General features: G+C 37.6%; 1 protein-coding gene and 1 non-coding gene across 2 annotated transcripts; one reads left to right on the top strand and one right to left on the bottom strand.

Moving 5' to 3' along the window:
* Positions 1-19,380: 19,380 nt before the first annotated feature.
* On the top strand, positions 19,381-19,971 carry LOC145099194 (uncharacterized). The gene has a single exon (XM_079036787.1). The coding sequence runs from the start codon at positions 19,381-19,383 to the stop codon at positions 19,969-19,971; it is 591 nt and encodes a 196-aa protein (XP_078892913.1).
* Positions 19,972-67,839: 47,868 nt separating this feature from the next.
* LOC145103555 (small nucleolar RNA R71) lies at positions 67,840-67,946 on the bottom strand. The gene has a single exon (XR_013706640.1). It is a non-coding gene; the product is annotated as a small nucleolar RNA R71 (small nucleolar RNA).
* Between the last annotated feature and the right edge of the window lie 4,143 nt (positions 67,947-72,089).

The following is a 72,089-nucleotide window of genomic DNA, read 5'->3' on the forward strand; positions in this document are numbered from 1 at the left end:
TCATAACATAAAAATCTCGTGTGTGTACTGATCAAGCCGGCGCCTTTCCGTGATCCTCACTAGTACCTGAAACACATAACATAAAACACTATAAGCACAAAACTTAGTGAGTTCCCCAAAATACCACATATAACACATATTAGCCATTCAAGGCTATAACTCTATGGGTCCGTGCACCCAAACTCTGTGAACCCTCAGGTTCTAACTCTGTAAACATGTAGAACATAAATCACATAGAATACTGTAGTGCAACACATAACACATATATAGCATACAGACACTGTATCACATAACTCTAGTTACCTACTCAAGGTAAAGTATAGTGAGAAGACTCACCTCGGATATCTCAGTAAATCTCTGACTCGGTAAACTCTGGTCTAGCCCTTGCCTAATCACATGAAATAAATACTCTAATTAATACAACCTTCAGGGCTAGGCTAATCTGTTTCTCTCTATTCATCCTCTAAGAAGGGTAAAAGACTATCCTACCCTTCCGATGACTCTAAGTCCAAACATTGACTAACCCTAAAAGTCAACGAAGTCAACGGTCAACCTTGACGAAACTCGCCGAGTGCACAACTGTGACTCGGCGAGTCCACATGTGTTCTTCACTCTCCTAGTCCTTATTCGACTCACTAAGTCAACCTCAACTCTGAAAATCATCACTGATCACAATCTGTGAAATGTCCCGACCCAACTCGTCGAATCCGGCTCCTGACTCGGCGAGTACCATCGTGCACTCTGTCCTCTAGATTCCCCCTGACTCACCGAGTCGCTTCCCCAACTCAGTGAGTCACCAACTGTGTGATTATCGAGAAAACCCTCGTCTTACTCGTCGAGTCGGCTATTGGACTCGGCGAGTTCATGCCATGCTCAAGCTAAATTGACCTCTTAAGGTCAGATCCGCTTCTCTAAACCATAGATCCAGCTTCCCAAAGCATTATAATCATGTAAAGCTAACATCTTGGTGCTCATGCAAAGGCTCAAAGGCCTTATTTGAAGATATGGCCTCTAAATTGACATCCTAATCTCATAACCTCCATTAACACCCATAAAGCTCAAGGGAAAAGGGTCTCTGGACCTCTTTGGGTCCATATCTACAGCACCAACACGAGAAGGGACCAATTACTCCATATTACCATCCTCTAAAGGGGCTAAAAAGCCCTAACTCTAAGAATTACACCATAAACTGAAGAAGGGTCGAATGAATACCTCAAAATGAAGTCTCTGAGCCCTAGAATCACTGGATTAGCACCCTCTTCAGCCTCCTCTTGTCTTGGTCCTCTTCTATTTGCAAACACACTAACAAATGATCAAGAAATGACTCTTTTCCTCTCACAAACGCTCTAGCTCACTTAGGGTTTCTCTCTGGGGTCTGGTAGCCGCAAATGACGGCCATAAGGCCATTTAAATAGGCCCCAAACCCGAGGAATTAGGGTTTCATGAATCAGCGTGGACTCGCCGAGTCCAGCCATCCACCCGGATAATGATTCGCGTCTCTACTCGGTGAGTCTACGCATCAACTCGCCGAGTTCTTCTATAAAACTTGAAATTCATTGAATAAATAAAATACCTGATATTCCGGATGTTACACAATCAGCCAGAGCCCGAATAGTGATTTCCCAAAATACCATTACTTTTTTATATTATGAGATACTTATGAGATATTAGATTTGCATGCTAGAGGATAGGCTAGGTATTTTGGAATAGGGCTAGAGTTGCATGATTCATGATGCCTTAGCCTAGGGTATGCTATTTATGGATATTATCTACTATTTGCTCTATGTATGTGTTGAGTAGGAGTGCCTAGCAGGAATCTTTTAGAGAGAGCTTTGAGTAGAGGAGTAATCTAGGAGAGATACCTAGATGTGCATTTGAGAAATCTACTGAGAGAGTAGTTAGATACCCACTAGAGGGAGGGTTGCCTGAGTTCGGTGATGCCTATTGAGTTGTGGATAGAGCGAGTGGAGTAGTAAGCTAGAGTGGCTTTATGTGCTGGTGGAGGATATTTGATGTCTGAATGCTTCTTGCTTTGTGCTTTGTTGGACTCTTGGTGATGGGAGTCAACTATTAAGTGAATATGATGATATTTAGGAGGTAGATGGCTGGCATAATGAGGAGTTCTTCCGCAGCTGATGGTAGGTAAACGTGAGAACCTAGGAGAGCCAAGGGAGTAATTTTAGTGCGATGAGTATGCTATTTAGAGGTAAGTATTCACTAGAGAGCGAGCGTGCATAAGGGGATGGGTGATCGAGGAGGTCGAGCGGCTACTTAGAAAATCTGGGATGATCCGTGTGGAAAGTATGGATAGATGTGGCAGGTAGTATGGGCCCGTACTACTGAAAGCAGAGGATCCATACTCGAAACAGGGAGAATTCTAGATGTCACACCCCCGAACCAGACGGCGGAAACGTCCAGGGGCTTGTGTGTGACTTCATCTAGAAATATCATTACAGTGAATATAATTGAAACATAACATTATCATCATCACACATGTAATATTACAACACTCATTGTTTACATCGAGCATTGTATTTGAATATTACATGCCAAAATAGTAAGAGTATGATGAAACAAAATATAACACAATATCCATTAGTTTGTTTTGTTCATCCTACTTCAACGATTTCCTGCGAATACAAGTTATTTTGAAAACGGTCAACATAAAAATGTTGGTGAGTTCAAAAGCATGTTTGTGAAAATGATTTGTATAACTTTGAAAACCATCAGAAAATCCGATATTTTCTGAAAACTGTTTGGTGTGTTTGTGTTAGATCTTGTATTAATGCATGTATGTTATTGTTATTTGACTAAAAAGGTAAATAGAATGTAGAGAGAATGTAAGAGCATGTAACGAGAATGTTCCCAGACAACCCGATGTTGCCTAAATAGAAAGGTCTTCCGTAAACTTCATAACGTTAATTCCTCTAAGCGAGCCGTCATAACCATACTAATTTATGACAATTTCACCTGTCTTGGCATCGTTGGACGCCGATGGAAAATAAAATAAGGTTTTTGTCACCCTAGACTGAGTTAGTCTAACTGTAGCGAACAGCTCAGGTGTGGGGTGTCATCCCCGTATAGATCTATACACAAATCCCCGCTCTCCCTTCAAGAGACTCTGGTTATAACTACAGGCTACGATCATACACTTAATAGGTGCCAACCGATAAAAACTCGCTAGATCCTTAATCGAATTTACGCGAAGAAAAATGTATAAACTCATTCTAGGTCCAATGATCCATGTAAGTGAACCACTAAGGCATCGCTAAACATGTAAATCATTTCAAGACCTAAAGGGAATGAGATTATATAACATGGGCCCAAAATATATGTGAAAGGACAACTAAGGCCCATTTCACATGCAAATAGTATCCACTATAATAGCATAAAAAGAATAACGCATATAAAACTCATTCCTAGGCCCAATAAACATGTAAGTGGACCACTAAGGCCCACTATACGTGTCTATTATTTCTAGGCTCAAAAGGAATGTGAATGTCTATCCTAAGCCCAATATACATGTAAAAGGACACTAAGGCCCACTAAACAAGTATATTATTTCCAGGCCCAATAAGGATATGAATACCTATCTCGAACCCAATATACATGTAAAAGGACACTAAGGCCCACTAAACATGTATATTATTTCCAGGCCCAATAAGGATATGAATTTCGTTTTTAACCCGTTTGTTATTGTTGTATTTATTTTAGCTTCATTATTTACATAGTTGATATAAAAAACCCACTTTTTGTAAAAATGACGTTCTTGGCCCAATAAGCCAAAAATTTAGGATTAAGGCCCAATTTTTGTAAGAATAACACTTTAGTCTCCATTTTGTTCAAAACTTGTTTTGATAACTATTTTGTAGTAAAAATAACATTTTAAAACCCCTTTTTGTCAAAAATAGTATTCTTGGCTTGATTTTTGTGAAAATACACATTTTCTGATTTTTGAACTTTTCCGACCTAGTTGTTTGAAAAATTGTAGAAAAATCATAGTAAGTCGAAATTCGGATCCGTAAGCTCTCAAAGTTTAGAAATGTTATCTACTTTGTTCAAAAAATTTCTCATAATTTTTAAATGCTTCTAACAAGTGTGAAATTGCTCATCTTCACAGATTGGTCCGAAATTATTTCAAATATGATAGGCAGTTTTGTAAAATCGCCAAAAATTGTAGAAAAATCGTATGAAAACGTACGAGTAGTCATTTTAAAGCTATAAAACTGAAATTTACCCATGTAAAACAGTTTTGAAAAATACTTCCATTTGGATGGTCAAAACAGTCCGAAATTGGACCAAAACTTTTCTGTCAAGAGCTGTTTTGTGAGTTTGGTTTGTAAATCTTTGAACACAACACTTATTTTTGCTATATAAAGTATACAAATCCCAGATCTACATGTTTATATGTAATACTTGTGATAAATAATACTTTTCTCAAGATTCATATGAAGATCCTAGTGATAAACTTCAATTTTCTTAACATATTTTTAGATTAGTAAAGAAATCAACACATAATCACCAAATAATTCATGGAAAACACACATAGACATGCATATACACATAGATCTACACAAAGCAACTTGTATTCTCCCCCAAAAATCATATAAAAACAGAAAACAAGGGGTATGAACTCACCTTCTTTGAAGATTTCGGATTTTGATGAAGAAATGAAGAGATCTCGACTTTAGCAAGCCTCTTGAGGAGGTTTTTGAACTTTGATGGCTCTAATGAACATGATCCATGAATATGGTGATAAGAGAAGATTTTTGAAGATATAAAGAAGTTAAATCATAGATCTAAGCAAAAACTTACCAAAGATGATGATCTAGGTGAAGATACTCTTGAAACTACACTCCAAAACTCGAAATTTAGAGGAAAGAGATGAGAGTTCTTGAGAGAATAACTGAAAGAGTTTGAAGTTGAGAAATGTGTGTGTGTGTTGGTGTTCTTTTGGCCGAGAATAGAGAGAGGAGGAGAAGATATTTAAGGAAGTTTGCATGAAATATAATAGATGTCTAGAAGTATGTGATTTTCTAGATATATGATGGACAATTTTGAGTTGTCAAGTTTTAAATCAACCCCTCTTTCATTTTCATTTGTGTGGACCGATAATGGGCTAAAAGAATGGGAAGGAAATGGTTTTGGGCCCATTCTTGGCTTATTCAAAATTATAAAGCCCAATTAAAAGGACTTACGGCCCATTAGGGCAAATGGAATAATTTATGGCCCAAGAAGGCCTATTAGAGATAAAATGGATTATTTTAGGCCCTCATGGCCCAAAATGTTAAACTTTTATGAATGTGGGTCCATTTAAAGCCCATTCAAGGGTCCTAGGCCCACAATAGTCGGTTTAGATACTTATTGGCCCATTAGGCTCAATAAGAGAATCATAGTCCATAATGAACTTGAGTCGGGATTTCTAGGGTTTCCAACCCTTATTTGAACATATGAGATATATTTGAATGAGAATAGAGTATAGTATTCACTTAGAGTACAAGTTATTACACTAGGTGAATGATTGCATGAGGGTAGAATTTCCTAGCATAAATGCTAGTTGTGACACTAGAGGTTCTAAGTAGCAGATTGAGGGGAGATAACGTGGTTCGGGTACCATGATTTATAGCAGAGTGTGCTTCCATCTTTACCAGTTACCCCGCTGTGGTTTTTCAAACTGATAGTAGATATGGTAGATTGTGGGGCCGGATGTCCATGTTGGTCGAGCTCCAATGGGGGTGTACCTTACAAGGAAAATTGAGTTAGATCCCGAAGGGTCTGACTGGCAAGCTGCTAGTTGGAGTCAGAGGACTCAAGGAGAATTCGAGATAATGCCTTGTGGAGGATTGTGGTATGGGTTGAGTGATCGGCCTATGGATGAGATGTCCCTTTCTTTAACAAGAATTACACTATTTCTGCTTCTTGTGTGGAGCAAAAGAGATAACGAGCTTCCGGTTTTAGAGTTTGGAGGTAAACCCCGTAGGATAGCATATAGTTGCGATATTTTTACCAGAGTATTTTTGTGGTATGTTTGCTACTAGGTATTTCTTATACTGTGAAGGAGACATCAGAGGGGCCTCAGATGGTTGAGGACAAGGATATGCCTTAGTTAAGTATAGTAAGGCATATTTTAGCAACAATTCCAGGTAATCAAGAGGAGTATATCAGGTGATGGCCCTCATTGACTACATGTGTATCGACGCAAAAGGTTGAGAGTTGTAACTAATTTAGGACAGTCGAGATGTTTGATGGTGTTTCGGTTTGAAATTTTAGGTGACTAGAGGGAGTCATATTGGGAGGAATCCGAGGTTTTCATCTGAGATTTGGGATACTTGGAGTTATTTGGTCATTATCTGTAAGCTCCTTGAGTGCCTAGTGGTACGTTCCATGAGTCAGGAATGGTACATCTGGTGAGCCAGTCTGTAGTGTGGTCCATTTGGTATGTCAATGGAAGATGGTTCGAACCCTAAGTGGGGGAGAACTGAGTATTATGTGGGGAGGAGCCTCAATCTGATGTGGTACAGAAGCTTGGATCATGGGGTCATGTGGTAGTCAAGGCAACGTAGAGAGCGAGATGATGCATGTTGCACATGCTTAGCAGAGAATGAGTGTTTTCATGGCAGTTGGCCGTTGGACAGGAATCCGTTAAGGTCCGTGTTTCTTAGGGTGTGTCAATGTTGATTTTTGAGCAGTTGGGTTGTTGAGGTCAAGATTCGACTACTAAAAGATCGATAGTTCGATGTATAGATTGTTACCTGTACTTTGGGAAGGTCAGCAGTTGATTTGTCAATCAACTTTGGAATCGGAATGAGTAGTTTCGCATGGGCGTGATCAGCAGAGGATGGGGCTTTGGATTGTCGCCAATGTGTTCTCAGTCATGGATGTTTCCTCCATGCTTCAAATTATAAGTTGGAGTACTTCAAGGGTTCGAGTTGTGTGGGTAGAATATTAGTGGTCGTGGAAAGACATCGTTAGATTCTGTGATGGTGTATCGAGGTATCTGAGTATGATGCCCTGAATTGTTGGATTACTATGAGACTTGGATTTGTCAGATGGCAAGTGGAACATCAAGTGACTATATTTCCAGATGTGATACCATTAATTAATTGTCTCCAGACGGGAAATATCCAAGGGTGTGACGGCACCGAGGAAAATACTTTGTCTACGAGAACTTTCGTCAAGAGTAGTGATGCATAGTTTGGGTAGGTGTACGCACCTAACTATGTTGGACTGTGGAGCATGAGATAGAGAAATCAGTGTGGTGACGACTTAATGATGGGATTATGTGGTGATAAGAGAGTGATCGGATCTGGGTGGCAGTAATCACTTAGGACTGTTAGAGGAAAATCGTGGGGTGAGCCCATGGCGAGTGAGAGAATATTATAAGACTACGGAGAGTCGTAGCATTCATGAGTCGGTGAGAGAGAGTATCGTATAACTACGGAGAGTTGTAGCATACATGAGTCAGAGAGAAAGTATCGTATGATTGTGGGGAGTCATAGCATACATGAGTCAGAGAGAGAGAGAGAGAGAGAGAGAGTTTCGTATGAATGTGGGGAGCCGTAGCATACATGAGTCAGAGAGAGATTATCATAAAACTGCGGAGAGCCGTAGCATTCCTGAGTCGGCAAGATAGAGTATCATAAGACTGCGAAGATTCGTAGCATTCATGAGGCAGTGAGAGAGTGTCATAAGACTGCGGGGAGTAGTAGCACTTGTTAGTCAGTGAGAGAGTGTTGGAAAACTACGAGGATCCGTAGCCTTTACTAGTCAGGGTGTAACGCAGAGGGAGTCTTAGGACTGGGTAGCCTTGCCAAATGAGTACGTGCGAACCTAGTGGCTGGACCAGGGGCGAGAATGGGGTCTCCGTGATGATAGGAAATCGTATTATCTCGATTAAAGGAGAACTTGTCGCAAATCAGAAGGATCGAGGTGTAATGCATGTGTAGATTCGTGGAACATGGGTCATGAGTTGAGTATCATATCGGATACGAGTGGTTCCAATTTTGTGTCGGACCAGAATCTTGTGTTGATTTTAGGCTCTATCTGTGTGGAGGACGAGCAGGTTGAGATTTTGAATTTTTTAGAAGGGTTAATTCTAAGTAGGAATCTTTATCATCTGATGTTTTATACTTGGGAGAATCGGTATGTTGGTTTGAGGAGGACCACGACACACATGAATTAGCAAGTAGTGGACAACAGGGGTCGAAGGTGAAGTGTGACATTAAGTTGGTTGTAGTAATCGCTTGGGGTAAAGCGAACCTCGTTGTTTTTTAGTTCAAGTGTGATTGGTTGAGATAGCTCAGTTGGATCAATCGGATGTGGAGTCGTATCGCTGGATGTGCTAGAGTAGCCTTGGTGGTCCAACTGTTGGGTCGGGAGTCGATATTGTATTCGGATTTTGTGTCAAGCATTGAGAGGTAGCTGCAGTTACGTTTCTGGATATCAGTGGATAGTTCGGTCAGGCATCGTCATCGAGTTCGGGACCAGAGCTGAATCATCCTAGGGTCGGTAGTTAAATGATTCTGTCAAACGGGAGGTTGGATATAGTGTAGAGTTTCGGTTTCCATATGGATCATCAGGTCTTCATTTAGTGTTGAGGGCTGAGTATTGAATTTCACTCTTCATATGGGTTCTGATAACAGTATCAGTGGTTCGTCCTTGGTGCGAGGTGACCCCGTTTCATTGGGTTTTGGTCAGAATCGATTGGTATGTCGGGCATAAGTGTTCAGCAGCTTATTATGGTCAACGACTTGTTCCATCAGTCACGACAAAGTAATCAGAGTTGGAGGTGTTTTATCGGGTTTGTTATTCGATGAACCAATGACAGGGGAATATTCTACATGGGCAGTCATTTGGGGAGACATACCACTATAGATTCCACGTTTTGGAGAGGCAGAGTTGGTTCTGCAATGGCGAAGAGTTCGTTCTTCTTCGGGGTGGAGGGTTCTTATTGGTTTCGGTTGTCTTGGGAAGATCGTTTATGTTCTGAATATTCAGTTGCGCTTCTCGGGCTAATTGATTGGATCTGAGTAATGAAAAGGAGCGATTTCGAAGGCGAAATCAAATTTAAGTCTGGGAGAATTGTAACATCATGTTTTGGTTCGTCTGTGATTTACGGTTCGTGGGTTGCAACCCATGCATGAGGAAGGCTTGAGGCTACGACGAGTTACTAGAAGCGTAAGGCTTCTCGCCACCTTTCTGTTGATATGAGGTTCGTTGGAAACGGACTTATAACGAAGGAGCTATGATAGAGGGAAGTTTTTGGAAGTTTAGTCCTCATTGAGAAATGGGTGGCAAATGAGTATGCGGGGCGAAAGTATGTGAACGCTGAGTGTACTCATTTGCGTAACATGGACGCGGAGACCACCTAGTATGTTGAGTGTACCAGAGCGTACGTTGGGCGTACTAGGAAGAGAATGTAAACCCTACTATTTTGAGGTGACCCTACTTAAGGAACATAATGGCCTCATTTTCAGCCACCATTTCCAGCCTCCAACTCCTCTCAAAACCCTAATCTCGTTTCCATGGCTTGTGTGAGTATGTTGGCTCATTTGAGTGTTTTTGGTGAAGCTCATGGTGAAGGAGTCTCAAAAGAGGATAGCTTGTGCTTCTAGCTTGTGGATATGAGTTCTACCCTTGTTGGTGCATCTTCCAAAGGTATAAAGTTTGAAACTTGCTCATTGTTGTGCTAGTTCTTGTTTTGGGTCCAATTTTAGGGTTTTATGTCCCAAGAATGGAACTTTGTGATTTTGGTGAACTCTAGAGCAAATCTCTTGTCCTTTTAAGTGTATTGGGTTGCCTTGATTCATAAAAATGAGAACTTGGTCGTCTAGACTTCTTCATGCATGTGTTAACAGTATTTAAGAGGGTCTTAACGGTTATTTTGGAAGTATGGTCCCATTAAGACATGCAAACTAATAAAGTCACCAACTTTATCAGTTAGGAGCTTGTAACAAAGCTTCCTTGAGGTTTGGATGCTTTGGGTGGAAGTCGTTAAGTCGAAAATGGAGTTCTGGACCTGAGCATTTTGCCCCGCGTAGTCCTAGTATGCCCCGCATATTGGTCTAGATTCAAGATTCCTGTGTACCTTGAGTGTACCAAGGGAGGTACGCCCCTCGTAATCTCGCTATGGACTTTTTGGGCTAAATCTCGTATTGGGCCTTAAGTGTTGGGCCTGGATTTTGGGCTTGTTGTATTGGAGATTTTGGATCAGAGGAATATATATAGGTCTTGGGCCCTTGTGTTGGGCTTGCCATTTGGACTTAAGTTTAAGGTTTGGGCCTTGGGAGAGCCCATTTAGTATTGGGCCTTAGTGGGGCCAATGGGCATGGGTTATTTATGAGTAGGTTTGTGAACTATCTTTAGACCTAATAAGTTAGGGTTTGGTCTTAGATCCTAATTGGATTAATTGTGGGTTTGGCTCAGTGTTAGAGGTCGGTGTGCAATAGTAGCATTTATAGGAGTTGTTCATCATCCAAGGTGAGGCTTCTCACTATACTTACCTGAGTGGTAATCATTGTGTGACCAGAGGGTCTTATGTGCTTATACTAGTTATGTGATATCATGCATTTTATCTTTGTGATTTATGTTGTATATTACTCTTGTGCCTTATTGAGTTATTATGTTCTTGTGAGACCGGAGGGTCTTCATTGAGATACCAAACTGGAGGGTCCAACTCGAGCTGTAAGACCGGAGGTTCTTCATTCAGACACATGACCGAAGTGTCCTTATTGAGATATAGCCAAGAGAGGCTAATTATTGTGTGTGGTATTTTGGGGAACTCACTAAGCTTTGTGTTTACCGTGTTGTGTGATATGTGTTTCAGGTACTTCATAGGATCGCGGAAAGGCACCGGCTTGATTGTATACACCTGTTAGAGATTATGTTTGAGGATTTTGGGTTATTGTCAATCATTTTGTTAAATTATGTTTTAACAATGGATACATTTTGTTTTTGAGAAATGTGATATTGGGTTTTATGTGATTCAAAAATGAAAATTGTTTTTTTGAAAATTTACAGTGTTACAATAACAGATCACTATAGTACATAATCGTACGATAAACTAGGATAACAATCCAAAGGGCCGACCTTGGTTCCTTCAACCTGTAAGTATAGTGATGAAAATCACCTCGCAAAATGAAACGAACTGATAAGGCCCGACTCTGAATCTCAGCTCTCAAACGAATACCTATTACCACCAAATGACCAATTTCATCAAAATCCCAAAATACCCTCATGGTCAAACTTGGTCAAACCCATAAAGTCAACCGAGCCAACCCATCCGAGTCAACTCAACCACGCTGACCCATGCGAGTATGCGGGGGCGTACTCCGGAGGTACGCTTAGCGTACCCGAAGCCTCACAGAAGACCACCATCGGGGTAGTAGACCGAGTACCCAGGGCATACTCCCACTTATGTGGGGCGTAACCTTGCAACCCTAAAAACTTCATTAAGTGCTTAATGACTTAAGCACTCAAGCCTATACTTCAGATCTACAGTCCAAATGCACCCTAGAGTCATAAAGTTTCCAACTTTACAACTTTACAAGTCCACAAAGTGATTAATACAAGGTCTTAATCCATTAAGACCTACAAGATGCATGAAACAATTCTAGCAATTAGGACCTCATTTTTATGGCTTAGGACCCCTCCTAGGGTCTGGAATGACAGATCAAAACGACAATAACCAACCATGCACAATATGGGACCTTTGGGGCAAGAAAAGCAACATAAAATACCCAAGAATGGGATCTAACAACATCAAGGTATAGACTTTATATCTTCTGGAGCTTCTCAAGAAGGCAAAGATCCCAAATCCACAAGCTTGCTTCCACTTCAAGGCTCCTTGATGCAACTTATTCTTCCTTTATCACACCAAAAACACACTCGTGAGCTTAAAATACACACTAAGGACGATAGCGTTTGCAAAAAAACGTCTAAAGGATGTGGAAGCTGAAAAGGTGGGGAGAAATGAGCCATAATGTTTCTTAAATACCCCTCAAACCCTAAAAATTAGGGTTTCCTCCTGACATTAGTTTGCCTTGTGTACATAAGTGTACGCCCAACGTACTAGGGCGCGTCCTAGTACACTCAGCGTACATAATTGTACTCTTAGCGTACTCCTCCTGACCAAATTACAAAATTGCCACTAAGTCTTTAATGCATAATTCTTGGACTTAGGGACCAAGTTGACATGAAATTGAATTATAAGTATGAACTTAGAAGTAACTGAACATCGGGATGTTACAATAATATTGTTAATAAAGAAGATAAACCCTTGAAGCTATTGACTTAGTGTCTATTAGATTAACATTGGCAGCTATGGACTTAGTGCCTAATAGATAGCATTGGCAGCTATGGACTTAGTGCCCATTAGATAAACCCTGGTAGTGATGGACTTTGTGCCTATTCCTTAGGATAAATCCTTAGGAATAAATGTAGAAGAATAGCTACTGACAATCCATGAACTATACTGTTAGCATAGATAATTCTTAGGGTAGATCCTTAAGAACAAAGAAGATAATGGGGATGGGAAATTGGGTTAATTGTTTGATGATTAAATATTAATTATATTATTGTGGGTTGAAAACCCTATGTACTCACCAGGTTTCCCAACCCGACCCACTCAGTTTATTGTATCACAGGTAGCGATATGAAAGATACATTTTGTTGAGAGATTCGAGGAGTATTAGACCACTAGTTTAATTATTGTAAGGCTTGTAATATTTCGTTATGCTTATGTTTTTGTATTAACGATGACATCTCAATGTTTTAATACAAATAAAAATACATTTCTTCATAAATGATTTGATAATATCATTATCATGTTTTTGGGAACAAATTATGCAATATTATTCTTCAAAAAGAATACTCTGATTTTTAAATAAGCATAAACAAATCGGTCTTTTTTGGCCACTAATTTGGGAATGTCACATAAAAACTAGGCTTTACAACCCTAGTCATGCAAATCGAGAATCTTATAACGTAATCCATCTGCCAATATTACCATTGAGTTCATAACAGCACCATATCATGAACTCCTATAATTACATCGGTATCTAACAACCCTACAAATTTAATGCTACATAAACATAATTACGTACTACTGGGTCAAGATGATACCTTATCTCGCTCAACAATCGTACCCTCATAAACTGGCCTCAAGATCTCTATCTCTAAGTCATAACCATCCCTCACCAATTCTAGTTTCAATTCTTGAAAAGAACCCATTCGAGTATCCATTTAACACACTATATACTAGATGATCCTTGCAAATTCACGTTGCAACATAATCTTGGCCACGTCGAACGAGATGTGATTTCCAATAATTGCCATGTAGCTTGGTCTTTTGCCACGCGTTACATCTTTCCGCTATGTATCTCATGACTCACATTCATACTCGCTTCGTGACATACACCCATTCTTGCATCGCAATGTCATCTTTCCGGTTAAGTCTTTGACCTTTAATCATTTGTGAGCGTCCTTGCACGACCGTGTCGTGTTCCTTCTGTTTTCATATTCAACCTAAAGTAAGTTGTCATTCTCAAAATAACAACCTACTTTAGTATTTAAATACCAAAATATAGTATAGTCAAATACTCAAACTTTCGATCGTTACTATAGATCCTCGATTCACTGCCACTGTCATCTACTAGAAATTGGCACTCGATAAAATTCCTTATACAAACGTGTTTTTTTACCACTATGGAATGAAACTCCTTGTCTGAAAGCTAATAAACACAATACATAGCCAATGAACCTACAAATAATCCAATTTTTCCACTTTGGAATGACCGTACAGTCCGGACCACCGTAATATGTTTTTCCAATCCGGAACATACGTGTGTTAGATTTCGGACTTGAAACCTAACAACCATCCCCAACTCCGGAATGGTCATAACTACTCAAGAATACAACATACCAAAGTAAATGGTTATTCTTTCATAATACTTCAATTATATAGGTTATATTACTTAATTTCCCTTTAAAATGTAGAAAAGACTTTAATTCAAGTTTTCTTTTTCTTAACAGCGAAAAATTAAAATCTCTCAAAATTGCTAAAAAACCAATAAAAGAAAAGTAATACATAAAGAAAAACAATCCCAATTCTCTAAAAACGTCAGAAATAATACAACTTTGACTGTAAGTACAAAAATATATAACCATTGGTTTGTCTTTTTAACTATATCCGAACATTATTACTTTGTCTAAGAATCTAAGATTTTTCAAAATCAATTAGAAGGTGTTTGTGATTGGTTATTTAATTTAATAAATATGCATGTTTTCATAAAAAATAAAAAATAAAAACAAAATTAGTTTACGTAATAACAAAAGTGGATCTAAAAATAAATGTTTGGTTAGCTTTCGTAGTAGTAAAAAAACTATAAGTTCATAAGTTGTTTTTTTGTAATATTTTGATATATACTAAAAAAACATGTTTATGTATTTAGAACTATTTTGTATTTTTATGTGTAACATTTCATACAAAACTATATGTAAGACTCATATGTTATATGTATTCATTTAAAGAAAAATAAATATGAAAATTCTAAACATTTGAAAAAGTTTGAATTTATAAGAAAAATTAGAAAAATATTGAATTATTAAAATTAAAGTGTTTTTTTTTTAAAAAAAATTTAATCAAATAATTTAGATATATAAACAAAGGAAACTAATAAAGTTTTAATTTATAAGTGTTGAAATTAGAAAGAAAGTCAATTATTGAAATAGATATGCATTTATTATTACATTTATTAGAATTATTACATTTAAATATTATGTGAAATTTAATAAAATATAAAAAACCATAAAATGGCATGTAGAAAAAATTTAATTGAAAATAACCACAAAATAACATGTGGCTAAATCAATAAAAATACGACATATCGTAAATTGATTTTCATTTATTAGAGTATATATGAAGGTATAATCTGAAAATGTTAACTTGTAATAAGGATATCATAGTTTTTTTAAATTAATTATAAATGATTTTTTGGAGCGGGTAAAAAAACTAGTTTAAAAAATGTTTATTAGTTACTTCAATATTTTTTTTAAGTTTATTGATTTTTTGATAATCCAATATAATGAATAAGTTATTTTCAAACTCAATCCCACTCACATTTAATAAGATTCATTTTTAAGTTTTTATTGCGTTTAAAAAAGTAAAAAAAAGACACTATTTATTCAGACCAATGATTGTGATTAGGGTGTGCGCGGTGCGGTTTGGTGCAGTTTCGAGTCAAAACCACAAACCGCACCACATATGCGGTTTGAATATTTTAGAAACCGCAAACCACACCACAGATGTTCAAAACCGCGTGATGTGGTGCGGTTTGATGCCGGCGGTTTATGCGGTTTAGTTGCGGTTTCTGCGGTTTGATGAGTTGTTCAACATTAAATCTATCAAAAAACCAAAAACCCGACCGGGTTAAAAATTTGATTGCTTTCATTTTATAAAAACAAATACAATTTTCGAGTTAAATCATTTTTAATAAATTGTGACTCATGCTAGTATATATAGTTTTGTAAGTATCATTGTTATTGCTTTATATTGTCGTTATAGTTGCTATATTCTTGTAAACCATGGGATCTTGATCTAATAGTCATCTAATGTTACGTTATAGATATCTGGTTATTATAAGAAATATATTTATATACATCATTTCTAAATCGTGATTAGAAGTTATAACAAAGTAAAGAAAAAAAAGTATATATATAACATGCGGTGCGGTGCGGTTTGAACCGCAGTTTTATAAATACAAACCGCAAACCACACCGCACAGTGCGGTTTGATAAAATGATGAACCGCAAACCGCACTACGAAATTCTAAACCGCATTATGTGGTGCTGTTTGGTGCGGTGCGGGGGGTTTGTGCGGTTTTTTGCACAGCCCTAATTGTGATGCCTTATTTTAACACACTATTTTCTTGCCACAAAAACTTTGAATCTCAAATCTCAGTCTTTTTCTTGTGTGAATAATAGGTTCTAGACAAAATAGAATTTTTATGTATTTCCTTAATTAAAAACAGAAGAAAAAAAAACATTAAACAACGGATAAAGGACTTAAAAAAAAAAAAAAAAAAAAAAAAAAAAAAAAAAAAAAAAAAGGTAGTATGGTGAAGAAAAAAAAAGTTTGAAATGGGTGAGTAGCAAAAACGTGAATATCAGGAAAAACCACAAACAAAAAATGGTGGAGCAAGGCTCTCTTGTGCAACATACATACAACACTCCGACCACTGGATCATTGTAGTGTTCACCGCACACCGCGGTGTACGGTATGTGGGCATACCGACGGAATTTAGGTCTCGTTTGATAGTTTTGTCTGGGAAAGTGCTGGTAACGTGCTGTCTGGGAAAGTTTTCTGACTGGGAAAGAAACCATGCTGTTAGATTGTACATCTGATTGACTGTGCTGAATGATAAAAGAAAAAAGTAATAAAAAATAAAAAATAAAAAATAAATTTAAAAAAAAGTTATTTAAAAAATTAATAATTCAAGAAAGAAAGAAAGAGGCGGGGTTTGGTGCATAATTGTCTTTCCAGCTCATTCAGCCAGAAAGATATGATTTTGGGGCTTTCTGGGAAAGACATATCTTATCGGGAAAGACCCATTTTTTGTGCAAATCAAACAGTCTTTCTATTCCATTCAGCCAGAAAGATCTGTTTGGACCTGAAAATATGCGTATCAAACGGGACCTAAGTGTTTTTATTAAGACTTTTTCAAATCATTTAATAAGGAAATGACTTAAAAAGGGTAATATAGTTTTTAGTTTGTATATGTTGAGTCCTTATTGTTTTTTTTATAAAATAAGCCCTTGAAATTTTTGTTTTTGTACACATCCAGTCTTTATGACCAATTACTGTAGGTTAAGTTCTCAGTTTGTACTTTGTATACATTTAGTCCTTAATGTTCTTTTTTTGCAAAATAAGTCCTTGTTGTTTTGGTATACATTCAGTCATTATGATAATTTTCTTCAGGTTATGCTCACATGACATCCTATTTGGGATAATCATTAATGAAGTGTTCTCATACATAAATTGTATGAGAAGTGGAATCATATGTTTTGCAATTTGAGGTGGTTGAGACATACACGTCTCCTTAGTCCTCGCGACAGTATTCTAATCGTCCTAGGGTTTTAGTATTTTGTGATTCAAGGTGGTTATGACATGAAACCACCTCTTTAATAGTTTCAGGCTCATCTTCAAAATTCGGGATCAAATTAAAAAGAACAAAGAACTTATTTGCTGAAAAATGGTTAAATTGAAGCTTAAGACATCTTCTTCTTAGAGAAAACTATGACATCTACATTATTTTACCACTATATATATATATATATATATATATATATATATATATATATATATATATATACACACACACGAAGGAGAAACCATGTATGATAACACTTTATTAATGATTGTCCCACATATATTATAAGAACAAAACATTAAAAAAATAAATAAATAAAAAATAAAAAATAAAAAACTGGTCAGAAGGGATGAATATGTATAAAAACAATAAGAGCTTGCTTTGCAACAAAAAAAAACATTAAAGACTAAATTTGTATAAAATGAGAAGTTAATATGGAATAATTGGTTATAACCTGGAATAGCCGGTCATAAGGCCTAAATGTATACAAAATAGCAAGTTAAATGACTTATTTTACAAAATATGGATAAATAAAATAAAATAAGCACTAAACGTGTACAAAACGAAAAGTATGTTACCTATCAAGTCATTTTCCATTTAATGAGTCATACAAGTACAACTTACAAGTTACAAGGTCTTTCTGAAAAACTTTTAAATAACCCAATTTAAATACCCAAAAAATGAAATTAATATTAATGACTCTCATAAATAAATTGAACTAAAAAAAATTCAACTTTAGAGTTATATATCATGAAAAAACCCAACGGAAAAGCTCTGTTGTGGATGTTCTTCTGATTTTCAAACGATACATTAAATTAAAAACTTATGTTATAAAGAATATTCTAAAACTTATATGCATATATGTAAATAGCACAAAAATAAATACAATTAGATCACAGATAAAACACTAAATTCAGTAATCTTTATAAAATGTGCTAGGGGTCCACAAACTGTGTTTTGGTTGCAAGTTGTAACCTTCGTAACCAAAATAATCGAAAAATTGCACTAGAATATGACTACAAATGTTGGTAGTAAAAGGTGCATTTCATTTAGAGATGTGGGCATGTCATGACGATGCTTGTTTATATGCATCGGTTTGTTTTATAATGTATTAATATTAATTACGAGTCTATTTTAATTCGGCGTTAGTATTTTGTTAGAATTTATTTAAATAGTTTAAGTACCTGGAAACCGAAATATTCTTTAACGTGTATATGTAGATAAGGCAAATTGTGATCCGATCTATTTTCAAAAAAAGAAAGTAAAGCAAAAGTAGCTTCTGCCATTGGTGGTGTATGAGTGTATGACATATGATGCGATATAATATGGTTATTATTGTTTATTTTTATGTCTCGTTTTATTGTTTGTCATTGGTTTTGACTTAATTTTTATATTTTATTAGGGATAAAATAGTAAGAATCAGTGGAGTATCTAAGAGTAGTCGGTATGGGCCAAACGAGGTTCGACGCGGGGATGTGGCATCTCTCGACGCCATCGTAACGGGGGGAACACCGCCCCCTGCTCGTTGCAACTCGTCGATGGTGATTCTCGTTGGCGTGGCGACGGGAAGAAACGGAAGAATTGTGACCGTTTGAGTTTTAATTTGCAATGGTTTGAAAAAAAAAAGTTAATTATTTTAAAAAAAAAACAATTTATCCTATAAATACCTCTCATTTTATTAAAAATTTCACACACTTTCTCTTCTCCTCTCTACATACTTTCAATTATCTTCAAAAAAAAATATGGATCCTTTCGACTCGTCCGATGATTCAGATGACGATATTTTTTTAGGATGATGTATAATTATTATACTACCGACCTGCTACAACCAGACCCAACCCCGCTACTAACAAGATGTGCGATGTTAAATAGAAATCGCGAGTAAGGACACGAACATCTATATCACGATTACTTTGCGGATAATTGTGTATACGGGGCGAAGGACTTCAAAAGAAGATTTCGTTTGAGTAGGGATGTGTTCTTACGAATCGTCAACGCCTTGGAAAGCCAGTATCGTTTGTTTACTATATTTTTATACAAAATAAATAAAAATGTACTACATGTTTCTTTAATTTTACAACATATGCGATATATTTTTAAACTGTAATTAATTTATGTTTAGGTACAATTTTTTTCAATTAAGATATGATGCTAGAGGTAGACGAGGGTTTACAACGTTGCAGAAATGTGATGCGACCATTCGTTTGATGGTTACGGGGAGTCACCCGACACCATGGACGACTATATGAGAATGTCCGAAATAACCGCAAGAGAGAGTTTGTATACATTGTCAAGGGGTGTTGTTGAAACTTTTGGAGACGTGTATTTGCGGAAACCTTCGTTGCATGATTTGCAAGAATTGTATGCGGCGCATGAAGAACGCCATGGGTTTCCCGGAATGATCGGAAGCATTGATTGCACACACTGGAAATGGAAAAATTGTCCGGTAGCATGGAAAGGGCAATACGCAAGTGGTAATCACGGATCACCTTCATTGGTGTTAGAGGCTGTCGCTTCTCAATATTTATGGATTTGGCATGCATTTTTTGGGGTTGCAGGTTCCAACAACGACGTCAACGTTCTTGATCAGTCGCCAATATTCGACGATCTTTTGAATGGAAAAGCCCTGGATGCTCCTTTCACGATGAATGGAAACGAATACAAATATGGGTATTACCTTACGGATGAAATATATCCTCAGTATTCCACATTCGTGAAGGCATTCCGCCACCCGGTTGAAGAACGAGACAATTTTTTTAAGAGAAGACAAGAAGGAGCACGTAAGGATGTGGAACGTGCTTTTGGAGTGCTGAAGGCGAAGTGACATATAGTCGAACATGCAGCACGACCATTGGATTTAGAAACTTTACGATATATCATGTATGCATGTATCATAATGCATAACATGGTAGTAGAAGATAAATGGCGAAATATTGCACACTATATCCCAACAGACCCATACACGTTGAGTTTCAACCAGGAATAACAGATTATTTGCATCGCGTTGTTGACATTCAGGACGCAAATAAACACAGACAACTTTGAGAGGACTTGGCGGATTATATCTTTTATGGTAACAATAAGGATAACGAATAGCGTTGTATTTTTTTTTTTTTTTTTTTTGAATTTGGATGTTATTTTTTTTTTTTGGATATTATGTGTAATTTAGTCATTATGTCAATTTTAATCTAAAAAATTTTTTAATTGTTTTTTATAATTTTTAAACATTATGTTTTATTTATTTTTTTATATTTAAAAAATATTTGTCTCAATTTAAAAAAAAATCGAAATAAATAAAAAATAAATTATAAAATGGAAAAAAAGTTGGTGTCATAACAAGATACAACATGTTGCCTATTTCCTCACTTGGTGTTATAACACCATTGATGATGTGGCACGTGATGTGACACCAAAATAGTGTTACATCTAATTGCCCACACCTTATGGTCTAATAGTTTTTTTTTTCAGAAAAATTGAATATTAATGTATCAAAATTTTATTTAATTATCCTTTACTTTAGCAATTGTTTTAACTTTTGATGCAGGTTTCTAAGTAGGCCCATTTGCTCAGCTATGGAGGCCCGATTTTGAACATTCATTTTGTCCTTGCGTCTAGCGGAAAATGAAATTTCGACTTATTTATATATTAAGAGATGGGCCATATAGAAAAGGATATTGGTCTTGAATATTATTCTATCACATTAAAAACACAATACTCTCTTTATATAAACTAACATAATTACTTTATTTATATAAACACAAAACATGAACACATGTTAAACATTAGTTTATTATAATGATAAAACTTAGATACATATTAACATTAGTTACTTTATAAAAAGAAATAAATTCATCGAGATATTTTTTTTCTTCAAAACATTCTAAAACCTCATCTATATATCATATAAACATATTTTTAGTATAGTTTTGTTCAATATAGAATGTTTTAGCCAATTTCAAGACCTTAGAAGGCATTCTTATCTTTCACTGATTCAAGTTGTTCCATTTTTTTGTGTTGACCGGATTGAAATAAAGTTTTATTGTCCATCATCAATTTGGTGTGTTGCATCAATTTCTCCTTACAAGACTTTGAAAACAAAGCCACATTGTATATGTAGTCTTTGTCAGGATATGTGTTAGTTGACATGCCGAGAGAGACGAAAAGACAAGGGGAGACAAGAAGAGAAGCACAATAGAAAAATAAAGATGATATAGTAATGGGTAGAACAATTGTATTAAAAAGGGGTTAGAAATATCAATTTAAAGAGTATATAGTTCTTAAAACAGCCCAAATGTCACTTATTAAGTAAATGCTTCACATAAATAGTAGTTAATGCTTCTAGTAATTACATTTACAGTCCTAAAGTGTGTGGCTACCCAAACCTCTCATTCAGATCTAACAATTATTGATGTGGATAGCATGTACTCTTTCTTATATAAAGTTATGACTAGGGTAAACTATCACTTACCCCTAAAATTACAAAGCACAAATCCAATTAAGTATAATATATTCATCAATGACAACTTCTACCATTTGTAATAAAACTCAGCTTAGAGAGAGAAATCCAACATGCTTTGAAGATGGATTATGAAAATATAAAAAAGGTGCAAGAAACATGAGACATAATAGATGTCATTCGACAACAAACAACTTTAAAGAAAGTGTTAATGGTTCTTGAGCGAAGAGTTAGTTTCAATGTATCAATACTTAACAAACTCATGCAAATGTAAACTAAAAAACATATAATAATATGATCCATTTAGTGGAACAACCTTAGTTTGAAAGAACTTATTTCAATTATATATTTGCGAATTGTAAAACACAATGCAAAAATCCAAAAAAAAAAAAAAAAAAAAAAAAAAAAAAAAAAAAATCTCATATGTTTAGTCTTGCACGCACTCGTTAAGCAAATCCATTTCTTTCATGATCATGTAGCCAAGAAATCACCCAAATCTATTAAAGACAATAAGCTTGGTATGAAGAGCCATTAACTTGTATGTTTAGTCTTGCACGCACTCGTTAAGCAAATCCATTTCTTTCATGATCATGTAGCCAAGAAATCACCCAAATCTATTAAAGACAATAAGCTTGGTATGAAGAGCCATTAACTTGTATGTTTAGTCTTGCACGCACTCGTTAAGCAAATCCATTTCTTTCATGATCATGTAGCCAAGAAATCACCCAAATCTATTAAAGACAATAAGCTTGGTATGAAGAGCCATTAACTTGTATGTTTAGTCTTGCACGCACTCGTTAAGCAAATCCATTTCTTTCATGATCATGTAGCCAAGAAATCACCCAAATCTATTAAAGACAATAAGCTTGGTATGAAGAGCCATTAACTTGTATATTAAGACTTTTGTCATCGACGTCCTTGAAGAGACCGGATAAGAACGAAGTGTCTCTAAAATATGTGTATGTTTATTAGTAACTTTGATGGTTTTTTGTAAAAAGCTTACTAACATCCTCTCTAATAAATGAAGGTTTTTTTTTGTCACTTGTCAAATTCTTAAGAGTTTTGCCACTTGTAATTTTGTGGGAGTTTTAGATTTATTATTTTCCACTTCTCATTTTTAGGAATTTCCATTTTTTTAAAATAAAATTTCATATAAGGAAAGAGAATCATTCTATTAATTTGATAATAAAGTCTAATAAATGCTCTAAAGAATATTTGATTTCTTCTATAAATATTCCAAAATATTACATTATATTATGTAAAGTATTATTTTATAAAATATTTAATGTTTAAATATTAATATTAAATTTTTATTTTTAATAAACTCATGTAATACACGGGTCTCACACCTAGTATCTTATAAATAACTTGTTTATAATGTTACAATTACATAAAGAAACAAAGTCAGTATTAAATACAAGTTAATTATACGGTTATAATCAATGAAGGAGGTTATAATTTCAACATTCAAAACGGCTGATTATGTAACGCCCCGATCCTCAAGTATGGTTTAAATAAGATTTCTTGGATTAAGGTCTACTCGACGAGTTGCTTGCCCTACTCGTCGAGTAGCATCAGGGTGGGATCGCGTGATAAGTGACCTACTCGACGAGTCCATATTGGGACTCCGCGAGTAGGAGCTGGCAGATGAAACCCTAAATCTCGGGGTTTTACACCATATTTAAAGGAACCTCAACCCCCTTTGTGCCTCTTTACAGTTCTAGAAAGCTCTGTGAGACCCTAATCCGTGTGTGTGTGCCCCTTTTGTGTTTTGAAGCTTGAAAAGAGGATCTTTGGAGGGAGAAGGCTTGGAGGAGAAGGAGATTGGAGCAAGTAGAGTGTGGGAATCAACACTTATCTCGGTTATCACCTTCTAGAGGTACCTAAATCGCCATTTCCTTGTAGATCTATTCTATTGGTTGAGTTCTGGGGTTTCTTTTATGAAATGTTAAGTTGATAAGATGAGCTATGGGATAGATCTGAAGTTGTAACTTCAGATTTGGACCCTCCTTGGATTCTAGAAGCATAAAGTTGAAGTCTTGGTCATGATTGAGGTCCCTCCTGAGCATGAAGCTCCATGAAGAACTTAAAATAGGCATTTAGAACCTTTATCGCTATGCATGCACGTAAAGTTTGCAACTTTACATGAAAAGCATGCCCTAGAAGCTTGGATCTGTGATTTGGAGCAGCTGCATGGCTCAAAGCAAGTCTGTATAGAAAAAAGGACTAAATGGACTCGACGAGTCATATGAAGATAGTCGTGGACTCGACGAGTAGGATGAGCAACTCGGCGAGTCCGATGAAGATTGCCATAGACTCGACGAGTTGTATGAACAACTCAGCGAGTCGGATGAGTTTTCCCCAAGTTATGAACACGTGTGTATCCGTCGTGCTGCTAGAAGGAAACCCGACGAGTAGCCTTAAGGTTTCGATCGAAAGTTGTAAGAACTCGACGAGTCACCCCGGTGACTCGGTGAGTGGGAGGGAGTTTCAAGGAACTCGGCGAGTAGCCTCGGGTACTCAGCGAGTTAAGGTCAACATGGAGTGTTGAACTTGGTTAAGGACTCTGATTTTGATCAGGGGTAAAATGGTCATTACACCCTCAGTTCAGTTATCGGTATCTGATTTAGTGGTTATGGATATTGTAGCCGAAGAATTCCGGAGCAGCAGTCATCCAACTTCAGATTTAGCATCTCAGCAGTTAGAGTTACGAGGTGAGTTTCCTTCCAGTAAGAACGGGTCTACGACCACAATGCTGACCCGTCTAGTTAGCAGTAGATCCGGACTTTGGTCCAATGCAATAGTTTAGTGTGCTTGATGTCTTTGTGATTCAAGCATGTTTCTATGCTATGTGTTCCGGACTTCGGTCCGATGCAGTATGTAGTATATGTGCTTATGCTAGTTGATATTTTTATGCTATGCTATGTTCAGTCAGTTTCTGGACTTCGTTCCGATGCAGGGGACGGGGTCCCAGTCAGTTCCGGACTTCGGTCTGATGCAGAGGGAAAGGCCCTGGTTAGTTCCGGACTTCGGTCCGATGCAGTGGGAAAGGCCCAATAGTTGTTTATGTGTTATTGTATGGTATGTGGTAGTTTGGGGGAGCTCACTAAGCTTTGTGCTTACAGTTTCAGTTTTTGGTTTCAAGTACTTCCACTAGTAAGGGGAAGAGCTCGGGATGATAGCATCGCACACACCACAGCTTGAATTTTCTTATCCTGGGAGTTTTCATTAGAAACTATGATATGTTTTGATACAGTTTTTATGTTACATTGTTATGATCTTTGGGATACTTGTTCCACAATTTTTGTTGGTATGTTATCGTAGATGTGATTTTTAGTATTATTAAAACAAAAAATTTTGGGTTGTATTTTTTGGATGTTACAGATTATATTTCATGGGTTTCATGAGTTAGACCCCCCATAAATAATGGATAATTATATTACATGGAAATCAAGAAGGTTTTACACTACATGTTCACCTTCTGTGCAAGTATTTAATTAGTATGTGTGCAGAAATTCTAAAAACAAAAGGATCTAAAATGACAATGTTTTTTATATTTTTCCAAGATAAAAATGACACAACTAATGTTCTTACAATAGAAGACCAAAAAAAGGCTACTTAGATAATGATAGATAATTCACCATAAATTGGATTGTGCTCAACATAATTAAACACAATGATAGTTATGTAGATATATTGAAAACATGATGAAGTTGAGAATGCTTGCTTCGTGACCACATCACCATAGGAGGTGAAAGAAGATGATTAAATATAAGCGACGAACATGATTAAATATTCTTCTAATAACAATGCAAAACAAAAATTGAAAACGAAAGAAAAATTGGTTGGAGAGAATAAAGGTTATGCAATGAGTTGTCAATATATTCAAAGAGAATGTAACTGACGAACACGATTAAATGATAGGATCTAATGAGATGATGAAATGATAATTTCATAAGAATTAGTCAGATTCATCATAAACTGTTTCTCAAAGGAAGGTAGATGTACAACATTATTTGTTGAGGACATTGCAAAGATATGTCATGAAGGTTGTTTGTAAAAACTTTCTATATCTTCTATTTGCTTGATCTTGTTGTCCAAATATTACCTCACTTTGAAGATCTTCCTAAAGGATGGAACAATAACATAGCGTTATAGATATGAATATATTAAATAAGATATTTCCATGAATAAGGAACAATAGCAAAGTCTTTTTAAGCTTAAAATTAGGTTTTGATATTAATAAATATGAATTTTGTGTATCTTATAAGTTCATAGTAACATATGAGATTTGACGTCATAATGATGATAGATGATCTCATTATTCATTTTTCTTGAAAGTGTATATATTTGGAATTAAGTTACAATTTTTGGAAATTATAACGCCATGATTTTCATCAAAAAAAAATCTTTAATTTTAAAACATTGTTAATGGAAATTAGCAACGGAAGACTTTAAGCAAACATTTTCAAAACAATCACCAACGTTACGTTTTAAATCAAAAAACATCCAAACCAAAAACTATTTGAGTATGTTATTTCAAAAAACAATGATGACCAACAAGAATGGTCAAAGTGATATCAACATAACAAAAGATAACTACCTAAAGAAGATCCCCACCTCACGAAGCATCACTCCCTATCAACTTGTACCATCACAATGCATAACACGGAAAACACAACAAGACCAAGTGTCAGCAACATCTTAGTGAGACAATCAAAAGTACAATAAAAAAGGAAACACACATATCCCATATAGACAAGTCAATCACATACTCAATAGATATCATGTTTACACACCACACATGGCATTTTCTCACATACACAACACATATCGTGACTATAATATATTGCATTTAGTAATCTCCGCCTTATCAACACTTTTAATCCTCACATTAATTATTAATAATTATTCTTTTCTATAATTATTAATTTATTATTCAATTTTTTGTTCATTGCATTATTTCTTCGCTTAATTCATCGCATTATTCTTCGCTTAAAATTCATCGCATTTCTCTTCGATTAATTCATCACTTTGTTCTTATTCTGATTCATCACATTATTTCTTCACTTAATTCATCAAATTATTTCTTCTCTTAATTCATCACCTTATTCTTTTCTAATATGGGTCTATATCATCACCAACCCCAAACGGAATTACCACGTTCGCTACAAACATGACTGACTTAACCCAATGCACTATGTGAGGTGCAACTCTCACTCGTAGCATTGCTCCCGATTTGCTACATTCGCTAACCCCATCCACAACTAATGTGACCGACTCGATCCAATGCACCAAGTGCAGCACGACTCTCACTCGTAACACTGTCCATAATCCAATGTGTTTGCTACTCTAAATTTTAAGTACAACATGTTACCATTACAGAGTGGTAAAATTGGTATTTTCATTACCATTACCCCCTCCCCCTACCTTAAACGTGATGTTCGTTATGGTTCTATCACTCTGCTAATATCACTCCAGACCTTACTCGAGAGACCAACTACCAAGATGGTTGTCTAGGAAAACACTAGACCTCGCCTTAGATTAAGGTCTTTCACTATAGGCAATCCTTCAACCTAGTAGGCCGTCACTAAATCCAGGTAGGGAATGAACCTAAGTTTAAGTTACTACCCTTTCCCCCTCTAATTGTATTCATGATATTGTTTAATACGATATTAATTCACACATAAGGGTTACATATCAATCATCACTATTATTTCCTATGTAATCATGCATAATTTATCAAACACTTTTTAAAGCATATTACACCAAACCACTTGGGTTATGGTGACTTAGTAAGGCATGTGGAAGATATGGTGGATAACCTATTGACCCATGTTTAAATCCTAGAACTACTCAGCCCTGTACCCATGGAGGTTCGTATGTAGTGACTCTAGTACATGATGCATAGGCTTGTGCTTGTAGTGGGGGATTAGTCTGTGCACGAAAACACTCTCATAACCCTTGTTAGGGAAGTTCCCTTTCCAGAAAAAGGCATATTACACCACCTTACAACACTATACATCACCATGTAATCATGCACATTTTATCAACACCATATAAAAGCATATTACATCACTATACTTCACTATGTAATCATGCATAATAAAACACATACCATTTTAAAGCATATTACATCCCTAGCATGTAAATTTTATACATCATAGACAAGCATAAATCCATAAACATGGCATGTATAAATCATCAGATAGCATATTCAAAACATATTCCTCACACTAGCATAAACCTTACATCCTAATTTATCACAAAGATTATCTAGCATGTACAACATCCTAGATAACTTCTTCTATAGTATAACATCACATTTCTTGCATATATATCACACATAAACAGGGACATACAACGTAACATATCAAGTTGATATCAACTGATTCGCTCTACGACATATGAATTCCCAACCATGTACTAGATTTGCAAGAACATATTGACTCACCTTAACCTTGACAAATACGTCCGCTCACTTTAAGTATATCACCATTTGAAGTTGTCAAAACTATTGGAAATAGGTGTCTAATGTCAAAACTGATTGGTATAACTTTCAGAATAATAACAAAGTCCTTTTAGGGTCCCTCAAGAGCTAAAATTGGTAGAAAAAAATTTAATAGAGTGAGATAAATAGTTTATTAATTTATCACTAGTTAATAAATTAATTAAAAACTAGTTAAAATTAATTTAGAATAAATTAGAAGTAATCAGGATTTATTTAAAGGTATAGGGACTGAATGTTAATTATTCAATAGTTTAGTAAGAGGAATATTCTAGAAACCCTAAGAGGGTGGACGGTTTTTAAGAGGATCTAGGAGCTTCTAAAATCGTTCTTGGTAAAAGAGAAAGAAAATTTTTAATTATGATTAAATCTGATTATTTAATTAATTCAAATCAATTTTATCTGCAAGTTGTCTCAGCTATATAAAGACCTCTCTTGCCTTTATAAAATCTGATCCTACCTCCTATAAGAATGAAAAGTTCTATTCTTGCTATCTCTCTCCTCTTTCCTTAAATTTTTGGGGTTTTAGACTTTTGGGTGTGAACCTTTAAAGACATTCCTACTTTAGGTGCTAGATCCTTCCAAGAGTTCGAGGTCTTCAGGTAATCAAAAGTATATACGATTATACATTAAAGTTTAGTAATTTTATCCATCTTGGTATTTTAGATTCATGTTTTTGAAAGTAGGTTGCCATAATAGTAAAACCTAAATCTAGGGTACATGTACACTCAAGGTCATTATTGAATGCTTCCATTGCCTAAATTTTGTTATAGATGCATAGAGAAACCAATAGTGGTATCAGATCAATTAGGTTTTAGTTATGAGAACTACTTTGAGAAAGTGAGAAAAATCGAAAAACATGTTAATCTGAGGACGTGGCACGCCCAGTGCTGAACGCGACACGCCCTCGCTAGCTTTTAGGGCTTCAGGATTTTGCCTGTAATGTCGAATTTTAGGATTTATCTTTAGATTTAAATATTGTTTTAATATGCTAAAATTGAATAGTTAAACTAAGAGGATAAATATGCCTAAGTAATTTGAAATTATAGATAATTGATTTAAAATTAATTAATGAAAAGTTAATTTAAGATAATATATTTAAATCATGTATTCCTAAATTATTTAAAATACACCTTACATATATTTATAATACTTTATAAATAGTATTTGTAAAACTAAAAGATTTAAAAGGTCGTTATTCGAATCCAGAGTAGGTATCATTATGAAATCATTCTATAAGAGAAATATAAAAAAACGACCTATAAAATGACTGAGTGTCTTTTTCACTCACCGCTTTATTTATATGGTGGATTGTCGTTAGCCATAACTTCCATTGAGTTGATAAAAAAGTTAAGAAAAAAAATATTCTTGGATTTTTCAAATTTTTAGAAATACGAAATCTTTTTGGACTTTTGAAAATTTTAAAGAAAGAAAAATACTTTAGGATTTTTGAAACTTTTAAAGAAAGAAATATATTTTTGGATGTTTGAAAATTTCATAAAGAAAAAAATTAAGACTACGATGGACTGTAATGGCTCACAGGTCATCGCATATGAATAGTAAACATAAGAACAAATATAACAAAATAAATAGTCTGTGATGGGTTATGATGTCTCACAGACCTTCATAAATGAACAGTAACTATAAAATGCGAAATCACAATGAATAAGAAAAATATACATGCGACGATGAACAGACTGTAGTGGGATGAACGTCTCACATACCTTCGTAGATGAATAGTAACTTCATCTTGTAGTTTCAAAGTAAGACGATTTTGTAACAGATTCAACTTCTATCATTCCAAACCCTTGAAGTACACAATTGAATGTTGCTTCTGGTAATGCCATTGTGAAAATATCAGCAAATTGATCTGATGATCTCACTAAATGGATCCCTACATTCCCATCTTCCACATGATCCTTAATAAAATGATATCGGGGTACGATATGCTTTGTCTTTGAGTGTTGTACACGATTGTGACATATTCGTATTGTACTCTCTGAATCATAGTACAATGAGATCTTCTTCAAACTTAAACCATAGTCTCATAGTTGACTATGAATCCAAATAATTTGGAATGTGCAAGAAGTAGTAGCAATATATTCAACTTCAAAAGTACACAACGAAACACAAGTTTGTTTCTTTGATTGCCAACCAACTAGTTTCCCATCCATAATTTGACATCCTCCAGTGGTACTTTTTCGATCAAGAAATTGACATCCTCCAGTGATACTTTTTCGAACAAGACCAAAACCTCCCAAAATATGCATCAGAATAAGCCTGTAAAAAGAAACCTATATTAGACGGATACCACAACCCTAAAGACGTAGTTTTGCGAAGATATCGAAAAATATTCTTCACTACCATCATGTGAGGTTCTCGTGGATTAGCTTGATATCTCGCACAATAACAGACAACAAAAACTATATATGAGGTCTTCTAGATGTTAAATAAAGGAAAGACCCAATCATTTGTCGATATAAAGTAAGATCAGTTGTTGGTTTACCAAGTGGAGGAGTCAGCTTTGTTACAAAGGTCATCGGTGTTTTTACTTTCGTATTCCATGCATGCCAAACTTTGTAGGTAAAGTCTTTATGAAAGTTTCCTGATTGATGAAAATGCACTCTTTGTTATGTCTTATATTCAAACTGAGGAAAATGTTAGGGGCTGTTTGATTTCGGTGCTGAACCAGTCTGGTCAGACAAAACATCTGACCAGTCCGCTCAGAGCGTTTGGTTTGTGAATATTGTATGTCTGACCCAATCGTTTATCTGACTCGGTCAAGAAATATTGTTGATTCAGTCCGCCAAAAAAGAACAGTTGACCGAGGGAAAAGACACGCTTTGCCCTCTTTTACCCAAGGACGCAACATGGACGACTCAACGTACTCCACCGTAGATCATCTAGCGTTGCCTTTGTCCTCCATCTCCACCGGTAAGGTTTGCAACCGATTTATGATCCCCTGTCTCTCCGATCGTTGTAATATTTACAACTTCTTCAATCGATTTCTGCAATCGATTTTTGTAAGGTCTGTAATTGTTTTCGGCAATCGATTTCCCATTATGCCCTATTCTTCGCTCCACATAAATGGAGACTCCGATTATGACATAAGCTTCAATTTGATAATTTGAATTCGATAGTCTGAAAATCGGAAGATATGTTCAGTTATTGTGTTGAATTTTTGAACAAGAATTTTTTGAAGATTGTTAGTTTGGATGTTATCGATGTTTCTGGTCAATAACGAAGATGAATCGGGTTCCAATGATGACCTGATTGAAGCCTTGAAATTCCGATCTTGAGTCCAATAGTCAAATAAAAAGTCAAACTTTGTCATGCCGAAATTGATTACTTGTGGTTCCTGTGTGAAAATATGATTCAAAATTCTTTGGAGATTTTGAAATTTGACGTGGCTGAAATTCATGTTGCAGTTGATTTAAAATTAATATTGCTTCAATGGGAATCTAGATGATGGTATAAGTTGATGTTTTATTTGAAGTGTGTGATTCGAATTTGCAAAAAAAAAGAGTGGTCACAATGAAGATTTGTTTTTTGATTAATGCATCGAAAGTGAAGATGTCAAAAGAATTGGTGATACAGATAGCTTTCTATAGTGTATTGTTTCAATGGTCAAAGATATTTTCACAAAGTCAAAGTTGGAACAAACTTGATTTTTATTCTAATATTTTTGTATTCTTAGGTGGAATATAACAAATTTTATCCAACAAATGAGACAACATAAGGGTAATATGGTCATTTTTCACCATTCACCATAGTCAGTCAGAAATATAATCAAACAACATGGTTTCAGTTAGATGTGGTCTAGGTCAAAAATTCTAACTCAGTCAGCACTAACTTAGTCAGCAACTATCAAACGACCCCTTAATTGGACCCATTGAGCTCATCTCAAATTTAGTTTCTATTAAAATTTGAAATTCAACAGTCAAATTTGGATATATTGAACCAAAAATAATGTCATCAACATAAATTTGGAAAATCATCAAATGATCACCAACCTTTTATGAAAGAAATTTGGGTCAATTAAACCTTGTTTGAATTTTGATTGTTTAAGAAAACGAGTTAGAGCTTCATACCATGCCGAGGAGCTTACTTCAAACCATACACAAATTTTTCTATAATATAGCAATGATCTAGATACTTCTCATTTATAAAACCTCGAGGTTGCTCGACATAGACTGTTTCTTCAAGTTCACCATTCAAAAATGCACATTTGATGTCCATTTGAAAAACTTCAAAGTTTTTGTGTGCATAATATGCTAAGAAAATGCAAACAGATTCCAATCTCACAAAAAGAGAAAATTTCTCTTCATAGTATATACCTTCTTCTTGACAATATCCTTTCACTATGAGCCTCACCTTGTTACATAAAACATTACCTTCTTTGTCTAGATTTTTTCGAAAGACCTATTTAATCCCTGTTGGGTTTTGAGCATTCTAACACACCTAAGGTGTTCATGCAACCCTAAATACCTTGGATCTATGTTTTCACTAATTATACATGCAAAGGTGTTTCCAAGGTATTAAGCCTATAACTAGCATACAAAGATGTAAACTACACAAGATACTAGTTAGTGTAACATACCTTTTCATATGGATGGAAGACTTGATGCATTTGGCCTTAAGAGCTTAGCCCCAATAGTGTGGAAGCCTCAAGTGGAATGAAAGCACATCAAGGACAAAGGTAGGACTTGAGATAGAATCTCCATGCACTCTAAAACCTTCATGAACTCCAAGAACATGCACCCACACCCTAGGGTTGGCGGTTTTTAGGTCATCATATATGTATTTATATGTGTTGAATTCTAAGAGTCATGAGTAAAACCCAAACCCATACCCATGGGTTTTATGATCCATGGTTCATGTGGCCCAACTCTCTATGTATCCATACATAAACTTGGTCAAACATGGATCATAAGCCCAACACATATAAATATAACTAATTACGATAATTAGTCCCCATATATTTAATTAGTCTCTTTTTGATCACTAAATCAATTCCAAAATTAATTCTTGATCAATACTAATTAAAACCATATGATTTCATATTAATATATTAGTACTTATAATATATTAATAAATCATATATAACCTTCTCTCAAGAGTCCATCCTAACAAATTATCCTGATGTTATGCAACCCAAATGGACCATGCTACTCTCGGGTCAAGTACATACCAATAATAGTTATGGGCGTAGACATCTAATCCAACAATCCCAACCAGAGAATCTTCTGGAGGTTTTAGCATTAACCTCCAAACCTTATTTCTTTCAAATTCGTTGAGTTCAGATTGCATTGCTTAAAATTAGTATGAATGATCAAGAACAATCTTCACTGTGTTTGGTTTAATTTTATAAATGAAAGAATTAGACATGCAAAACTCTGGATTCGCATTAAAGAAAATTGTGTTTCTCCTTTGTTGTGCACGAGTAAGAACATTATGGACGTTTCACCAATTACTTGTGATCTCAGATGATCTTTTATGCATTTCACTAAAGGTGGCTAGTTTAGATCATACTCAGTAATTACTTCAGAATTGACTTCTTCAACATTAGAACTATTATCGATATCATCATTTATGGAACTACACCTCTGTACATTAGCATCATTCGTAGGATTCTCCTCCTGGATTTGAGTATCATGAGTTGTTGAATTCCCCCTGCAAACGCGTATCAACAGTTGGATTTACACATGAAGTAGATGTAGCTTCACATGTTTGTGACGTTGGGGTTTCTAAGCTCTCCCCCTAAACATGAGCACTTCATTGATTAGTTGTTATAGAAGGCTCCCGCTTGACATGAACTTCAATGTCAATAATTGTCTCATCAACTAATTGTAGCAACTCATGTCCTTGATTATCAGTTGTTTTACTTCTAGATGAAATAGTCATGTCAGGTTTATCAACGAAATTTAAGAAATCATCATTAAATTTTATAAGAGGAATTGTTTTAGAATAAGATGAAGGAAATATTTCTTCTCATTGAGTGACTTCTTTCTGAAAAGATTTAATGTACTTGTCATCAAAAGTGACATAGTAACTTTCTTCAATTTTCCTTGTTTTCTTATTAAGAACACGATATGCCTTTTAAGTAATAGAATATCCCAAGAAAATGGTTCGTCTGCTTTCATATCAAACTTGTTGTGAGTCTTTTTGGAATTATAAAGAAAACACTTGGAACCAAACACATGGAAATTTTTCAAATTAGGTTTTCGATTATTTAATTTTCTCATAAGGAGTTATTTAAAAACACTTATGAATTTGAGACCTATTTTGTGTAAAGCATGTTGTTCCAATAGCATCTGCCTAAAGGTAGAGTGGTGGATTTGTGAATGAAAGCATTGTCCTCGCAGCTTCACATAGTGAACGATTTCACCTTTCAACAAACCATTTTGTTGTGGTGTATAAGGATATGAGAAATTATAACTAATTCCTTTTTTTGTCAAAAATTCCTCAAATATGTGATTCTTAAATTCAATTTCGTTGTCACTATGAATTTTCCTTATTGGCTTTCATAGCTATAACTTAACATTCTTCACAAAATCAATCATTTTCTGTGTGGTTTCTGATTTATCTTTAAGAAAGAAAACTCATGTAAATCAAGAAAAATCATCAACAATAACAACTATATAATTATTATCGTCAATGCTCTCAATTGAAAATGGTCAACACAAGTCAATGTGAAATAATTCAAGTGGTTTAAGTATTTTAGTATTCATGATAGATGAATGGCTTTTACAACTTTTCTTTCCCAACTCGCATGCAACACATAAATGATCTTTTTCATATTTGAGTAGTGGAAGTCCTCGCAAAAGATCACCAAGAACAAGCTTGTTGATATCTTTAATGTTTAAATGTGAAAGTCTTCGATATCACAACCAACTATCACCCGATGATGCTTTTGTAAGCAAGCAAATAAATGGATTTCCTTTAATAGGCTTTATATCCATTTGATACATCTCTCATTTTCTTTTTGATTAAATAAGAACATTCTTTGATTCCTCGTGTTCAATCACTGATCCTTCTTCGTCAAATGAGACTTTCAAACCAGTACCTACAACCAATTGAGAAACACTTATCAAATTGTGTTGTAACCTTCAACATAAGCTACCTTTCTTATTGTGGACTCTCCATTTGTTATCATGCCATATTCTTTTATTTCTCCCCTCGCATTATTTTTGTACTTCAGTCTTCCAGCATCCTTCAAACTACGAAACCCCCTTAACTGAGACTTTCCTTCTAGTCATGTGACGTGAGCAACCACTATCATTATACCATTCGAAATCATATTGCTTGTCACACATCACATGCTAAATTAAACCAATTTAGAAAAAAAAACCATCTTGGGCCCTGGTGAGATTTTGGATTTGGAATTAACAATAGGAAAAATATTGGTCTTTTCAATCCAAAATGATTTCACAACCGAAACATCATTCACATCTTTATAAAATTGAGTCTTTTATCACATAGATTTATTTCAAAAAATGATGTTTTTCTTCTAATGAAAGCTTTTCCTTTTAAAAGTAAGCAACTTGGATATTCCTTTTTTTCTTTCTTTTGTTTTGATATATTTTTTAAAACAACCTTTGGATTTGATAAAATCTTCTTTTAAACAAATGATTTTTTAATCAATTTTCTTTGAAAAATCATTTGGTTTCTCAACAGCTTTCTTTGGATTAGCACTTTTTGTATAAAAAGAATTTGGACCAAAATGAGATTTTGATTTCATAACTCCTTGTGAATGTTTTTTCTGATTAAGAGACCTTGATGAATTTTTGGACTTTTGATTTTTTACCATGAGATAACAAACAAGAACAAGTAATATCTTGAGATTTAACATAATTTGTTATTTTCACCTTTTGTTTCCAAAATTTCTTTCTTTCTTTCAATTTCTTTTTGTATCTTGCGCTCCAAGTGTAACATCCCGATGTTCAGGTATTTCTAAATTTATCCCTTTAAGTTATTATATTGCATTTTGGGTCCCTAAGTCCAAGGAATTTTGCATTGGAGACCTAGTGGCATTCTTGAAATTTGGGCCGGAGGAGTATGCTAAGTGTACATATGTGTACGTTGAGCGTACTAGGGTGCACCCTAGTACGCTAGGCACTAGCGTACACTCATGTATGCGGGGCATACTAAATAAAGATGGAAACCCTAATTTTTAGGGTTTGGGTGGTATTTAAGCATCTTTATGGCCTTATTTCTCTTCATCTAACCAGCCTCTACCATCTCTTCGTGATTTAAAACCCTAAAAGCACCTTGTGAAGATATTTCAAGCATTATAGAGTGTGTTTGTGTGAGTTGAAGAGGAAGGAAGAAGATCAAGCTTAACTTGGAGAAAGAGGCACCTTAAATCTAGGATTTATCTTTTATTTGCAAGCCTTTCAAGGTATAAAGATTACACCTTTGTCTCTTAATCTTGTAGATCTAGTTATGGGGGTTTTATGTCATCTTTTTGGTTCCAAAAGTATCATATTGAGCATGGCATGTTCTGGACATTTCGACTTGTCCTTTCAGACCTTAGGAAGGTTCCTTAGCTATAAAAATGAAGTCCCTTTGGTTAGTTTTGTTCCATGCATCTTGTAGGAGGTCTTAATGGATTAAGACCTTGTGTTAAGCTTTTATTAGGCGTGTAAAGTCATAAAGTTGGAAACTTTATGATTCTAGGGTGTGTTTTAGTTGTGGATCTGAAATATGGGCTTGAGTGCTTAATCCACTAAGCACTTGATGAAGATTTGGGGCTGCGAGGTTACGCCCCACGTAAGTGGGAGTACGCCTCGCGTACTCGGTTAACCACCCTGATGGTGGTCAATGAGAGGCTTTGCGTACGCTAAGCATAACTCTAAGGTAAGCTCAATGTAGTCTCATGGGTCATCCTTGTGAGTGACTCAGTTAAGTTGACTCGGTTGGCTTAGTGGGTTTGACCAGTGGACTTTGACTTTGACTTTGACCAAGTTTGACCTTGAGGGTATTTTGGGTATTTTGGGATTTTGATGGAATTGGTCATTTGATGGAATTAGGTGTCAGTTACAGAGCTGAGACTCGGAGTCGGACCTTATCAGTTCTGTTCAAATTGCAAGGTGAGATTTCCTCACTGTACTTACGGGTCGAAGGCACCAAGGCCGAACCTTTGGATTGTTATCCTGGTTTATCGTATGATTGTATATTGTAGTGATCTGTTAGATCTGTACCCTCGAAGGTGTGATGATGCTATGCTTAGTGATCTGTAAGATTTGTCTGTTTGTTTACTGGTTGGTTATTTGTATGCTTGTTTGTTATATATGTGTGTCAACACGGTGTATGTGTGGTTGGGTTGATGCGGTCCTACTTTGTGCTAAAGGAAAATAGACCCAAGGTGGGCCATATAGACTAAAGGACAGTGGAGCGTACCAGTCAGGCCGAAGGCCCAGAGAACGGTCCAGATACATTGAAGGCTCGATGTGGCGTACTAGTATGCTGAAGGTTCTGTGAGTGTACCAGGTAGATTGTAGGCCGGTGGGTTGTTCCAGTCAAACTGAAGGATCTGTTGTTGGGTTTTATGTACTATAACACTCCTATGGTGCACATACAACCCTAATAGCTTTGGATCTAGGTTTTTCTCTAGTTATACATGCAATAAATTTTCCAAAGCATGAAGACTACAACTAGCATACAATTTTGACATATAACTCATAAAGTCAAGTTAGAAGAATACCTCTTTATTGTAGCTTGTAGTTTTGGCCTTTCAAGAGCTTAGCACCTCAAGTGTGATGCCTCAAATGGTTCACAAAAACCATGAACAAAGGAAGACTTTGAGAGAGAGGCTAGACACTCTAAAATCAGTTATCTCTCTTCTTAGACGATTTTAGCTAAGGGATAACACATATATTGTAGGATTCCAAGGGTCATGGGTAAACCCTAATCCATACACTTGGGTTATGATCCATATCTCATGTCGGCTAACTCTTCATGGATACTTACATAAACTTAGCCCATCATGGATCAATAGCCCAAACAATATATATGTCACTGATTTACATAATCAGTCCCCGTTAATTTAATTAGTCTCTTTTGATCACTAAATTAATTCCAAATTAATTTTTGATCACTACTAATTAAATATTATGATTTCTCAATTAATATATTATACTTATAATATATTAGTAAATCATAAATAGCCTCTTTCTCAAATATCTATCCTATCAGATTGTTCTGGTGAAGGTAACCTAAGTGGACCATGCTACTATCGGGTCAAGTACATACCAGTTATAGTTATGGGCTTAGACACCTAATCCAACAATCTCCCACTTGGATAAGTCTAATAACTAGTATTGCAAGTACGACTCCAAAATCCCGACTAGCAATCGTAGCTCTCAAAAGCTGCTGTCGAACTCTGACCAAGTCAATGACGCATCCATTAGATAAGGGATCATATATTCCTCCATTCTAAATATTGTATGAACTGAGACATGGATCATAATCATTCTCTCTGGTCATGTGTTGTTTCCCGATTTCCGATTTATGACGACTGACTAATGGAACAAATCAAATCAGTCCAGGCTTGGCCAAGTTCTTAGGGTTGTCATCACTAAATCATCGAGGGGCCCACATATATTGCTTTAATCCCACATTGGGTAAAAGTAATGGACAAACTTCGACTCAAATGCTTGCTTGTACTTACTCATCAAATCACACACAACAATATGTTTTATAACACCAAGTTACTGGTGTGTTTACATATGTCAATATGCAACCGACTTGTAAACTACAACTCACATGTCTTGGTTTCAAGAATATAAGATATTATCATCTCACACTCACTCGTGATAAAATCCATGAAGTGATTCAGATGAGCGTGGGTTTAATCCAATACTTGAATCTTATTTCAGAAGTACTCATGTACACTGCAGCAAACTTGTGCTATGTCTAAAACACTTTAGACAATCTACAGACGGATTCATGAGAGTATTGCCTCAATACCTACTTGCAAAGTATGATCAACTGTGGATAGTTAGAATAACCTAGTTACTCCGGAAGTCAAAACATGCAAAGTGAAACACAAGAATAATCGAATCCAATATGGTCTCAAAAATTTTGAATATAAATAAAACACCTTTTATTTAATCACCATATTTGTTACACATTATTCATTGTATATTGTTTCGATTAATCAACTTAATACTTGAATTAAAACAATAGTTATCCTATGCTCCAAGCATGCATACTATGTTTACCTATGGTCCTTACTTTGTGAAATAAATCAATTGTATACATTTCCATTGAAACTCATTGATGAGAAAAATATTCTCTAAGATCCATAGATTCAATCAGATATCAATGAAACGAAAACGAGTAATAGAAAACGATACACACCAAGATGAATCGAACGAGTTTTGAATGATTAATATGCTCCACCTCAGAAGAATTCAATGAGAATTTCTACTGTAGAGGTAGGCTAGGGTTACAGTACACAATTAGTAAAATAATAAAGAAGAAGCGTCATTAATATCATGCATGCATGCACTATATATATATATATATATATATACACTAAACCCAAAAACAAAACATGGCTGGACAGGCCCAGATCGAGTATACATGTGAACCGAAGATAGAAGCCCAAAGACGCAACCTCTTAGACTCAACAATCTCCCCCTTTGCGTCAATTGGGGCGAGAAATCAAGTTGGTTTAGCAAGAGTGTTTTTCTTCACCGTATTGAATAACATGGGTATGATGGCAAGAAGAGTTTGGCGAAACGAAATGTACCACCGAAGCATATCCGTAAAGTTCTTCTTGTCACCTTCACTATTCAGTTTGCACCTGTGTATGATATCAATAATATACTCCAAACATGTAGTGGAGAACAGGTGTTTATCGTCGAGAGAAAACACAAATCTTTGACCTTCGCCTCTAGTGAACATGACAATGTTATACTTCGAATTAATTTTGACCATCTACATTATGTTCGCATCACCAGTCTTCCCAATCGGTTTGACAGTTGGCTTCTTCCTTAAAACACTTGCAATCTCTTGATCCATCTTTGCAACCTCCATGATGTAAGAGGCTAACATTCTCTTGATGTGAGTAATTATAGGCTCATACTATTTCTGCTCAGTCAGCAAAATGTTGTTGAGAATGACCCAATCAAGTGGATTCAAATTCGGTAGATCAACTAATGAGATCATATGGACCGAACTGTCTGATCCTCGAGTCACTTTGAATTTGACATTTATAAAAGAAACCGCAGGAGTCAGTTTCAATACCTTAACTGATGTAATCTTTCGAGAGCTCCACGTTAAGTATTGAGGTTGAGAGAATTCAAGATAGTAATTGATTAGTTCTCGATCAACCTTTGGATCAGGAGAAGGAACGTTGACAGTTGAATTGAAACAGTGAAATACAAAGGCCCTTCGGGTGATAGGAATGTAAAACTGAGAATCCCTTGTATTCTCACAGTCAAAAGAGACGACTAGTTCAAGCCAATGAGTTCTAGGGGACTCAATTGCTTCCTTGATCAATTTCTTCAATGACCATAGTGGAAAGAGAGCTTGTCTACAAACCAAAGTGTCATGAGCATCTTTCTCTCTTTTCTCCCTTTCTTCTTCAGTTTCCTTTTCTTCGGTACTTAGATCCACAATGCCCTTCTCTTTGTCCTTCACACTATAACCTGAAGCTTCATTACCCTTCGGTTTAGTGGTGACATTCAGAATTGTAGATGACTATTTGGGAGGGTTTTGCAGATCTTATTCCCCTTGTTGCGGAGTAACAATTGGCTCCGTAACACCTTCAATTCGGCTCAAAATTTCGAGAGCAGGAAGTAACTTCTCAGTTAAGTGGTTTCAAACCGAGAAAGTTAGAATCAAATCATGGGCAATGACCAAATTGGAGAGAATAGCGAAGACATCAGAGAAACAACTCTTGATAACAGCTCGCTCCAACTTTAGAGAATCAATCTTCTTATTCGCCTGGGTTAGCTTAACGAACTAAACTTCAAGCAATTAGTTTTGCGAGCAAGTTCATCCATAATATTGTTCTTCATGGCAAGGTCAGTTTGAAGCGTGTCATGGAGAGAGGTGATAGAGGATAGAAGAGTGGCTTGATCGTCTTGAAGACTGGTTCTCACCGAATCAAATTCATCTTTCTCAACCTGAAGAGATGTTGACAGTGACTCAATGGCAGTGTTAACCTTGTTGGTGTTAGTCTTTGCTGCTTCTTTAAGATATTCCAGAAGAAGCTTGGCATCTGAAATGAACGTGACTACGTCTTCTGATGCTTTCTTACAGGACAAAGTGGAGGCATCCACAACCTCGGTTGCCTTTTAGATAGACTCATCATGCTTTTTGAGAGTTGTTTCAATTAAGTCTTGAACAACAGTATCTGAGTAAGAGGATGTGGAGGAAGTGGAAGATGAAGCGAGCAGCTTGTCAAGCTTTTCATTTAAATCTTTTAAGTGTCACTTTGTAAGGGAGCATCATCATCATCATCATCACTTTGAACTCGATAAAGGCTGTAGTAATAAGACTCGAATTCAAGTTCGTCTCCACCAAGAATAGGGAAAGAGTCTGTTAAAGGAGATGAGGAAATGGGTTTGGAAATAACAGGGGTTTCGGTTTCTGAGGTAGGTTCCCCCGTATCAAATACGTTGACATGAACCGTAGGTTCGGGTGTGTTGGTTGTTGTGGAAGTTGTTTGAGTGAAGATTGGTGGAGGGAGAGGTGCAGTAGAGGTTGGTTGAGAAGTAGTAGGTGGTGGAAGTGGTGCAATGGAAATAGGTACTGAAGTATGAAATGGAGAAGGAGGAGGAGTTGGAATTGAGTCATTTAGTTGTACCTCGGGATATGGAGAACGTGGAGGCGAATCTCCTCTCGGTGATCCTTTAAGATTAGCATCGTCACCTTTGGCGAAATTCTCATGATCGTGATCGGAAGGAACGTGATCCAAGTCACTAGGTGAAGCTTGCTTCGGTTTCCTTGCCATCTTCTTCAACTTTCACTTCTTTGGAGCAGAAGAAACCACTTGTTCGACCTTACGCTTTTTGGGCGTAGAGGCTTTGGAGGATTGATCTTCTTTCTAATGCTTCTTTTGATCAGGCTTCTTCCCACGTTTGGCTGGTTTATCAACGGTATCCAGCACACTTTGCCTCTCAGGAGTTAATTGCCTCGGTCCTGTGGGTGGGAGGGTCCTGTATTCAACCATGACCTTGCTTTCGGCAGTGACGCACCTATACATCGATTCTGGAATGGAACCAACAAACGAGAATTTAGTTGGATCGGAGACTATGATCTTTGTTGTATGAAAATTTGCAATTAAAGATCTTAATGCGTCCGCCATGACTAGAACATTAAACTTCTCAATGAACCGATGAGTGACAAGGGTCCAAAACCTACCGCATGAGATTTCAGAGTGTCGAGAAGAGGAATTGAGGCTTTGTACCAGTTGGGACCACAAAATGGATCCATATTCCAAGTTGATGTCGTGATAAATACCATAGAGTAAGGTCATGAAGGCCTTGCTAGCACCATATGACCCAGCAACCCTTTCAGCAAATGCCTTGAAAAGAAGGGTAAAAAAATCTGTTCCACTGTGATGGGAGGCAATATTTCTTGAACTTGGTCACTGTTGCAAGAAGATCAGTATACCCCATATCGTAAAACATTATGAAAATTTGAGTCGTAGAGATGGAGTCAGGATTAACCAAGGAATCATCAAAAGCCAACTTTAAGAGGGAGCAAAATCAAACTCTGGAGACGGAAGTTTTGTGATTGAAAATCTCAAAGAAAATGAGATCCTTGCTTTTGTCATAAGAAGCCGTTGTATAGACTTGAGAGAGCAAAGACATCAGAACTGATTCCACCTGGGTCATAGCGATCACAAGTGGTGAATATTTGAGGCATTCAACCACTTGGAGCATATAGGGATCATATAGAAAAGGATTAAGATCGATAATCAGGTTCTGGTTGGGATTGATGGTCAACAGAGAGGATGAGGTAGTTTGTTCATGAACGGATGAAGATTCAACCATTGTTGCAGGTGTGAAGAAGAAGATGAATAGTAGAAGTTTGTCAGTGTGTTCTTGAGAGATTTTGGAGGTGGTAAAGTGGTACAAGAGGTGTGAGAAAACCTTATATACCATTCCCTGTAAAAGCGCGATTTGAGAGCTGTGTTTCCCTAGGAGGACGTCACTAGGCGTGCTGTTAGGAAGCGTTTCAAATTCACGCGCCCATTGCAATGCATATCCAATGACTCGGTTTGAAATCTTATCTTGTTACTTCCTTTCCAACTTCAAAAATGTTTCAAATACTTTTTCAAACTGTGACAGACCTTTCGCTGCATGTAAGGCAGCAATGTTCGCGCCTCAACATAGTGTACCACCATTGCATTTAAAACTGAAGCTTCAAAACTGAAAAAATTGCCATTAGTACCACGAACAAGAATTGGGAAAATCATAAAGATCTTCGTGCAAGAGTGTGCCAATAGAAAAGAAATAAAGCAAAGTATTTGTGGCATTTAAGTGATGTCTATTTAGACATGAAACTATGGATCCCGGGCACGAATGGCTTCCTTTAAAGTTAAGAGAGACTTAGAAGTGTTTGTGTGGTCTCTCATTGAAATACGATCAATTGTTTATTAAGAAACATTGAAAGACATCTTTTCAAATTCAAGCTATAAGGGGTGGCTTAGCATCAACCGAACTTTAGTACTTGACATAAGACTGAAAGTTGGATGAAGTACTTGTGAGACTAGTGTGGCCTATGAAACAAGTAGTTTTGATAATATATTCAGTGAGTTAATGATATTTATGTAGAAATCTTAAAAAAAATAAAAACTGGATCTTTTGGGAAGAAAAGTCTTGGTGTTAGACAAATTCATAAAGATCACACAAAAATAAAAAAGATTTCAAGGTACAGACCATCAAAGTAGTTTTGCTAATTCATGGGTGAAAAACTAGAACTTTGGAGTGTTCACCGTCAATTCGTTTAAGATATTGGATTTTGGATCTCACTTAGCATGTGGTGAAACGAAACTAAGATCATCAACACAGATGTTGTGTAACCATAAACCTCAATGGTAAATTCTGAGAGTCTCAAGGGTTACGATTATGAACCGAAATGAGATGGAGAAATATGAATAGTTGGTTAAAGAACTGAAAGTACCTCTGCTATTAACAACGGACCCAACAGATAACTCTCAACTCAATGTGAGAAGAGTGAGGTAGCTCATGACTTGAGTGATTTTATCAACCTAATTGGGAAGAAACGATTTGTATATATCGAATCAGTAAGGCTTCACTCAAAGTCTTGGAGGATTTGGTCGACATGCAGCAGCATGCTTCTGGGGACACTTAGCTAGTACATATATAAAGAATGTTATACATGTCCCAGCTCCATCACGTAATCGCATCTGTGATAGTGAAATATAAAATTTTGGAATTTTCGAATTATTCGAGATAAGAAAAGAAAAATAACTAAACGAAGTAAAAAAGAAAATATTTTTGGTGATTTAAAAAAAACAGAAAATAAAAATATTTTTGGATTTTATGAATTTTCTGAAAAAGAAATAAAAACAGAAAAGAAAATATTTTTGAGTTTTGGAAATTAATTGAAGACATAAAGTAGAGTAAGAAAAATATATACATAGTATACAAAGGATATGTAAGTTCCAAACCATAAGATGAAACAATCGCTCGCTTTGAAAAATTATAAGAGGCGAAATAGACTGAGCCTTCGGTTCATTTCGGTTCCTGAACAATCAGGAGCCGAAATAGACCGAGGGTTCGGTTCATTTCGGTTGTTGGAAAATTTAAAGAAAGTGAAAGCGAAAGTTATACTTAATGAAATGAGTGTGGTTTTGGAACTGACTCAGCTTCCATCATTCCTAAGCCTTGTAAAATTTTAACAAACGATGCTTCTGGTAAGGCCTTAGTAAAAGCTAATTGATCAGAGGTCCGAACGAAGTGAATTTCTACATTCCTATCTTCTACGTGATCCTTGATGAAGTGATATCTCAGTGCTATGTGTTTTGTCTTGGAGTGTTGCACTTGATTATGACAAATCCTGATTGTGCTTTCAGAATCGCAATAAAGAGGAATCTTCTTCATATTCAGGCCATAATCTCTTAACTGGATTTGGATCTAAATGACCTAGTAGGTGCAAGATGTTGCAGCAATGTATTCAGCTTCGGCCGTAGAGAGTGAAACGCATGTTTGTTTCTTGGGCTGCCATCTGACGAGCTTACCATCGAGGAATTGACATCTGCCTGTAGTGCTCTTTCTGTCCAAACCGCATCCTCCAAGATTAGCATCAGAGAATGCTTAAACGAAAAATTCTGATTGAGCAGGATACCACAAACCGAGAGATGAGGTTCGCTTCAAATATCTGAAGATGTTCTTAACAGGCACCATATGAGGTTCTCGCAGATTAGCTTGGAACCTGGCACAGTAACAAATAGAAAACATAATGTCTGGTCTACTAGCTATTAGATACATTAGAGACCCTATCATTTGCCGATAGAGGGTCATATCAGCAGTCAGTTTCTCCAAAGATGGTGTTAACTTCGTTCCAAATGCCATAAGAACCTTCACTTTGAAATCTCCCATCATGCCAAACTTAGCTAGTAGGGTCTTCATGTAAATCTCCTGATTGATAAATATGCCTTCGGGTCCCTGTCTAATATTCTAGCCAAAGAAAAAGTTAATTGGACCCATTGAGCTCATCTCAAACTTTGTCTCCATCAACTTCTTAAATTCAGCTGTTAGGCTGGGGTTCGTGGAACGAAAGATGATATCATCGATGTAAATTTGGATGATCATTAAGTGGTCACCCTCTTTCTTGCGAAAGAAGGTTGGGTCAACCGAACCTTGTTTAAACTTAGACATTTTTAGAAATCAAGTAATGGTCTCATACCAGGCTCTAGGAGCTTGCTTCAAACCATAGACGACTTTATCCAGTATATAGCAATGATCATGATACCTTTCGTTCATGAAACCCTATGGTCGCTCAACATATACAGTCTCCTCTAGTTCTCCATTCAGGAAAGCACACTTGACATCTATTTGAAATAATTCAAAGTTTTTGTGTGCAACATATGCCAGAAAGATTCGCACTGATTCTAACCTTGCTACAGGAGCAAAGGTTTCTTCATAGGCTATACCTTCTTCCAGACAATACCCCTTCACAACCAACCTTGCTTTATTACGAATTACATTCCCTTCTTTGTCCAGTATATAGCAATGATCATGATACCTTTCGTTCATGAAACCCTATGGTTGCTCAACATATACAGTTTCCTCTAGTTCTCCATTCAGGAAAGCACACTTGACATCCATTTGAAATAATTCAAAGTTTTTGTGTGCAACATATGCCAGAAAGATTCGCACTGATTCTAACCTTGCTACAGGAGCGAAGGTTTCTTCATAGGCTATACCTTCTTCCAGACAATACCCCTTCACAACCAACCTTGCTTTATTACGAATTACATTCCCTTCTTTGTCCATTTTGTTTCTAAAAACCCATTTTAAGCCAACTACAGATGCATGCTTTGGTGTGGGAATTAATCTCCAAACTCGATTTCGCTAAAACTCATGGAGTTTGTCTTGCGTTGCTTGTACCCAATCTGAGTGATCGAGTGCAATATTAACCGTTTTCAGTTCTATTTTCGAGACGAATGAATAAAACATGCAAAAATATACTTGAGAGAACAGAGCAGTTTGCTTCGCTTTTATTTGAGACCAAGTAAGAATTCCCTTAGATGATTCACCGATTACTTGAGTTTTTGGATGATCTCCTGTCCATTTCGTGAGAGGAGGGTATTTTGGATCATAGGCAGGATCCAATTCGGCATTTATTTCCTCTTCCAATTTTGATTAAGTATTCGAATCATCATTCGTATTATGATTCTCCCCCTCGGATGATGAGACGGTTTCAACATCAGGTTCATAATGCTCCCCCTCAAATAGGACTTCATGGGTCTTTACTGGTGATGGATTTTCCTCCAGAAAAGACGAATCAGGGTTATCTGATGTGGATGAGCCCTCCCCCTGGAATATAGAACTTTCTTTTGGAAGTTCGCTAGGACCTAGCTGTTCGGGTTGTCCTTGATGTTCGCTTTCCATTTCTTTTGCTGTTTCGTCGATAATTTTCTTCAAGTTGTCGATCTTGTTGTCAGCTGCCTTTGTCTCAGAATGAATTTCTCTCTCTGGTTCATCAAAGAGCAACATGTATTCTTCAAATAGATTAGAAATTGGAACTGAGACTTGACCTAATTTTGGAAAGATTTCCTCCGTTGGTCCCTTGCTTTATTGAAGTTTCTTCACGTAATCATCATCAAAAGTCACATAGTAGGTTTCTTCAATTTTCTTTGAACATTTATTCAGAACCTTATATGCCTTTGAAGTTAGCGAGTAACCAAGAAAAATCCCTTCATCTGCCTTTACATCGAACTTGTTTCGGTTCTCTTTGGAGTTGAAAATAAAGCACCTTGAACCGAACACATGGAAGAACTTGACATTTGGCTTGCGATTATTCAAGATTTCGTAAGCAGTGATGGAAAATCGCTTATTGAGGAAGGATCGATTGTGGGTATAGCAGGCAGTAGCTATTACATCAGCCCAGAAGTACAAAGGTAAGGAGGCGAAGCTGAGCATGGTCCGCGCTGCTTCACACAAAGAGTGGTTTCGCCTTTCAACTATGTCGTTCTGTTGTGGAGTGTAGGGAGCTGAAAAGTTGTGTGAAACTCCCTTATCAACAAGAAATTCTTCGAACTGTTGATTTTTGAGTTCCAACCTGTTGTCACTTCGGACATTTCTAACCACCTTTCGCAGTTGAAGTTCCACTTGCTTTATAAATGCTTTGAGCTTAGGAGTCGCCTCTGATTTCTATTTAAGAAAGAAAACCCAGGTGAAACGTGAAAAGTCATCGACAATTACTAAAATATACTTACTACGACCGATGCTTTTGATTGCTAAAGGACCACACAATTCGATGTGTAGAAGTTCAAGTGGTTCGATGATATTTGTGTTAACTCGTGTGGGATGACTCTTTCGGATTTGCTTTCCCATCTCGCATGCAGCGCACAAGTGTTCCCTATCAAATTTGAGATGGGGAAGTCCTCGTACATGATCACCGATAACCAACTTGTTGATGTCATTAAAGTTGAGATGTGAGAGCCTTCGGTGCCACATCCAACTTTCGTGAGTGTGTGCTTTCGTTAAAAGGCATATAACTGGCTTTCCTCGAATTGGATTAAGATTTAAAGGATACATTTCTCCTTTTCGCTTGGATTTTAACAGGATAGTCTTCGTCTTCTTTTCAACAATCTAAGAACCTTCATCATCGAACGAAACCTTCAAGCCAGTTCCCACAACCAGTTGAGAGACACTGATGAGATTGTGCTACAATCCCTCTACATATGCTACCTTCCAGATTGAGAATTCACCGTTTGTGATCATTCCATAGCCTTTGATCGTGCCATACGAATTATTCCCATATTTGACACATCCACCATGCTTAAGGGCCCGAAACTCCCTTAGTTCTTCCCTCCTTCCTGTCATGTGACATGAGCAGCCACTATCAATGTACCATTCGTCGTCGAACTGCTCGTCACTTATAACCTACAAAAATTAAGCAGATTTAGGAACCCAAAGTTTCTTGGTTCCTCGTGAGCCTTTTATAGGATAGGGAATTCCAACAGAAAGATCAACCATATATGTTCTTTTTATTAAAGTGGTTTCATCTTTTCTTTTGATGGTAAAGACCTTGATTTTATTGTTTGCTTGTTTTGGATTATTTGAATTAGACTGTTTATTTTTGTTTTGATTCTCGTTAAGATTAGTCTTTAGATTCCTAGGGTTAGCTAATGACTTCTTGGCATGAACTTCAGAGTTGGAGACTAGTTTTCCCTTTCCTTTGATATCGTCGACTGGGTTTGGATTTGGTTGTTGATGAGGAAGATGGAGTTTAGGACCGAAACTGGTCTTTCGGTTCTTGTCACTTCTTGATTCGACACCAAAACTCTTTCTTCGGTTCGTTTGACTGCAAGACAGACAGTGAGTGCATGGACCTTTGTTTGTCTGAGGGTTTACTTTCGCTTGTGGATTCGATAACTTGTGAACGTGATTAGCGTTTTGAGAATTCCAAAACTGCTTTCTCTTTTTGAGATTTTTCTGGTACCTTCTGTTCATTTGACGTGTTTGCTCAGCAAGTTGTTTTTGAGATTTGTGAATTTTTGCTTTAGGTTTCAGTTTATCTTCACGAGCTTCGCGTGGAGATGATTCTCTTGATGCCTTTACGGGTTCGCCTTGAATTTCTTTAGTACCGCTTGTACTTGGCTTATCAAAGCTTGAAGGCTTGTTAAGAGGTTCAACCACGTATCTACCCTTGACTCTCCATGAGGTTTGCTCCGACATACCTACTGTTTCGTCTGCATTGTCAATGGGAGCTGACCAGAAAAAATTATCACACCCATCAGCGTTGTCTTCATCTACCAAAGAAGTTAACTCAATTGTTTGCTTCTTGGTAACTCCAGTGGTGGCATATACTTGATTTGGTTCTGTTTGCACCTTTTTATATACCACTGCCTTTTCTTTAAGGACTTTGGACTTGTATTTGGTGATACGAATGAACTCAACTAAGTTTTCAGATATGAGTTGTTTTGCTGGTTTGGGTTCGCTTTTGAGGAATTCAGAGCAGTCAACCTCATCGTCCACATAAATTTCACTCAAATCACTGTCCTCATCAAATTCAGAAGAATTTTCCACATTCATCTTATTTTCTGAACTTAATTTGGTACTCAATGAGTCAAATTTGTGCATGGTTTCGGTCTTTATTTTCAATTTGTCATTTCCGTCCAATAAATTCCTAAGCATGTCCTTATGGTCTTTGGACTTAATAAAGGACTCAATTTTGTCCAGACCAATCCTGTAAGCATCTGAAACCTCATCTGATGATACAATGGATTCACAATTGTGGCAATCAATATCGACTTCATCCTCCTTAAATTCAAGAAAGGGCAAAATCATTTTGTGAACCTTTTTGCCAATGTCACAATTCAAATGTAACTGAGTAATATTAGTGTAAAGACGTTTAGGAATTAAACCAAAAATGTTCCTTTGTTTTAAAAACTTCAAATTGTAACGTTGCAAATATATCAACTCATCTCTCGTTCTAACTAAGTCTAACTCCGTTTTCTCGATCCACATCCTTCGCTCCTCACTATTGGATGTCACCCTGCTAATTTGATCGGTTAGGTTAGCATTTGTGAGGCGTGTTTGCATTAGTCTTCCACTTAAACTAGAAAATTTGAATTTTAATTCATTTAATTCCTTTTCATTGTTTGTTACAGGTATTTTAAGTGATTTGAGAATGGATTGTACCTTCTTGATCAACTGATCGCAGTCGTTGATCCTTTCGCTCACAAGTTTGGCAGCAAAACACTTATCTTCCTTCTGATTCGCCTCATCACACTCGCCTTCGGTTGTGTAACCCCTCATTTGTGACACTCTAGCTGTCACCATCTGTGACAACCCCAAATCTAATTCCGTTACAAACCCCATTTTCACTAACGGAACGTGTCACTATACGTTAATTTATGCAATATTTGGAATCGTCAATATCCGAATATCTAAATTTATGCATGGCTTAATATTATCATAAGAAATATAACTCGTATGTGTTAACCCCGTTTAACCTAATAGAGTTGTATTTCCTTTTCAACCACTTCACCCGGGTAAAAAGTTTTAACCCAGGTAACTTTAAACATCGGGTAGCTGTGTATCGGGTGCGATTCCCGAGACATATGCAATGAGTGTGCACAACATTTGAACACTCATTTACTACACACCCACTCTCTCTCTCTACTTTCTCTCTCTAGACTCGAAAACGACCCCGATTCCGCTAATTTCCGGCTTCCAAACGTAAGTACTCATCCTCTATCTTATTCTAGGCATGCTTCATTGAATTTGAGGGCCAAAAATCATAGGAATCAAGGTCCAAAGAGGAGTTTACGGCCTAAGAAGCTCCTTAGGCCGTAAACCCCCAAAACCAAGCCAAAGACCAAGTTTTCCCTTCTTGTAAGTTAGTATACTAATTAAGGCATATATCTAGAAGGGTTTGGACTTTAAAACACAAGAAAATGATGCCTACAAAGGAGTTTACGGCCCAAGCTTGTGCTTAGGCCGTAAACCCCTCAAACACCCCTTAAATCTATGTTTTAAGCCCCAAAAACACTTCTAGGGTGTTTGGTAATTTAGTCTTGACCACAAGGAAGGCTTAAAGGCATTAAGCAACATCATTTGAACACAAAAAGGAGAGTTTACGGCCAAGGCTAAGCTTGGGCCGTAAACACCCAAACTTTTGTGTCAAACAAGTCCTTAAACTACCCTAGTGCATGAAAGGAATTTATCTAAGGCCTATGGAAGTGTGTTGTACAATTAAACTTCACATTTGGGAACAAAATGAAGAGTTTACGGCCAAGGATGTTCTTGGGCCGTAAACTCCCCAAAAATGTATGCCAAATTGTCCCAAACTCACTATAGGGCCTTCTAGGATTTTTCTAAGCCATTTGGGACCATGTTGTACAAGTAAAACCTACATCTTGAAGGGTCTATAGGAGTTTACGGCCCAAGAACAAGTCTTGGCCGTAAACTCCCTAAAAATGACACAAATTATGATGTTTAATCCTTCCCTCTTGGTCCAAAACACACACCACTAAATCAAGGAAGTGAGATAAGGCCTAAACACACATTTTGGAGTGTCACAAGAGTTTACGGCCAAGCCTAGGGGGCTTACGGCCGTAAACTCCCAATGGGTGGCTTTTAGGCCATAAAATCTAAGAAAGTGAACTCATGGACCCTCCCATAAATCATCCATGGCCTTGTACCACTCCCGGGAACCCTTTTCTAGGCCTTAAAACCCCGAAAACGATGCTATAATGTCCAAATACTATAATGTAAAGCATAAGATGATTAACTTCTTGTAAAATACATATTTCATATGACATTAGGGTCCTAAAAGGTGCTCAAGTGGTTATTTGGTACCAAACGCTCAATCGGCACTATTACCCGATTTACCCGATTCACCCGATTTCCGCGATTTCAGGTGAGTTCATACCCCTTTAATGAACCTTTCAAGTGTTTTACATGTTTTAGGGGGGAGATACAAGTTGCTTGTAAATGTTTATGTAAAGTTTTACAAAATGATTTCCGAGTTACAAGGATTAATCACATGTGATTCACTACTCGTTTGTTCAAATCACATGTGATTTGTCCCTATGCCTTAAAAACGGGTTTTACCCTTTACAAACTATCTTTAAACAGTGAATCAGAATTTAAATGTTCTTTTGGAAAAATAATTTTATTTAATCAATTTGCTTATAAAAGGTAACCACGCTGATATATTTATATAAATAAGACTTGGAGGACTTAGGACCGATATCTCGCCTTATTTCCTGTTCTTGTTTGATTGTGGGCTTAGGGTAGTAGTTATCCGTCCGACAGTCGTTGATTTCTTACTTATATAAAATTTGTATATCGGTATGGGATACGAATATTACTGTTTTCACTTAATGCTAAAGTCACTAACGTGTTAAGAAACATTCCCACTAAGATAACCATAATAGGTATGGTTAGGATCGCTACCGCTACTACTCGCTAAAGTTATGACTATCTACACTATAATACTCACTACTACTAGACGATACACTAGTAAGAGAATACGCTATGATCAATACTAAAAGATTACTACACTATAACCATAGAGAAAACACTAAACAAACAATAATACACTAACCCGCTACGAGATACTCTATTCGCTATTCACTACGCCCGGAGTGTTCCAGTAGGAGACGACTCTACATGTATAGATCTATACGGGGCAGACGCTATTACATCCCGACTGTTAATCTCAGTCCGCGCTGTGCAGGCCTAGGGATGCCACTACTCACTATACTGTGCATGACCGGGGAGGTCATGGGATCCTCTATTATCTTCACTATTAGTAATATACAAGGAATACACTACAACTACTCTAAAATACCACACTAAATGCTAAACTGCATCCCGAAGTAAGTAAGTATCTATCACTAAAGGAAGCTTGCACCTCTATCACTGATTACAGGCTCAACCTATTCCATCACACTTGTTATTTGGAGATTCGCCAATATGTTTTTACAATAATCTGTTTCAAAGAAATGAAGAATGTATATTTTTCACCGATTGTCACTTACAATGTATTTCTGGAAAATATGGGATTTTCTAAAGTTTCTACTACTTATGAACATAAATGATACATTTTTAGCACTAATGCTTTGTACACAAAACTCACACTAAACTCTTATGAACTCACCAGCTTTATGCTGATAATTGTTTTCAAAATAACTTGTATCTTCAGGTCAAAGATAGACAGGTACAGACGCGGCATTTTTGGAGAAGGTGGAGCACACAAGACCCATCTCTTATTTTCGAATTGCTTTTGGGTGATTGTTAAACATTACAAAACACGCATGTAATTAAATTCACTATGTAATACTATGGTTGTATGTTTCTTGTTTCTACTATTATGCAATTATGATGGTACTGTTCACTACGTCATCCACCCCGAAACGTATTCCGCCGTTATCGGTTTTGGGGTGTGACAGATTGGTATCAGAGCATTGTTTATAGTGAATCAAGTATATCAACCTATAAAAGATATACGAACTATAAACACTTCGGGACTAAAACACTCTGACCAAGAATATATACTGTTAAGTATCTAAAAGACCTAACTAAGTTTATATATACACACATCACTATGAAACACAGGAATCAGTATCGTCCTAGAACAAAACGAAAGTATTAAGATTGTTGGACAGCACAATTGGGTTTAGAGACATATAGTCACATTCAGGATGATGTAGCCTGATCAACTACGTTTTCCTGAGGGTGACTAGCATGTGCCTAAGTTCGGTTGTGATGTTGCAACAAGTCTAAAACTTACCAACAGTACCACAATAACGCTAACATGAGAATACTATAGGAGTATTCTGTATCCCTAGATTATACATATGTGTTAACACATATGGGTCGTTACTAGTAGGACAATAGTTGCTAAGTGGATACACCACGATTACATGTGATTAGGGCGCTATAGACTCAGAATCTGCAGCCTTTGCTTCATTCCCTGTTCTTGTTTGATTGGGGATCTGAAGTTAGGGTGGTTTATTCGAAGGACTATCTTGCTTCGATTACATGTAATCGGTATGCACTATGCAAGTATTGGGTCAACTAGTAATGATTCTCCCTATAAGTATCTTAGAATAGTACGTCTATTAATCTTCTTTTCCCCCTTTCTCGCGTAGATAGCATGGCTGGCTTCCACCTACCCGGCGATCCGTACTTTCCGAACCAGGGCAATGGAGGATGGCTCGAAGAGGAGTCAGATGACGATCACCCTGTTCCTTTGGATGATCATCATGCTGAAGGCTTCTCGGATAGCTCGAGCTCCAAGCCAGAAGTCAACAACCAACCTCCTGAAGCCCCGAACCCTAACCCCCGACCGGCATTTCAGGGCCCCACTCCTATGTGGGCAATGTCCTTGCATCGATGGAGCGAGGAGCAGGGTCAGCCCTTGCCTTACAATGGAGACCGAAGCTTCTACAACATAAGCGAAGGAGGATCAGCAGATCGGGTTCTGCCCATCATGATCCGAAGAATTGCCAGGAATGTTGAGCAAGGCCAAGCAGCTATTGGGCGAGTTGTGGAAGTGGATGCCAACTCAAACCTCAACACGGTTCGCATCCGCTAACTCGAAGAAGCCATGGACAGGACAAGGAGGACCAACGAGGCTCTGCAGCATCAGCTGGCAGCATCCCGAGCCGAAGTTAGGGAACTCCGAGCACGCCAAAGGACTCAGGATCGACACCTTCAAGAAGTTATGTGTCAACTGGAGGATCTGAGGATTCGCCCGACAAGCAGCCGTCGCCAGTAGAAGACATCTAGTTACCTCACTCTTTTGTTTAAAAGACTAGCCTTTTATCTCTATGTTCCGTAGGTCTCTTGTCTGTAAACATTCCTAGTTTAAAAGTACTCTATCTGAACCTCCAAACTGCCAACATTTTCTCTATGGTATGATGTAAGACCTACTGCTAGGTCAATTTTCATGAACTTCTGTTGCATCATTAATACCAGTGTATTGGCAGATGATTTCTCTATTGCTATAACTCTTACCCTGATCTTGGATTATGTTGATTAAATCCATGAGACACTCTATTCATATTCGCAATAGGTTCTTACTATTGCTATCATTTCTATGATCTTCCAGTGAAGGATGCCTCCACGAAAGCGTCCTAGCAGAGGAAGACCTGAAACTCAAACCCCTCCTCCTCCACCTCCTCCTCCGCAGTTCGATCCGGTATTGTTCCAAGCGGCTGTGACTGCGGCTGTAACAGCAGCCATGGCCCAAATTAACTCGGGTGATGCGAGCGGTGGAAATTCTAGATTTGGTGAAGTCCACCAGCGAGTGCAGGGATGCACTTATAAAGACTTCATGAATTGTAAACCTGCTTTCTTCGATGGTACCGGAGGAATTCTGGCGTTGTCCCAATGGTTCGAAAGGACCGAAGCTGTATTCAAGATGTGCTCTTGTCCCGAGGAGAGCAAAATCAAGTTCGCTACTGCTACACTCACTAACAGGGCTTTGTCATGGTGGAACGGCCATGTCAACGCACTCTCCTTGGTCACAGCCAATGCCATGGGCTGGGACACTCTAAAGGACCTCATGAGAGGAGAGTACTGCCCTAGGGGCGAAGTCCAGAAGCTGGAGGAAGAACTCTGGAACCTCAAGATGAAGGGGACCGACATAACGGCTTATACGGCCAGGTTTTGCGACTTGGCGGCTATGTGTCCCAACATGATCCCCTCTGAAAGCAAGAAGATTGAACGTTACATCTGGGGTTTAGTGCCCCCGTATCGAGGAAATGTTCTGGCTTCACGCCCTACCATTTTCGACAGCGCCAAGGAATTGGCCCAGAGTCTGATCAACCACGAAATCTCCTCCACTCCAGCAACAACAACCACCACAACCACTGCACCTTCAGGATCATCTGACAGAAAAAGGAAACGATGGGATAAGAAAAAGGGCAAGAAGACTCAAACCGCCTCCAAGGACCAGCAAATTGTGGCGGTCCATGCTGCCACCATTCCAGCCGCACCAGCTGCTCCAGTCCCGCCGAAGGCTTACAGTGGGAATTTGCCTAAGTGTCCCAAGTGCCCTTTTCACCACAACGGTCCATGCCGTGAATTGCAGTGTTCCAACTGTGGACGGAAGGGCCATACTGTCCGATTTTGCAAGGCCCCTCCCAAACCTATTACACAGGTTCCTGGTACGGGAGTGACCCCGACGTGTTATGGCTGCGGTGAAGCGGGCCATTTTAAGAAGAACTGTCCGAAGACTGCAAATGCTGGGGGAACTGGAAGGTCACTTGCTATCGGTCACAATGAAGCAGTAGCCGATCCCACAGTGGTCACGGGTACGTTTCTTCTCAACAACTCTTATGCCTGTGTCTTATTCGATAGTGGTGCAGAAAGAAGCTTCATAAATCAAAACTTTACACACTTACTCAAACAAACCCCTCAACCACTAAAAGAAACATTCGTTGTAGAAATGGCTAATGGGAAGACAGAAAGCTCTAACGAAATCTATATAGGTTGTACTCTCACGTTAGATGATCACCCCTTTTTAATCGATCTTATACCAGTCTTAATCAAAAATTTCGATGTCATTGTTGGTATGGATTGGCTAAGCCTTCACTACGCCGACATCCTATGCTCCGAGAAAGCCATTCGCCTGAACCTTCCGAATCGAGAGACCCTAGTGATATACGGAGATAAGCCAAGTAGAAACCTTCATATCATCTCTAGTATTCAGGCTCAGAAATACTTGCGCAAGGAATATCGCGACTTTCTTGCCCACGTCGTCGACACTAACCAGAAATCGAAAGATCCAAAAGACATTCCAGTAGTATGTGATTATCCTGATGTCTTTCCGGAGGATCTCCCAGGCCTACCTCCTAAACGACAGGTTGAATTCAGAATCGACCTAATCCCAGGAGCTACCCCCGTAGCTAAGTCGCCCTACCGACTAGCGCCCAACGAAATGCAAGAACTATCCGGTCAACTTAACGAACTTCTCAGCAAGGGCTTCATAAGACCGAGTTTCTCACCTTGGGGAGCTCCGGTCTTGTTCGTGAAGAAAAAGGATGGATCGTTTCGGATGTGCATCGATTATAGGGAACTCAATAAACTCACGATCAAAAATCGCTATCCTCTCCCTCATATCGACGACCTATTCGATCAACTCCAGGGAGCCAGTTACTTCTCCAAGATTGATCTTAGATCGGGGTACCATCAGTTGCGGGTGCTCGAGGAAGATGTTCCAAAGACAGCCTTTCGAACCCGCTATGGGCATTTCGAGTTCGTAGTGATGCCCTTTGGACTGACTAATGCCCCCGCAGTATTCATGGACTTGATGAATAGGGTATGTCGTCCATATCTAGATCAGTTCGTCATCGTCTTTATTGACGACATACTTGTCTACTCTCGGAGCGAGGAAGAGCACAGAAGCCATTTACGATTAGTCCTGGAAACCCTGCGATCCGAGAAGTTGTATGCGAAGTTCTCTAAGTGCGAGTTTTGGATCCGGAGAGTAGAATTCTTGGGGCACGTGGTCAGTGAAAACGGAATCCACGTGGACCCCTCCAAAATCAAAGCTATTGAGAACTGGTCAGCACCAAAGACGCCTACGGAAATTCGTCAATTTCTAGGCCTCGCTGGCTACTACCGTCGGTTCATCCAAAATTTCTCTCGGATTGCAAAACCCCTCACCATGCTAACCCAGAAGGGTGTATCGTTCGACTGGGAAGAGAAACAGGAGAAAGCATTTCAGACCCTGAAGAGAGCCCTATGCACCGCACCAGTATTATCCCTTCCCGAAGGGACAGAGGATTTCGTCGTATACTGTGATGCATCCAATCAGGGGCTCGGTTGTGTCTTGATGCAGCGAGGCAAGGTTATTGCCTATGCCTCGAGACAGCTAAAGAACCATGAAGTGAACTACACTACTCACGACCTCGAGTTAGGAGCGGTTGTCTTTGCACTAAAAATCTGGAGACACTACTTGTATGGGACGAAGAGCGTGGTGTACACTGATCATAAAAGCCTCCAACATATACTGAACCAGAAGGAACTCAACATGAGACAGCGTCGATGGGTTGAGTTACTTAATGATTACGACTGCGAAATTAGATATCATCCGGGGAAAGCCAACATAGTAGCAGACGCCCTGAGCAGGAAAGAATATTCCGGACGAAGGACCAAGTCGCTAACCATGACCATACACTCACATCTATCTACGCAGATCAAAGAGGCTCAGCTGGAAGCTCTAAAGCCTGGAAACGTGACGGGAGAATTCCTGCGTGGAATGGATAAAAATCTGGAGGTTAAGGGTGACGGAGCATATTACTTTATGGACCGAATCTGGACTCCGCATCATGGAGGTTTCAGAGATTTGGTTATGAGGGAAGCACACAACACTCGTTACTCCGTCCACCCGGGTTCAGATAAGATGTATCTGGATCTCAAAAAGCTATACTGGTGGCCGAACATGAAAGCAGAGATCGCTACCTTTGTAGGTAAGTGCCTTACTTGCGCGAAGGTCAAAGTAGAATGTCAAAAGCCATCAGGAATCCTCCAACAACCGGAAATACCAGAATGGAAGTGGGAGCGAATCACAATGGACTTCATCACCAAGCTGCCCAAAACAGCAGGTGGATTAGATACCATTTGGGTCATCGTTGACAGGTTGACCAAGTTCGCCCACTTCCTACCTATCAAAGAGACGGATAAGATGGAAAAGCTTACTAGAACTTATATAAAAGAAATAGTGCGATTGCATGGCATCCCAATATCTATCATATCAGACAGAGATAGTAGATTTACCTCTAGATTTTGGCAATCGTTACAAAAGGCACTAGGGACGAGGCTGGATATGAGTACAGCCTACCATCCGCAGACTGACGGACAAAGTGAGAGAACGATCCAAACATTAGAAGACATGCTGCGAGCTTGTGTGATCGACTTCGGGAAATCATGGGATACACACTTACCTCTTGTGGAGTTTTCCTACAACAATAGTTATCACACGAGCATCAAGGCGGCTCCATTCGAAGCTCTCTACGGCCGAAAGTGCAGATCCCCTTTGTGCTGGGCCGAGGTGGGAGACACTCAGTTAGCTAAAGGACAAGTTCCTGATAGCGCCCTCACTGGTCCAGAGATCATTCGAGAGACGACCGAGAAAATTGTACAGATACACGAACGACTAAAAGCCGCTAGGGATCGACAGAAAAGCTACGCCGACAAACGAAGAAAACCCTTGGAATTCCAGGTCGGAGACCGAGTTCTTCTAAAGGTCTCGCCCTGGAAAGGCACGATACGCTTCGGGAAGCGTGGAAAGTTAAACCCAAGGTACATAGGGCCTTTTGAGATTATTGCTAGAATCGGCCCCGTAGCTTACAAACTAAACTTTCCTCGCGAGCTAAGTAACATACATTCTACCTTCCACGTCTCAAACTTGAAGAAATGTCTGTCGGACGAGACTCTCGTGATCCCCCTCGACGAGATCGAGATCAATGAGAGCCTCAACTTCGTGGAAGAACCTGCTGAGGTTTTGGATCGTGAAGTAAAACGGATGAAACAAAGCCGCATCCCAATCGTGAAGGTTCGGTGGAACGCCAAGCGAGGACCGGAATTCACTTGGGAGCGCGAGGATCAAATGAAACTCAAATACCCTCATCTCTTCGCTTAGTAGTATTGTAACATCGTATCTGTTTGTATTCTAAATTTCGGGACGAAATTCCCCTATCGGGGGGATGATGTGACAACCCCAAATCTAATTCCGTTACAAACCCCATTTTCACTAACGGAACGTGTCACTATACGTTAATTTATGCAATATTTGGAATCGTCAATATCCGAATATCTAAATTTATGCATGGCTTAATATTATCATAAGAAATATAACTCGTATGTGTTAACCCCGTTTAACCTAATAGAGTTGTATTTCCTTTTCAACCACTTCACCCGGGTAAAAAGTTTTAACCCAGGTAACTTTAAACATCGGGTAGCTGTGTATCGGGTGCGATTCCCGAGACATATGCAATGAGTGTGCACAACATTTGAACACTCATTTACTACACACCCACTCTCTCTCTACTTTCTCTCTCTAGACTCGAAAACGACCCCGATTCCGCTAATTTCCGGCTTCCAAACGTAAGTACTCATCCTCTATCTTATTCTAGGCATGCTTCATTGAATTTGAGGGCCAAAAATCATAGGAATCAAGGTCCAAAGAGGAGTTTACGGCCTAAGAAGCTCCTTAGGCCGTAAACCCCCAAAACCAAGCCAAAGACCAAGTTTTCCCTTCTTGTAAGTTAGTATACTAATTAAGGCATATATCTAGAAGGGTTTGGACTTTAAAACACAAGAAAATGATACCTACAAAGGAGTTTACGGCCCAAGCTTGTGCTTAGGCCGTAAACCCCTCAAACACCCCTTAAATCTATGTTTTAAGCCCCAAAAACACTTCTAGGGTGTTTGGTAATTTAGTCTTGACCACAAGGAAGGCTTAAAGGCATTAAGCAACATCATTTGAACACAAAAAGGGGAGTTTACGGCCAAGGCTAAGCTTGGGCCGTAAACACCCAAACTTTTGTGTCAAACAAGTCCTTAAACTACCCTAGTGCATGAAAGGAATTTATCTAAGGCCTATGGAAGTGTGTTGTACAATTAAACTTCACATTTGGGAACAAAATGAAGAGTTTACGGCCAAGGATGTTCTTGGGCCGTAAACTCCCCAAAAATGTATGCCAAATTGTCCCAAACTCACTATAGGGCCTTCTAGGATTTTTCTAAGCCATTTGGGACCATGTTGTACAAGTAAAACCTACATCTTGAAGGGTCTATAGGAGTTTACGGCCCAAGAACAAGTCTTGGCCGTAAACTCCCTAAAAATAACACAAATTATGATGTTTAATCCTTCCCTTTTGGTCCAAAACACACACCACTAAATCAAGGAAGTGAGATAAGGCCTAAACACACATTTTGGAGTGTCACAAGAGTTTACGGCCAAGCCTAGGGGGCTTACGGCCGTAAACTCCCAATGGGTGGCTTTTAGGCCATAAACTCTAAGAAAGTGAGCTCATGGACCCTCCCATAAATCATCCATGGCCTTGTACCACTCCCGGGAACCCTTTTCTAGGCCTTAAAACCCCAAAAACGATGCTATAATGTCCAAATACTATAATGTAAAGCATAAGATGATTAACTTCTTGTAAAATACATATTTCATATGACATTAGGGTCCTAACAGGTGCTCAAGTGGTTATTTAGTACCAAACGCTCAATCGGCACTATTACCCGATTTACCCGATTCACCCGATTTCCGCGATTTCAGGTGAGTTCATACCCCTTTAATGAACCTTTCAAGTGTTTTACATGTTTTAGGGGGGAGATACAAGTTGCTTGTAAATGTTTATGTAAAGTTTTACAAAACGATTTCCGAGTTACAAGGATTAATCACATGTGATTCACTACTCGTTTGTTCAAATCACATGTGATTTGTCCCTATGCCTTAAAAACGGGTTTTACCCTTTACAAACTATCTTTAAACAGTGAATCAGAATTTAAATGTTCTTTTGGAAAAATAATTTTATTTAATCAATTTGCTTATAAAAGGTAACCACGCTGATATATTTATATAAATAAGACTTGGAGGACTTAGGACCGATATCTCGCCTTATTTCCTGTTCTTGTTTGATTGTGGGCTTAGGGTAGTAGTTATCCGTCCGACAGTCGTTGATTTCTTACTTATATAAAATTTGTATATTGGTATGGGATACGAATATTACTGTTTTCACTTAATGCTAAAGTCACTAACGTGTTAAGAAACATTCCCACTAAGATAACCATAATAGGTATGGTTAGGATCGCTACCGCTACTACTCGCTAAAGTTATGACTATCTACACTATAATACTCACTACTACTAGACGATACACTAGTAAGAGAATACGCTATGATCAATACTAAAAGATTACTACACTATAACCATAGAGAAAACACTAAACAAACAATAATACACTAACCCGCTACGAGATACTCTATTCGCTATTCACTACGCCCGGAGTGTTCCAGTAGGAGACGACTCTACATGTATAGATCTATACGGGGCAGACGCTATTACATCCCGACTGTTAATCTCAGTCCGCGCTGTGCAGGCCCAGGGATGCCACTACTCACTATACTGTGCATGACCGGGGAGGTCATGGGATCCTCTATTATCTTCACTATTAGTAATATACAAGGAATACACTACAACTACTCTAAAATACCACACTAAATGCTAAACTGCATCCCGAAGTAAGTAAGTATCTATCACTAAAGGAAGCTTGCACCTCTATCACTGATTACAGGCTCAACCTATTCCATCACACTTGTTATTTGGAGATTCGCCAATATGTTTTTACAATAATCTGTTTCAAAGAAATGAAGAATGTATATTTTTCACCGATTGTCACTTACAATGTATTTCTGGAAAATATGGGATTTTCTAAAGTTTCTACTACTTATGAACATAAATGATACATTTTTAGCACTAATGCTTTGTACACAAAACTCACACTAAACTCTTATGAACTCACCAACTTTATGCTGATAATTGTTTTCAAAATAACTTGTATCTTCAGGTCAAAGATAGACAGGTACAGACGCGGCATTTTTGGAGAAGGTGGAGCACACAAGACCCATCTCTTATTTTCGAATTGCTTTTGGGTGATTGTTAAACATTACAAAACACGCATGTAATTAAATTCACTATGTAATACTATGGTTGTATGTTTCTTGTTTCTACTATTATGCAATTGTGATGGTATTGTTCACTACGTCATCCACCCCGAAACGTATTCCGCCATTATCGGTTTTGGGGCGTGACACCATCAAGCATCTCCCAGCAAGCTCAGCACTATCTTCTTTCGCCACAAAACCCCTGCCATGCGTGGGTTTACGTACCTCTTCATCTTTAGATTCTATCGACCAGACCTCCACGCCACCAAACTCATCATCAACAACGTTCTCCTGCACAATCAAATCATTCATAGAATTGCTAGAGGCTTTCTTCTTCTTTATCTCCTCCAGCTTGCGCATATGGTATGCTTCGTCATCTTCACCCTCCTTCTTCTCTGATAGCTTTCTTAACATGTAATCTTTGGCAAAGTGGTTTTTTCCATGACGGAAGTTGCAATCGTATCTGGAGTCTCCTACCAGTTTGATCTCCTATTTCTCTTCTTCTTTCTGAGGATTATTTTTTATCTCCTCTTTCGCTTTTTCCGAGCTGTAGCTTCCCTGTCAGTTTCGGTTTTTGGCAACAGGGAAATTTTTGCGAGGAAACCGCTTCGGGATGGAAACCATCATTGCATACTCTTTGCTTTCCAGATCACATTCTGACATTTCTGACTCTTCTTTATCTTCTGCCACATTCTTCGCTTTAGATAAAAGGGCCAAGGATCCCATACTAGACACCACTTTCGCTTCCTTTGTCACAACACTTTCATGAGATTTGAGAATACCCACCATCTTCGCTAGTGAATAGGTTTTAAACTGTTTGTGAGCCTTCCAGTTGATGCCATAACCATCCATTCAGGTCTTAAACCATTCAGAAATGTGACCTTCGGTTCGATCACTTCTCTTCCAATACCGTGCTTGATCATCTTGCTCAAAAGATGGTTGAAACGATCGAATGCCTGAATAAGTTTTTCATCTGGCTTTTGTTGGAAAGCATCGAACTCAGAGAGCAGTAGAGTTTGAATAGAATGTTCCATGTCCTCATCAATGGAAATACAACTCTTTAAGTCTATCCCAGATTTCTTTTGTCGTGGTGCATGGGCTTACCAAACGAAAAGTATCGGACTGTAAAGCAAATCTGATCATTCTCATGGCTTTAACGACATTACACAACAACTTCTGTTAAGAGTTTGTTGTACTCCTTTTGAGTCTTAATGGTTCTATTTGTTCCAGAATGAACAAAAGGACCAAATGTTATTGCTTCCCAGATAAGATAACCATTGTCTTTAGAACCAACGACATAGTCCTCAAAGGGATGCGTCCAAACTTCATAGTCTTGAGTGTATAGAATCATGATTTTGGTTGTGGATCCAATACTATTGGAGATATTGATCGGACTGGTTTGTGAATCATCTTGAGACATGATGACCTTTTCAGATATCTGCAAGAATCAGACTTGTAAATATTGAATTAGGGTTTTATCAAAAGCAAGAAAAAACGTCAATGAAGAGATGACGACTCCTATAGATTCGATAAACCCAGAAACCCTAAATATATTCTTCCAACAGAAGATATGCGTATGTATTACACAGTCTCCCGCTCTGATACCAATTGATGAGAAAAATATTCTCTAAGATCGATAGATTCAATCAGATATCAATGAAACGAAAACAAGTAATAGAAAACGATAAACACCAAGATGAATCAAATGAGTGTCGAATGATTAATATGCTCCACCTCAGAAGAATTCAATGAGAATTGCTACTATAGAGGTAGGCTATGATTGCAGTACACGATTAGTAAAATAATAAACAAGAAGCGGCATTAATATAATGCATGCATGCACTATATATACTAAACCCTGAAACAAAACACGGCTGGACACGCCCAGACCGAGTATGCATATGGACCGAAGATCTAAGCCCAAAGACGCAACGTCTTAGACTCAACACTCATTTCACAATTCCAAATCCTTATCGTAAGTTTAAGGATACCAAGTCCTTGCCACTTACTGTAATTTGTTAGATTCTAAGCTTATATGCAATGATCCTTTTGTAATGACTATGCACAAAAGTCATATAGACTTGGCAAAAGACATTACAATGTATTCCCTTTGGACATTGGTTACTGGACCAATTCCATGGAAGCGAAGTCTCATATTCAAGGTGCATTCCTTTGAACATCCTTCTTGCATAAAAGTTTCTAACTTACTCATATATTCATGATATCCAACTCCCATTATGGAAACCTTTCCATAATTGCCATATGACTATCCATTATCAATAGAATCTATGTATTCAAATCATATCAATATGGACCATTCATTACTATACTTCCAACTGTCCACAAGCAACCAATCCTTGGTAAACCTCAGGTCGTCCTTGACAGTTGTTTAATAACTTTAGTCATATCCGATTATAGTCCTTTTTCCCACTTAATGCCCTATGCATTTGGAAAATTAGAATAAGAGAATATTATAGCACATGCAATCGATCCTATATCCGAAGCATATGGAACACGATTCATAATGTCTTACATAAAGACCTGATACTTTACCAATCTCTTGCTATAACATTTCCATATATAGAATTTCCTTATGTCGAATATTTTCAACATAACATTTGGTATGAGCATATTTAGCTATATATTTAGTATAGATTTTTGTTATTTATTGGCTAATTTATTGCAATTTATGGAAAAAGGTACTTAATAATGTTTAAATTGTATTTTCATTCCAAAAGATATGCTCGGAAGCAAAAGGAAGCAGGAGATACAATTGGAAGCTCGAGAATTGAAGAAAGAAGAAAAAAGAGCCAAATCCTGAAGGACTCGACGAGTCTGGACGTCTACTCGACGAGTACCCACGAATGTTCGCGAAGCAAAACATAAATTCCTTACCGTACACGGATTCTACAAGGGGACTCGGCGAGTCGGTTGGCTACTTGACGAATAGCCTTTGTTTTCTGAAAACTATAAATAGAGGCCAAATTCCGAAACAAAACCCTCTCTAGATTTTTGAAGGATTACCTTGTGACTAGGAAGGCGGCTGGAGCTCTGAAAATCGTGAGAGTCAACCCTAGCTTTCAATTCTAAGAAGATTAAAGGCAACGTAAGTTTAGTCTTTACTTTATCTATTATTTTAATCATGTTTAAACTACTAGACATTGTTTTTTAGTTGCTTTCTGCTACAATTATGAGCTAAACTTTATATCTTCTATTTAGGGTAGGAAAATTTACAACTATGGATTGATTTGTGGTTAGATTAATTATTTATTGGTGAATTTAGTTTTATTAAGCTTGTTAAAGGATGCATTAACCATAACTATTTTCTGTTAGTTATCAAGTAATTAAACTGCATTAACATCTATTAATTGCTTACCACATGTGATTTATGTGAAAGCGTTGTTATGTGCCTAGGAATAGCGAACGTGAAACTAGGATTAACTAGAAAGTGGGTAAATTACTGTAATTAATTGGCCACTGTTTGAATTGATATGTTTTCTAAGGATTGGTAATAGCAAATGTGAACCTAATCACTTTAATCGGTAGCCAATAACAATTAATCCATTGCACTTGCCATAAAATCAACCATAGGAGTAGATAAACCGAACCTAAAAAGAAGTCTTCTTATCATTGAATTTAGTTGATTTTTACTTGCTTTAGCCGTTAGTTATTTAATTTGCGTGTTAGTTAGTTTATCTAAGTTTCTATTCTTGCAAAACTAGAGAAAACCTTTTACTTTTATTACTTGTTTTAGTTAATTATAGTTATTAGTTTAATTACCGTTCCTTGAGTTCGATACCCTGCTTATTCAACTATAGCACCAATTGACAGGTCCACTGCCTTTTGTGTGTCTAATTCATATTTAAAAAGTAGGATAAAACTAGTTCGTTTCACACACATCAAGTTTTTGGCGCCGTTGTCGGGGAACGGTTCAAAAATTAATTCTAATTTCTAGTGTTATCGATCCTTTGTGTGAGATCCATCTTGCACAAAGTTACTGCTTTAGTAATTTAGTTATTAGGTTAAGTTTTAAGTTTTTCTGTTTTTAGAACTTTTGTTTAATTTATTTCTGTTTTAGCTCTGTACTCGCCGAGTGCAGTCGAAGCTACTCGACGAGTCCATCGCTGAAAACATAGTTTTGTTTTTAGTTTGTTTTTATTCTTTTAACGCGTGTTTTTTATTTTGCTTGCAGTTGGTTTATGACCAGAGGAGTAGGTACACCTTTGATTCCACCACTTGAAGACCCAGAAGCGGCTTTGAGGAAAAACAAAGGCAAAACCGTAGGAGAAACGACAACATCAAAGAATTCATCGTTGAAGAATCTCAAATCTGTTTTTAGTAAGAAAAAGGACAAGAAAGTAGGAGAATCCAACATCTCTTCAGTGGCGGACGAAGACCCGAAGAAGGATGATACCGAGTTCGAAACCGAAAAGGAAGAAACTGAATCCGAAGAAGGAAGCGATTTTGAAGGAGAACTAGCTAACCCCATGGCTAACATCGATGAAGTTCCCATGGGTGAATGGAAGAAAAGGATGTGTGACGACACCGGCCCAGGACTCGTGCAACCCGCAATTCCTACAACTGCCACCATTGAAATTGAGGGCCACATAGTTGCTCAACTTAAGGAAATTCCATTCTACGGGAAGGATCATGAAGACGCATTTAAGCATCTAGATGAGTTCAACGATATAGCTGACTACTTCAATGTCCCTAATGTTGCCCGCAACACTGTTTTGCTTCGTATGCTACTAGTAACATTTAAAGGGGACACGAAAGATTGGCTGAAATCACTCCCTCCAGGATCCACCACTACTTGGGCAAAATGAAAGAGGAATTTATAGACTAATTTTGCCCTCCCTCGAAGATATCCAAGTTGAAGAAAGCCATAGCCAATTTTGAACAACAAGCGGGAGAGTCACTTTATGAAGCATGGGAGAGATATAAGGGCTTATTATTGAACTGCCCACATCATGATCTGAATAGTCAACAAGAAGTCTCCATTTTCTATGATGGAGTGAATGTGACAACTAGGCGGCTCCTTGATTCGCAAGGACCACTCACAAAGAAGGCACCCGTGGTAATAAAGGCCCTAATTGAAGAATTCTCTAAGCACTATAGAGAATATCATAACCCAAGGAATGAATCAAATCGAGTGGTAGTGAACTCTATAAATGATAGCATGGCAGCAGTGATGGCTAAGTTGGAGAATTTGGATCGAAGAATGAATAAGACGGACCAATCCATCCATGCTATCCGGGTGGGATGTGAGAATTGTAACGGGCCTCACCTTACTAGAGATTGTGACTTAGATGAGAACGGGAGCTGGAAGGCACAAGTGTGCTATTCAAGTGCCGATAAATATGATAATGATTGGCAAAAACCCAAGAAAGAACGATTCCCGTACGATGAATGCAAAAAGGCAAACGAGGAAAAGTTTAAGCAAAAGGCAAGGGGTTTGTATCAAAACAAGGAACCGATGCAAGAAAAGAAATCAGACTTGGAAGATATGTTTATAGGATTTGTAGCCGCGTCCGAGAAAAGGCACATGATACCGACACTGAAATGAAGGAGCAACGAAACATGCTTAGAGAGTACCAATCTATGATGATTAATCAACAAACTATGCTTGGGAATCAGCATGCATCCATTCATAAAATTGAAAAACAGCTAGGCCAGCTTGCACAACAAATCAACCAACGAGAACCGGGTGAACTTCCTAGCAATACCGAACAGAATCCAAGAATGGCACATGTGAAAGCAATAACAACAGATTCTGAGAGACTTTTCACTCCTTTGACCCCTATCTAGAAGGATTCGAAAAAGCTGCAAGCAGAAGAGGAAATAAACTGGGAATCGTGTAAACCCGACTCAACTCGTCGAGTCGCGAACAAGGACTCGACGAGTCCAAGACGTGATGACAAAAACAGTTTTCTTTTAAAACCTTAGTAACCCCCTTATCCATTTCCGAGTCGCGCCATACCTGGTGAGCATATTCAAGAATATAGGAAGTTTATGGAGCATATAAAGGCACCCCAAGTGAATATTTCGTTTATTGAAACGATAGTTGAAACGCCAAAATATGAAAGTTTGCTCAAGAGCCTCTTTACAACTAGAAGAAATATGGAAGAAGTGGCTGAGATAATGTTGAATGAGCTACCAGAAAAGAGGGGTGATCCGGGAAGCATCACCGTACTGTGCCTATTTGGGAACTTAATGGCCACACGAGCGTTGGCTGATTCAGGGGCAAGTATAAATATTATGCCACAATCTTTCTTCCAAAAGCTAAACCTTCCAGTCCCAAAGCCTATTCAAATGAAAATCCATCTAGCCGATAAAACTATAATACATCCAATGGGAGTGTGCGAAGATCTACTCATCAAGGTAGAAAAACTAGTGTTCCATGTTGACTTCATAATATTAGACATGGAAGAGGAACTTCAAATCCCAATCATTCTTGGGAGACCATTTTTGAATACCGCTTGTGTCGTAGTAGATATGTGTGAATCTACACTTAGACTAAGGGTGGGGGTGATTCGGTGACTTTTAAAGCTGAGAAAATGGATAACCACATGGAGTCAAGAGAATATAAAGTTTCCTTAATGGATTTGGATGATGAATTACTAGAAAAAGAGCTTGAATTCTTGCAAGAAAGCAATCCAAATCAATTCATATTACATTTGGAAGAGAAATCTGATGCAGAAAAAGACCTGAAGGAGATAGAGAGGCTGATCGAGGAAGCTGATTATCAAGAAACAATCAAAATTGTTGGAACCTCACCGACTCGTCGAGTAGCACCCACTGACTCGACGAGTCCAGAAGAGAAGTCACGATTTGATGAAGGTTTTGGCCTGAAAACCATGAATACCCCTTCGGGACCCGGCGTTCACATTTTGGTTGACCAAAAGGAGAATCCACTTGAGGAAAGCAAAGTTGTTAAAAATTTAAGCAACTTTTAAAATGCACACTTAGCTTGTCTTGACATAATTGTGCAATATGATGAAGTATTCCAAGATGACAAGAAGGAAATCTTAGAAGATAAGGAGAATACTAAGGCTTGGAATAATGATGACCATAAGTCTTCCATTGACTCACACACGCCTGATCAAGAAGCAATGTCAACCATAATCACAAGAACCAAGCCTCGAGCCCTAGTCTCTACTACATTTGAAGTTTTCACTTTTAAACCACCAAATTATTCATTATTTGATGAAAGTAAGGAAGAATTCGTGACCTCTAGTGATGATGGAATAATGACTGACAAGGCAATCGAGGTAGAGGAAGGAGTGAAAAAGAAGAAGCGTAGTAGCGGTATAAAGCGTAAAGTTGAAGAAGTTGTTACAAGTAGAAGGAAAGAAGAATTGAAAAGGGCATATAAGAGAAAAATCCATATTTACAAAACCAAGTATAAAGTGCAAAAACTAAAGAAGGAGATCCTATAGGAGGAAGCCGCAGAAACGTAGAGCGGAAAGGAGTCCAGCTAACGACTCCTCAAAAAGAAGCGCTTAACAGGAGGCGACCCGTCAATAGAGTTTGCATTCTTTTACCTTTCCTTTTAGTTTTATTTTGCATTTTTTTTTTCGTTTCTTAGGATTTGCCAATCTAAATATTCTTAATTGTCCAAAATGATTGCTTGAGGACAAGCATGATCTGAGTGTGGGGTGTGGTGAATATATTTTTAAGAAGACATGAAAATGATGAAATTTAAAAAAATAATAATAAATGACTCGATGAGTTGGGTAACCTACTCGACGAGTCCAATCGAAATCAAGATCTTCTTAAATTGCGACCAGACTCGCCGAGTCGGTGCACTGACTCTATGACGGTATTATTTGCTGAAAAAAATATATTTTTACAATTCTATAAAATTAGGGTTTTTACCCTAATTGGTAAACAGTCTCATTTAGCCGACACCAGCCTCTTAATCGCCGTTCCATTTTCTCTCAAGCATTCATCTTCATCTTTTCCATTCTTTTCAAATTCTTCAAACAAGGTACTAATTTTCTTCAATAATTTTGTTAAAGGTTCAGTCTTTAGTGGTTTAGGAGAAGTAATTTCTTATAAAATCCGGTTTTGACTACACTAGAATTCTAGGGTTTTGAATTTTTGTTTAAGTAGTGTAACACTCGATTCCTGGTATGCCTTTAATTCAAGCATTTATTATGTTTTTCTCTGGGACTCAACGAGTTGGATGCCCAACTCGTGGAGTAGAGTCGTGAACTGTGGGAAGTCTAACTAGTCTACTCGACGACTCGGGAGACCGACTCGGTGAGTAGACGTTGTTTGAGTGAAACCCTAAATTGAGGGTTTGCACCCTATTTAAACACATTATAACCCCTCAACTCAACCCCATCGTCCAGAGCAACCCCTAACTTGAAACCCTAGCCTTGTTTGAGTGTTTTAAGGCCATTTTGTATATTTTGGTGGTTTATGAAGCTTGAGAAGAGGAAATGAGCTTCAAAGTTCACGTGGGAGCTTGGAGATCCGGAGATTGTGTTCCATTTCCAGCTCATTTAAGGTAAAAAAAAAACTCCTATATTGATATTCCATGTAAATAATCATCCTTAGGGATTAGATCTTAGTATATTTAGGGCTTTCTAAGCCATTTTCGGGTTGTGAAGTGTAATACGAAGTTTTGACTTCAGATCTTATGGCATAAAGATGCCAACTTTGTTGCCATAAACACCCCATGCATCTTGTAGACCATCGTTTATGGATTTTTAAGCCAAAGATCCCATGCATGTGCACCAAGCTTGAGATTTTACGTGTAAAATGGACATTAGGAGGCCAGATCTATAGTTTTGATGTGTTAAAACCCATTTAAATCGACTGTTAGTAATGGTTAAGGATGGACTCAGCGATTCGTTCTTTGGACTCGGCGAGTCGGGGTAGTTCGGGCACCCCAGAATTGTCTGGCAGTATGTATGCTATGTGATTGTATGGTATGTGGTATGATGGGGAAACTAACTAAGCTTTTTGCTTACAGTTTCAGTTTTGGTTTCAGGTACCTCTTCATCCAAGGGGAAGGAGCCAGCGGCGTAGCAGCGCATCACACACACATTTGATTTCCGCATTGAGTTTTCTATGATTGTACTCTGATTTATACTTTTGTTCGATGTTGTG

The sequence above is a fragment of the Lactuca serriola genome, chromosome 4, assembly GCF_051521515.1.
Source record: "Lactuca serriola cultivar US96UC23 chromosome 4, Lser_US96UC23_V15, whole genome shotgun sequence".
Classification (NCBI taxonomy): domain Eukaryota; kingdom Viridiplantae; phylum Streptophyta; class Magnoliopsida; order Asterales; family Asteraceae; genus Lactuca; species Lactuca serriola.

Coding starts and splice junctions, on each gene's coding strand:
- LOC145099194 (XM_079036787.1), top strand. CDS start 19,381: ATGGACGACTATATGAGAATGTCCGAAATAACCGCAAGAGAGAGTTTG.